Source organism: Malus domestica, chromosome 12 (assembly GCF_042453785.1).
Source record: "Malus domestica chromosome 12, GDT2T_hap1".
Lineage (NCBI taxonomy): Eukaryota > Viridiplantae > Streptophyta > Magnoliopsida > Rosales > Rosaceae > Malus > Malus domestica.
The window spans coordinates 16,803,335-16,875,423 of NC_091672.1; the positions used below are offsets into that span (position 1 = coordinate 16,803,335).

The 72,089-nt window shown below is 36.0% G+C and overlaps 2 protein-coding genes and 1 long non-coding RNA gene across 3 annotated transcripts; 2 read left to right on the top strand and 1 right to left on the bottom strand.

Annotated features, from left to right (window-relative positions):
- The first annotated feature begins 25,052 nt into the window (after positions 1–25,052).
- On the top strand, positions 25,053–31,339 carry LOC103433112 (ABC transporter B family member 1). The gene is made up of 10 exons (XM_008371340.4): positions 25,053–25,840; positions 25,951–26,005; positions 26,141–26,316; positions 26,404–26,604; positions 26,728–26,987; positions 27,073–27,389; positions 27,488–27,711; positions 28,436–28,809; positions 28,929–29,643; positions 29,852–31,339. Exons 1-10 carry the CDS (start codon positions 25,388–25,390, stop codon positions 31,139–31,141), a joined length of 4,065 nt encoding a protein of 1,354 aa, XP_008369562.3. The 5' UTR covers positions 25,053–25,387; the 3' UTR covers positions 31,142–31,339.
- An 11,680-nt stretch (positions 31,340–43,019) lies between these two features.
- LOC114820118 (uncharacterized) lies at positions 43,020–44,395 on the top strand. Its single transcript, XR_003767520.2, has 3 exons — positions 43,020–43,821; positions 43,924–43,980; positions 44,287–44,395. It is a non-coding gene; the product is annotated as an uncharacterized lncRNA (long non-coding RNA).
- Positions 44,396–46,410: 2,015 nt separating this feature from the next.
- LOC103413687 (uncharacterized) lies at positions 46,411–47,324 on the bottom strand. The gene is made up of 3 exons (XM_008352132.4): positions 47,081–47,324; positions 46,874–46,982; positions 46,411–46,691 (listed from the first exon to the last, which is right to left on the bottom strand). The coding sequence occupies exons 1-3, from the start codon at positions 47,163–47,165 to the stop codon at positions 46,526–46,528; spliced, it is 360 nt and encodes a 119-aa protein (XP_008350354.1). The 5' UTR covers positions 47,166–47,324; the 3' UTR covers positions 46,411–46,525.
- Between the last annotated feature and the right edge of the window lie 24,765 nt (positions 47,325–72,089).

Sequence of the window (72,089 nt, forward strand, 5' to 3'; positions counted from 1 at the left end):
AAAATTTACCTTCCTACGACTTTTTCACCTAAAACTCAACCAAAGCCTAATTTGGTTTTCTTGCTCATGCAATCACATGTGTGGCGTTCACATTAAATTTCACAACAATATTTCATTATTACTCTTTTATTTTCTTTGTTTTGGTCGTCGATACTTTTTCATGTGTGATAAAAGTATGTGTTAAAGAATGATGTGAGATTGACTATAGAATAACGTAGAAAGATCAATCTAAATAAGGAGCTTGAAAAAATTATATTATTGTTCTTTCTATTATTAGAATTTTTATTAATTATTTTTATCAACAGACAGGCAAAACACCAGTAAACTCAAAGCTGATCGGTTTTGAGCATGACGACGTACCAACCAACTCACAATTACACTATTGGCACACTACAATAGCAGGTAAGCTAGGCTTAGCATGCCCAAACAAAGGGTAGCCTTCTTGAAGGATGCCTGATCCTTAGTGAGATCAAATTTTTCCCACATTGGGTGGCATGTTCCAAGTAAACTCTAGTAGACACCTCACAAATGCAGGAGCACCATATGTCACTATAGATGGTGAACCCTGGCCTAGGCCAACTCCCATGCAACCCCTCTTTCCAATAGACAACGTAATGAACCTCAACTCTTTCTCTTCCAAATCCACTACTTGTTGACCCTCATAATTCGATTGGTGTAAATTGAGTCTACAAAACCAAGCTTAATAAGAAGGCAGAGAATGATAAGCACAAGGCTTGATTGGTTGCACAAAGTTGGAAGAAAAATGTTGCTATTAACAAGGAGGTGTTTGCTCCAGTGGCCAGAGTGGATACTTTTCGTTTGGTTCCCTTAATAACTGCTCAAATTTATGGTAAATATTTCAATTAAATGTAAAATATGCTTTTTTACATGATGAGTTGTAGGAACAAGTGTATTTTGAACCACCCCCAAGCAGTGGCGGATCCAGGATTTGAACTTTGGGGGTTCCAGTTTAAATACAAGTTTTTTAGATAGGAACAAAGCGTGAAGCATGCAAAAAAATAAATAAGTTTATTCACTTGATGAGCTTGGTGTGCACATGTCAATAGATATTGGCATATATATGCCAAAGTAATATGATGAGTGATATAGAGAGGATTTGTCGAGTATTGTTGACGCAGCATGTCGAGATATGCCTATCATGCATTACATCAAACATTTAGCAAGCAGAAAATAGACTCGTACCAAACATTCGGAGGGTCCTCGGAAGACCTTCACATGTATATTTTCCAGACTCAGGTGGTCCTAAAACCACCTTGGTCCTTATTTTCATCCGCCCCTGCCCCTAAGTTATGTGCAGGAAGGGAAGGAGAAGAAGGTACATTAGTTGAAGAAAACACTCCAAAATTAAACAGTGAATTGCCTGGAACAGGTAATTCTTCGCCTTGAGGTTTTCAAGTTTCGATCACCACTTTCTTGTTGTGCGTGTGTTAATGCTTTTCCTTTTGGTTCAGCAATTTTTATTTCCATGAATCACAATTATTGTCAGTGTTTTACCATAGATTGGGCTAAATATTTGGGCCTCACTATTTAGTCAATTAAGTAGGTATGCAGGAAGAGAAACCCTTGTTCTATAAAAGGGATTCCTCACCCTCATTTTAAAAAAATGTAAAATGTTGATGGGGGACATCCAAACAACATTCAGGTAAAGGATGTAAATAACTCCCTTACTTGGCCAAACACGTGCATGGACTTGGACAAATGTGAGAATATTGCATGGTTGGGTGAGGGAGTTTTTCCAAAGGGGTACGTAATCAATTGTGAAACCTTTTGAACTCCAAACCCATATATAGGGAGATTAATTTAAGATACGGATAGCATCATATAATTATTAACTTTATAACCCCGACAATATTAATGATAAAATCTTCAGTTTTAAGAACTTCGAGTTAGCAGCTTGTATGTTTTAGGTTTAGCTAGCTCTGAAGGGTAAAGTTGTTGTCGCTCCTCTTGTTTCAAGTTTGAGGAAGTGACTCTCTACCGGAATCACTCGGCGGATTGCACAACATATTTCAGTTTTTAGGAGATGCTTTTTGAAACTAATAAAATGGTATACAAATTCGCTCAATTCGGATCGTAGGATTGGAACAGTTTTGAAATCCTGTTAGTTACAACAAAACATAAAGTCAAATAGCAATACAAACTGCACGACGATTTAAAGGAGGTAAAACCCCTCTATGGGGGAAACGTTCTCAGGATCTTTGAACTCACTTCAATCAGTCGGACAAATGAACCTACACACGGGGCACGTATGACCCGACTTGAACCATTGGACAACACAGTTTGCATGAAACATATGAGAGCATGACAGGGGCGTAACTTCTTCCCCACTCATCATCTTCTCCAAGCAAACCACACAAAATTCACTATTAGTACCACAATCTACTCCATCGATTTTTATAAACTTGTCCAAGGCCTCAACGAATACTTTGCTTGCCGGCTTCGGCCTAGACTCTGACGATTGATAATCACCCGATACAGCCTCCATCAATGTACTTATCTCTACCAGTAATGCATTAACATCCAATAATCCAGTATTGTCTCTAGAATTAGCATTGCCATTGTTAATATCATTAATCAACCCTGCAGCGGCTGCACGTGACTTAATTTCATTCCAATACATCTCAGCTGATCGCCGGTTTAAAATATCAACAGTAATTGAAACGTGGCCACGTACCCCATCACCTGGTTGTTGTAGCAAACCTGAACGTGAAAGCATAGAATGGAAACCCTTTATGCTCTCTTCCAAGTATATTCTTTCATTCATCGTATCATATTGTTGAATTGTGATACTAATCTGCTTCTCAACCTTGACTATCACGCCCAGCTTCTTCCGTAGTCCTGCAACAAGCATCCGATTAACCGAGCAACATATGTTGCCGATCATATCGTCAATGCCGTTCAGTGGCTCAGTATGTTTAACACCACGCCGCGTCTTCCATCGTAGCCTCTCTAATGGGAACGAGATCTGTATGTTACCTAACATATTTGATATGATGTCCTGCGACGGTAACGAGTGTATATCAAATTTTTGTGTTGCGACTCTGTCTTGAATGGATCTGTTGGTGCCAGTAACATGGTAGCTATTGTAAACCTCCCAAGAAATTGAAATTTGAGGAAACTTTGGAAGCGACTGATCATCTGGGAAGCCTGTGTTTTCTACCAGCACAACTATATTGTAGTCTTCGTCGTGACTCTGGTTGGGATTGAAAGACTGCATGTTTATTACGTCAGAAAGATTGGATTTTAGTGTTTTTTTAAGGTGAGTGCGTTTGTTTGTTGTGGTCATAAGTTCGTAACCCTTAATTTGTATTTATAATGATAGGCAAGTTTCAGTCGTACTAGGATTAGAATTAGTTTTCTTGTAGGAAATTGACTGTCTGGGATTTCTTATTTGCCTTATTAATAAAAGCCTAAGACAAGTAGGTTTAGAATTAGTAACCTTTTAGGATTGCAATTCTACGGAATACAACAACAAACTCTGGACAAAAATTCTCTGTTCTGCCGAGAGAGAGAGAGAACTAGGGTTTATTATCCCCCAAATTTCTATCACTTGGCTTGTTAACTGGCTTCCAATCATTCAGTCGTTTTCGACATCGTCAACGAGATTGGGGGGTCCATGGCTCTAATTTTTTTTTCTCTTTCGATTAACTAAGTTACATTTTTCTTTCGAGAAGGATTAGACGAGAGATTAGCTATTTGGCAATTGTCACGTGCGAGCCACCTACCCTCATCATAGGAGAGATGACCATTCCAACCATAAACAACCCCTGTGTCCCTGCTCCAACAATTTATTTGATAGTAATGAAACTAAATGAAAAAAATACAACCGGGGGACTAAGCAAGACCCCGCAGAGACAAGACAATTAACGAAAACAATAATAAGGACAAAATGAAATGTCACAAGCATGAGGAGAGGCTACAAAATCTGGAATTATATACCACCAGTAATAAGTATAACTACTTGCCCCAAAAGAAGTTAAAGCATCTGCACCTTTATTTCCTTCTCTATAAATATGAGTACATATAAATCTCATTTAACGAAGTTGTTAAAGACAATTCTTCCAATCCACCATTGGAAATTAAGTAGCCACATTATGAGCCTTAAAAAGATAGTGAATAACCAACATGAAGTCTATTTCAATCCAAAATGTGTTCCAATTTCTGACCCAAGCTATACGAACAACCTCAATGAAAGCAAGAATTTCAACAGCAACTAAACTTACAAATTTTGTGTTGGATGCAAAAGCACCAAGTGCCACACCCTCTGAAGAGCGAAAAATTTGGGGAATCCAGCATGGGAGGTGGCACAAGACCCATCAATATTAACCTTGAGCCACCCAGGAATTGGTAACCTCCAAATGACTGGAATAAAGAGATGGAGCACAATAGAAAGCAGTGAGATACCCATTATTGAGAAAATAAGTAGCACTGAAGAGGAGGAACGACCACTCAAGAAACACAATAATGCCGAGTCACGAAACCAAGCCGCTAGCCAACACTTAGCATAATCTAGGGAAACAGACTTTCCCTCAAACCAAGTTTGATTACGAAGAAACCAAATGCCCCATTATAAAAATACAAGCCATTATAACCCAATCTTTACGAGTAGAGCTAGAAAAAGTTGCAAGGAAAGTTTCCAAAAAAACATATAACACTGATTGTACCACTAGAGGCAGAAGACAGAAAAGCTTCAACAACCAAGACCAAAGACTCATAGTCCAAGACCATTCCAATAAAATGTAAAAGAGAGACTCAACAGCTGAATTACAAATGATTAATGAGAAACCATAGAAATTCACATATGCCGGTGAAACAAACACCCCCGAGGAGTAAACTATGCAGCTACTATATATATGTTGGGGTCTTGTTGAGTTTTAGTGTGTAAGGTACTGGGCTTCTGACAAAGGGCTCAATGTTAACAGGGTCTAGTGCAACAATGTGGGGGCCGAACCGATAATCTCAAAAATAATTCGTCGACCAAGACTCACAAGAATTGTCAACCATGCATATTCTTGTAAATGTCTTCATGTGTACAGTGTTATGATTGTAACATGTCAAATGTTCGTTAAAAGTTGTGGGAATGAATGCCCACATGTTTTTAGTCAAATGTAGGAAGACTTTAACATAGTAGTCTTGTTGTTGTATGATGTTTTTCAAAATGCACTCATTTCACTTTTGTAATTATTCACGGAGATGACTTTATATAAAGAGCATTCCGTGTATGATCACAACACACAGAAAAGAAAAGAAGTGAAAGCAATAATATCAATATTTCTTCATTCCTCTCTTTACCTACAATCCTTATGTGTTATACTTACTGTTGGAGCAGTTATGTTTTTATTTAATATATGTGTGTGTGTATGTATATATATATTTATGATTTGTTTTATTAGAAACATTAAATATATATAACTGTCATTAGGAGTAATTTTTATTCGTAAATATGTTGGAGACGTTGTCAATTAGGAGTAATTTCCATTCTTAATTATATAGGAGACGTGAGGAAGTTTATTACTTCAACAATTTTGAAATGCCTTCTCTGAATAGAGAAGAAGATCACGTCCACCTCCATATATATAATCTATCCGTTTTGGTTTTTTCATTTTGGTTTATTCCGGATTTCTAATCCCTAATTTATAATCCTTCAACATCTATTTCTTTACTTTGTATATAAATACAAGTCCTGAGTATCGATAAAAAAGAGATATATATACATATATATATATATATGGAATACTATAAGCTGAAATACAATTTTGAAGATTAAGTTTTGAAAGGGTGCAAGTTTGAAGGTTCTTTCATTGTGCAAGGAAGAACCTTATCAGAAGAAGGTTCTGGGTTGTTTGGACGACGTGGTGTTTGTGAACTACTTGCACACTTAGGGCAGAGCCGCAAAACGTCTTAAAGAGAGCGACTTAGTCCGCGACTCATCCCAAGAATCATTCACCACTCAAAGCTTCTACATTTTTCGGATAACTTCGTTTCTTTCTATTTCAATTTACAACAGTTACAAAAACAAACAGTGTGATACTTGCACTGGCTTCGTTCCTGTCCCTAGCAAAGGTTATCTCTCTAACTTTTGCCTATTTATAACACGTTATCAGCACGACTCTCTAATCCTAACCAATTCTCATTTTCATTCGCCCAAAAAAAAAAAATGCCTCCTCCAAGGATCTTATTGTTCTTCTTCCTCCTCTGTCTCACCTGCTTGACGTACCCTCGTCAAGATCTGCTAGCACCATGCCAGCTTCTAGTTCTCAATATAACAATTACTTATATTTTTTATTTCTTGTTTGGTGTAACTCTTGATTAATAACCCAATGTTCATTTATGTTAATTTTATTGCGATTTTAGATGGTGTGGTACAATCACCCATCTTGAACTGCAGATTTAATTTTACTGCAATTTTAGGTGGTGCAGTATAATCGCCCACCCTACATTGCATATTTAAATTTTCCTGCTGCTTGAGTGGTGCGATATAATTGCCTATCCTACGCTATATTATTTCAATGAGAGTGGTGCGGTACAATCATCTTCCTCGTTAATTGCATAAATCTTGAGCTAAAGCTTCGAGTGCTCATAATTTTGGCCTGAAGATGAAAATGAAAAATTTATAAGAACCAGAAGTTCTAACACTACATTCCTCCATAATACATATTATTGCAAGTTCTTACACATCGTATTTTTCTTTTAGAAAAAGAAAATGGCGAACTTGGCAAAGCTTGATTTTGTTGGCCTTGACATTACTCGGAAAAACTACCTTACCTGGATAGTGGATACTAAGATCCATATGGAGGTAGAAAATCTTGGAGAAACTATCAAGGAGGGAAATAATGTATCCTCTCAAGATCGGGCGAATACTATGATCTTTATTCTTCTCCATCTTGATGAAGGATTGAAGAACAAGTACTTAACGATTGAAGATTCATTAGCCCTCTGGAAGACATTGAGAAATAGATACAATCACCAGAAAACGGTGATTCTCCCAAGGACTCATTATGAGTGGACACACCTTAGGTGACAGGATTTCAAGTCGGTTGCTAAGCATAACTTTGCAATGTTTAGAATTAGCTCCCAAATGAAACTTTGTGGGGAGACTATCACTAAGGAAGATATGTTAGAAAATACTTTCAGCACCTTTCATGCAGCCAACGTGCTCTTGGAGTAGCAGTTTCGAGAGCAAGGCTTTACTAAGGATAACCAGCTGATATTAATGCTCCTTGTGGCTGAACAGAACAATAAGCTCCTGATGAAAAATCATGAATCCTGACCTATTGGTCAGCGTCATTCCTAGAAGTGAATGTTGCTTGCCTCGAAGTGAACATCACATCTTCTCATGGTAATAATTACAAATGAGGATGTAACCACAAACGAGGCTGTTGGAATAGAAAAGGCAAGAATCATGGTATCCAGTTTTACAACCAAGGTCCAAGGAATAATTCAGCCCGAGCTTTACCACAAAGGTAAAACTTATCTCTTAGAAATCTTAAAGAAATTTGCCATATGTGTGGTAACAATGGGCACTAGGCGTGTACATGTTGTACCCCAAAACATCTAGTGGATTTTATCAAGCCTCAGCCTCCCTCAAGGAGAAGGGTGTCGAAACTAATTTCATCGACCATGCTAAACCAATGGATATACCTGATCTAGTGTTCGATTTATCAAGGCAATTGAACATAACCCACTTGGATTTTCCAGACTTCATTGTGGAAATAGAGAATGAAGTATATCGGTCCAATTGAATCATTTTTATGTTTGATGTACTATTATTATCTGAACTTGTAGTTTAAAGTTCGCATGTCAATTCAATAAAAGTGGCATTTCAATTTCCTTTTATTATGAATAAATTGTTTTTAACTATGATTCCCTTACCAAGAGAGCATAGATAAAAACTATGGTTATTCTCAAAACAAGAGTAATTGCGGAGATATTTGTCTTGTAGACGGCGCAACCATGCATAGAATACTTCGAGATCGAAAATTTTTCTCAAGCTTGATGCTTACAAAAGTAAAGATAACAACAATATCAAGCCAATCATATATAATTGAAGGATTAGGAAAAGCCTAGATCATGTTACCAAATGGAATAATATTGTCCATATAAAATGCATTATACGCTACTCGATCTACTCAAAATTTGTTAAGTTTTAAAAACATACGATTAAATGGATACCACATTGAAACGAAAATTGCAGAAAATATGGAATATCTATGCATTACCTCTAATGATACCCAGAAGCGTACATTGGAGAAGTTGTGTGGTTTATCAAGTGGATTGTATATTGTCATGAACCAAAAGTTCATTGATCCAAAAATTTACATGTTTTGGCATTACCATCTGGGTCATCCAGGATCTACCATGATGCATATAATCATTACCAACTCTAATGTACATCCATTATTGAGCATATACATTGCTATATCAAATGATAATCCTTGTAAGACTTGTTCTCAAGGGAAGTTAGTAATTAGACCATCACATTTAAAAATTGATGTTGAATCCCCATCATTGTTGCAAAGAACTCAAGGGGATATTTGTGGGTCTATTCAACCACCTTGTGGACCATTTTGATATTTTATGGTTTTGGTTGATGCATCTATCTAATTGTCACATGTTTGCCTCTTGCCTACTCGAAATGTAGTTTTTGCGAGACTTCTTGCTTAGATAATTAAATTACGGGCATAGTTCTCATATTACCCCATTAAGTTAATCTGACTTGATAGCATTGGTGAATTTACGTCTCAAATTTTTTTATGATTACTGCATGACACTAAGCATTGATGTTGAACACCTTGTTCCTCATATCCATACTCAAAATGGTTTAACAAAAGCATTTATCAAGCGTCGTCAATTAATAGCTCACACTCTGCTCATGAAAATAAAATTGCCAGTTTCTGCATAGGTACATGTCATCTTACATGTTGCATCATTGGTTCGATAGTGACTTACATCAATACTCCTAAGTACAACTCGTGTTTGGGCATCAACCAAACATTTCACATTTACAAGCATTTGGTTGTGTTGTTTATATGCCTATTGCACCGCCACAAACCACTAAAATGGGACATCAGCGCAGACTGGGAATTTATGTGGGTTTTGATTCACCATCTATCATTAGATATTTGGAACTGTTGACAGATGATATTTTTACAACTCACTTTGCAAATTGTCATTTTGATAAGAATTGACATAGGTTGTACCCACCTTATCTCATTTTGATCCACAAAGCACTTAGTGTGAAAATGAAGTGAAAATGATCCTTCATCTTTAAAGTATTGCTAATTAAATGCTAGATGCATTTAATGTTGCTATGAAAGTGACAAAATCACATTTACCAGCTGCAAAAGCGCCTGTAAGAATAGATGTCCCTATTAGACAAAATAAAATGGTAGCATATGGTTCATCTGTTGCATGCCAGAAGCGTGGTAGATCTCCAGGTTCAAAGATTCAGCCTCTCAAAAGAGAAAGATGAGGGCATAGCTGAATTTAAATGAAATCACTCCGGAAAAGAAAATGAATGACAAATCCACAATTCATGATTCTGTGCTTCCAGAAAAAGAAAATATCCTTGATAAGACACATCCCTGAAGAGACAGAAATACATGAAAGCAAAGAAATATCCATAAGTTATGCATTTAATAATGAATTGGAGGATCAAAATGAAATAATCATCAACAATATGTTCGCATTCATAGTAGCCATTGAAATCATATTGATATTGAGCTCTGCTCTGTTGATGAATGCAAACAGAGACAAGATTGGCATAAGTGGAAAGATGCAATTCAGGCATAATTAAATTCCTTGAAAAGACGAAGGGTTTTGGACCATTAGTCTAAACTTCGACTGGAGTAAACCCCATGGGTTACAAATGGGTATTCACAAGAAAACGCAATGGGAAAAACGAGATTGCAAGACATAAAGCACGACTCGTTGCACAAGGTTTTTCACAAAGACTTAGAATGATTATGAGGAAACATACTCTCCTGTAATGGACGCAATTACATTCAATTACTTAATAAGTTTGGTGATTTCAGAAAAACTTGAAATGCGACTTATGGATGTCATCATCGCGTATCTATATGGAGAATTAGGTTATGATATATATATATATATATATATATATATATATATATATATATATATATGTATGTATGTATGTATGTATGTATGTATGTATGAAGGTCACAAAGAGACTTAAGTTGCCTAAAACGACTAACAAACCACGAAGTATGCTCTTCATCAAATTAAGGTGATCATTATATGGGCTGAAACAATCTAGACGAATGTGGTATAAACGTCTCAGTGAGTATTTGATCAAAGAAGGATATACCAACATTGTCATTTGCCTTTGTGTGTTCATTAAGAAATCAAATTCTAAATTTGCTATAGTGGCAGTATATATTGATGATATGAACTTAGTTGGAACCCTTGAAGAGCTCAATAGAACTGTTGAATATCTGAAAAAATGAATTTGAAATGAAAGACCTTGGAAAAACAAAATATTGTCTCGGCCTACAAATCGAGCATTGTGTTAATGGCGATTTGGCATGGACAAGGCTTATCCACTCAGCACGCCAATGGTCGTTCGTTCTCTAAACATTAAGAAAGATCCATTTCATCCAAAAGAAGATGATGAAATGGTCCTTGATCCAAAAGTGCCATATCTGAGTGCAATAAGTGCTTTATTGTATTTAGCACAATGTACTAAACCAGATATAGCTTTTTCAATCAACTTGTTAGCAAGGTATAGCTCTGCTCCAACAATTCGTCATTGGAAATGAGTCAAAGATGTTTTACGATACCTTCATGGGACAACATACATCGGTATCTTCTACTCCGAGAAATCCACAAATGACCATAATCTTGTTAGATACGCAAATGCTGGTTTTCTCTCCGATTCGTATAAAGCCCGTTCAAAAATTGGATATGTGTTCACTAATAGAGATACAGCGATCTCATGGCGCTCAACAAAGCAAACATTAGTTGCTACATCTTCCAATCACTCGAAAATACTTGCTCTACATGATGCCAGTCGTGAATGTTCTTAGTTAAGATTAATAATCCACCACATCCGGAATTTATGTGATCTACCTTTAAAGACAAACACCCCAACTTCATTCATGAAGATAATGATGCGTGTGTTGCTCAAATGAATGAATGATTCATTAACGGCACTAAGACTAAATACATATCTCCAAAGTTTTTCAATGCACATGAGCTTCAGAAAGCCAAAGTTATTGAAGTTAGACAAATTCATTCCAATGAAAGTTTGGTAGACCTAGTCACCAAATATCTACTAAAGTGCATGTTTCATAAGCTAGTGCATGGTATCAGATTACGTCGACTTACCAATCAGTTAAATTTGAAGAATGCAGAATTAGGGGGAGCATCCATGATACATGCATGCTGTACTCTTTTTCCTTCGACTATGATTTTTCCCATTGGATTTTTCTTAAGGAAAACTAATGAAAATGGCTTGAAAACTTTGAGTTTTAATGATAAGGACAAAATAAAGGGTAAAGTGAATAGTACCATGATTGACTTTTTAGTGTAAAAATGTGGTTTTTCGTTAAAGTAAACAGTACCGGGTGCTTTTCGTTAAAGTTCCCTTTTTCTTATCAAGGTTTTAACGAGGTAACATAAGCATACTTAACACTATATAAACAATCCAAGCTAAGTTATACTCTTTTTCCTTCACTACTGTTTTTTTCCCACTGGGTTTTTCTGAGCAAGGTTTTAATGAGGCAACTGATGTTGATATGTGGGCATCTAAGGGGAAGTGTTGTATAAGTTGTGGGAGTGAATGCTCACATGTTTTTAGCCAAAAGTGAGGAAGACTTTGGAATAGTAGCTTTGTTGTTGTTGTTGTATAATGTTTTTCAAAAGGCACTCATTTCACTTTTGTAATTATTCATGGATGTAGCTCTATATAAAGAGCATTCCATGTATGATAACAACACGCAGAAAAAGAAAAGAAGTTAAAGCAATAATATCAATATCCCTTCCTATCTGTCTAACTTTTGTCTATTTATAACAGTCCATATATTTTGATAACTGTTGAATTAAAAAGAAAATACTTTAACTCCTTCCTTACATGTAAGAAGTAATGATTTCTAATAATTTGACATGGATATTTTTCTTCCTGCAATTTTAATTAGTTACTTTTATACATATATTAAATTGTGATTCGTATATAGAGAGTCGGAGTCAGACAATGTTCGAAAATCATTTTAAAATATGTTATCATTCCAAAATCATTTTACTTGAAATTAATCATCCCTTCAATGCACCCACAAATCACAAAACTCTACTTGAAAGATCGATTTCTATCCACCTAATATACTGAAATATTTATGGTTTCCCATGTTTTTTTCCTAGCCTCACGACTTTTCGGCCAAGATTTTGGAGGTTGAGAATTCAAGCACCATGCCATAACGTTAGGTAAAATGTTAATTCCAAAGGCTAAGGAAATGGGGTCGGAGAGGTCCGAAAAATGTGACTTTTTCTTTCATAGGACCTTGACATTAGATGCTTGATGATCTAATGCTGCACAGCTTCCTTTAATAATTTTGTGGCACATGGATCAAGCCCAGCACCAACCCCCACCCCCACCCTCTGTCACCATTTAAAAAAAAAACTCCATGATTAATAAAGGGGGTTTAGACCTGTTTAGACGTCCGCCTACTTCGTTTAGGCATCCATTTAGGTTGTGATTCTCACTTAGATAAAAAATTTAATTACTTTCATTTTGCATTTTTTTAATAAATGTAAGAGACTTGTTGAATACTTGGATGAACATTTATTATATGCTCGTATTCCCATGTTTTTAATATGTTATAATACTTTATAATTTATATATCATTTTATTTTTAATTTATATAGCCTAATAATTATGTAATATTTTTAAATATAAGAAGACACTTATTTATACGATTTATTATAAATTTACTTAAATTCGTCTAGGCTCCCGCTTAGCAGTCTAAATGCTAAACCCCAACCCGCCGTCCAACTAACGGTTAGCGTCTTTTAGAACCTTGAATATGCTCACATTTTATACTTTATTATAGTTGGGCCACAATTTGGTATGCTGTAATTAATCTAAACCTTAGCAAAGAAGAGTGAACGTGAGGTATTTGAATGCAATCCGAACTCGTAACGTGCAAATACCTAACTTGAATTTGGTTTATTTATGTGATTTGATATCCTATAGGTACAAAGTACCAGCAGTAGTTCGTTGAATTTATCAAATCACAACACCTTGAAGACATGTCTTTCACATCTTTGATGCATCTGCTTTTGACATTGTCAAACATCATTTTCCTACTAAAAAGCTTGTGTGTTCACTAGTCGAATCTTTCTTTTCATCTGCTGTATGATCTGTGATTCATCAATTTTTGGTTTGGTATTGCTTCACATGTCCAGCATATGAAAAAAAGCCAGCATATGAAAAAAAGCCAGATCCTGCTTTTCAATTGCTTGATTTTGGGTTGGGATTTTGCTGTAATTCCACATCCAAAATATTCCAACTTATATATTTCTTTTTTTTTTCTTTTTTTTTTTGAGGATCTTTAGATTGTTGTATTAGAAAAAAAAGCCCATGCCATGACCGTACATTAATGATTTCTTTGACAATAAGATAAAGCATTCATGTAATTTGTTATATACAAGCAATAATTTTTCTTTTTTTTTTTCTGAAGAAAGGAAGAGATGGAAATAATTGAGGAGGGAAGAGGGGAAAAAAAGTGATGAAAATGACAAAAAGGGCAAGGGAGCAAAGCATGGAAGATGCAAAGTGGTGTGATATACATGTATATGATCGATCGCTAACATGCACACATGGAAGCCAAAAACCAACACCCACTATGTAACAAATCATTTTCATCATTACAACACAACACACTCTTTTTGTCATTTGCCCTTTTTGCCCAAAATCCCCACTATTAATCAACTCTCATCATACCCATTAGTCTCTCATCCATGTTTTGCATCATTAATTGGATCAACCAAAGGAAACCCATGGATTTATTGTCCTAACTGACCATTTTCAAATTGTATCGTTAACCTACCTCACCTAACTTGGCTTTATCCTTATCGTTTTCTATTGTGATTTAGACGTGCCAAAATATATACTTTGATCTTAACAGGTGAGAGTTTATGTTCTGTAAATGAACGTATATTTTATATGATGCACAAAGTTTTCCACTAATGGGCATCTTCTTTTTTGTCAAAGGTAGAGAAACATTCACAAAACAAAGTCCTAATGGATGGATTACAAAGTACATAACCTTAGAAATGACCGGCCTATAGAAAGAAGACACCATTTATACATGCAAATAAAGCCTTAGTAATGGTTCTTCACTGTAGCAATCGCAAAATAGTACATAAAGGAAATAACATAAAGAGTTTCAACCCGTAAAAAAGATCCTCCACAAGGGCTCAAATATTAGAGGCATAAAAATTGCTAGTAGAGAAAATCCTAAAAGCCTAGGTGAGAGAGGACCTGTCGCAGCTGCTCAAAAACCAAAAGTGGCTAACTGCCTACACAGCCAATTCTGCACCACAAAATAACAATTGTTCACCCCAACATCATACCATATATAGACCTTAAAAGGCCCCGATTAATAAACAATTTTAAACCACATACCAACAACATCAAAATACCCAAAACAAAACTGAATTTTTTTACCAATTAACCAGCAAACCGAAAAAAGCAGCCAAACCTCATATAGCTATATCCACTGTCTGGGGACCAGTATGAACATAGTTCCGACTCCGGTGCAGTAGAACAAGAATTTAGAACCAAAAAAGAAAGCGGGGTAAAACTCCGCACCGAAACCAAGGTCTTGGTTTCGCACACATGATTGAGCTTGCTTTTTCTTTTTGTTTTTGTTGTAGAATTCAAGGTTTAGGTGAACAATTGACCTTCTTCTCCATTTTCCCCCTCCATTTTCTACTTTATAGGAAAAAGTAATTATTAACACATTTTTTTAGTAATTAATAATTTAGAACACTTTGTCAAAGACTTAAAATCTACTGTCTATTCGTAACATCACCTCAACCTTCTCTTTAAATTTTGCATTGTCAAAGTAATACATGGTCTGCAGCTACTATTATTTGTGAAATTTATAACATATTTTCCCAAAAGAAATACTTAAACACACATTCTGTTATTGAAAACCCTTATTTAAGACGTAAAGTTTGACTAAGATACCCCATGCATGTGCCTTCGACATTTTTAATGTTCCAAGAGACGGGCCATGAAAGCATGGAGAAGATGGTGTGGAAGCCACTTGACATGCTGAATTAATCAAATACATATGTTTAGCAATATATGAATATATAATTATGTTTCATTTGATGGAGGTTTGCTACCGTTAAGGATACTTATTTTTTGGAAAAAACAAAGACTTCTATGGGAAGCAAGGATACTTTCTGATTAGATCCCCACTGGAAAATAATCGAAACAAACATGTAATTGGAATAATTTGCATCTTTAATCAAAAGCTTTATCTAGAAGGAAGTAGGAAATTTCCACAAAGTGTCAAATAAATACAAGGATGTACCAACTACTATATATTATAAGGGGATGAGCCAAAAATGGTCACAAATCAAATTTCAAATGGTTACAAATAAATTGCAATGAGTTGGTGATAATAATGTAGGTCCTTTTATCATATAAATTCCCTGCCTTTTGCATTATTAAAGTGGAGTGGTAGCAATTCTAATATCTTAATATGAATAAAAACTGTATTGTCTTTTTATTTAAATATCTTAAGCAATAGCCATTGGCTTGCAATTATGCAACCTGGATATTCTCTTGCATGCATCTCAAAGGTTTAAAGTCCCCCCCCAAGAGGGAAGTTCAAATATTTAAGTCATAGAATGCCAACGTCCAATGTTGAAAATATAGAACATTTTATAGTAGTACCTAGACTTTTAAGTATGTTTTCTTAAGCTGATTTGTAAAAATAAGAGGTCATTCGATACGTAGGGCATTTGAATTGTTTGTTGAGTTTAAGGGGGTTCTTCTCGTCATAAAACTACCTCTATTTATAGGGGTGAATTTCGTGATGCCCAAGTCTGCGAAGTGGAAAAATTATGATAATATCTAATTTTTTGCATATTTTCTGAATATGCTTAGAATTAATCTCAGCTGAAACTTTATCGTTGCCATGTCTTGCCCTCTTCGATTAAAACTCTGAACCTTGACTTATTCGGAACTCGGCTACTTCAGCAGCACTATTGGCCGAGACTGAGGAGACTCAAATCAGCCAAAAATGTTCATTTAGGCCCAAACACTGAGATAATTTGGAATATGATATGGAGGAAAAAAGAAACTAATTACACGTGTGGGACTTGGATTTTCCGGACAAAATATGGTAGTGATGTTGCTATATGCAGATAAGGACTTCTCTTTCCCGATCATTTTTCAACAATAAATCCTAAGCTTTAACTAATTCTGGTTGGATATGGCGATATCTTATGTTCAAGAAGCAAATCAATCATACTGATATGCAAAACTAGCAAATTATCACGACATGTACCCATGAACCATTCCAATTGACATAATTTTTTCATCTTTTGCACCTAACATTTCTCAGTTTCTCCTTGGAGCCCATGCATGCCTGGTTTCACTTTTTTTTGGCTTTATGATTAAATAAAAGAAGAAGTGCATAAAAGAAAAAGACAGTGAAAATTACTATCTAAAATACTCAAAATAAATGTAAATTAAAGACAAAAAAACCGTTGCTTTAACCATAAAACTAACAATTATTAATATATTGAAAGTCAAAACTTAGGAGTTAGGAATCCATATTGAGACTGAGTAGGTGGACCCGATTATGGATCATTTTCTACTCCAAAGCTCTTCATTCCCTCAACATATTGATATATTAAAGATATGATAGGGAGATCAAAATTTTCAAATCAAATTTACAATAACGTGATTGTAGATTATTAGATTATTAGTTAAGTGTCGATTAACGTACTTATTTAATATTGTTGACACATCATTTCGTTTGCAAATTTGGTTTAAAATTTTGATCTTTCTAGCAGTACCTATTTATTAAAGGGTAATACTAGAGAGACCAATTTCCAAATCAAATTTTGTAAACCAAATATTGTGGATTTTAATAATTGAATTAATATTGAAGTATTGATGAACCTACTTATTTTCTATTGACAACACATAATTTGATTTGCAAGTTTAGTTTAGAAATTTGATTTCCCTAACATTATCCTTTATTAAACCCTAATTAGAGAGAGAATAAAAAAAAAACTGTTATTAGCACTTCAAAAATCACATTCTACACTCTTCACAATTGTATTTTTCTTTTTAATTACAAAAAATTTAAAATGCCAAACAAAATTTCTGGAATGCTAATAAAAATTTAAAAAAAAAATTAATAATAATAATAATTGTTCCCCCAAGAGTGCCCTACCATCTTTCTTATCACCCGAGCCATCAGTTAGCTTGCACTGCTCAAGAAGTGAAAACTTTTTCAAAGTTCTTGTTCTTCTTTTTCTATAAGTCGATTATCCTTTAATTATTTTTAAACACTGAAAGTGAGTGGTCAATTGACTACTCACTACTCAAAGTCAATACTAATTGGCTTGTTCTGGTAAAATCAGCAGCTTGAGGGAAAATAAATAAATAAAGCAAATGTATTATTGCGTCCATGGACAAAAGACCATACGATAGACGTAGTCCGGTTGGAGAAAAAGAGAAAAAAATGGTCCACATGGTAAAAAGTACACAAAAAGAGAGATGTCCAAATTTCTTGGTTTTATGACATTTTCATTAATTTGGCTGAAAAGTTAGATAACATGTGGAATAATTGAGAAATATATGTTGTTGTTGTGAAATTGAGAATACGTGTGCATTAGAATATAAAGTAAACAAGACGTAATATTTACGCGATTCGGTAAGTGTGCCTACGTCCTCAAGGTAGCAGTAGTATTTTCTTTCATTTTTTAAAATAATAATGTACAAAAATAATTCTCACTATTTTCTCTCTTCTCTCTAGCCTAGTTCATTGATATTTTCTCCTGCATAGCTCTTCTTTCTTTTCTCTCTTCCTTTCCTTTTTTCTTTCCTTTCCTTCATATGTTTTATGTTTTTTCTTATATTGTTTGTCATACATTGCATATGCTCTTTATATAGAACACTTACCATGCAAAAGTTCATAATGCCAAATATTGAATGTTGAAATTCTATAAATACCAAACTTCTTTGACTTCCATTATTCTATTTCACATGGTTGTTTATGTAGGCATTCACACCTTCATTTACAACAGTTGTTAAATTTTGACAAGACTTATTTTTAACTATGCTTCCTGAAATCTATACAAAATTTATCCTCTTCAATTTATTTTAATGTTACTTTACTCATGTATTGATCATTTATGTCTCACTTAATTGAGAGAGGATCCTCGCCGGATTCTCTTTGTGATGATCCTGAAGATCCTCCAATCACATTTGTTTATCGTATATCGTGCAGTCAGTTTTCGTTTGGTACTGTTTATATTCAATTTTAAATAAAAAAATTTACAATGATTTCTGATCGTATGATGTACGATAAACAGCTGTAATTTGATCATCTCTGAATTCTCACAAAGGGGATCCGGTCATTCCACTTAATTTACGTCATTCCGCCAACTGGGTTAAACGTTAGTATCATTAATGTGGCATAGACATTTTAATTAAACAAAACAAATGTCTTTTTTAAACTCAATTGACAGAATGAGATAAAGTGAGACATGAATAATGAATTAGATATAATAGAGTGGACAATGAAGACAATCTTATTAGCACGAAAAATATAAAGCAAAATCCAATTAATATGAAAAATAAATTGTTTGCATCCACCCTATCCCTATGTGACCTTAAACTAACAGAAAATAACTAGAAAAAGATATTGTAGTAGTTTGTGGTTGTGGTTGTGTATCTACAGCCACATCCAAGGAAATCATCCTTACTTATAAACTAAGATCCCCTCATGATCTTAATAATTAAGGAATAATCTTAAAATAAACCACACTTAACCTTATAAAAGACCATGAAAACGGCATAATGAGGGCCACATGCACCACTTTTGAACATTTGAGTGGCCACTTGAGTATTTTCTTTGGGTTTTAAATTTTATTCTCCTTTCCCATTTTATAAAAAAAAATATTGGCACTTTAAAATTTTAATTAAGCACTCTAAATTTTTTATATTTTGAAAAAAAAAAATCTTTTATAAGCAGTGCACAATTAAATATTTGAAGTGTAAATAGTAGTTTTATTTTTTATTAAGGAAATTAATCTTAATTTAACACTGCCATATAGAAGTCTGGTCACCAACCTATTCCTTTATACCTAAACTGTAACAACCTGCAAATTTCATTATATTTCTAACAAGTTTATTGGGTGCTTATAAATGTATTTAGGATGGTAATGCCAATGTCACCTTATTCTAGTCAAAATGCGAATTATAGTGTAATCTAACTATCCCCCTGTTGTAAGTTGCACACTTCCGCAGCCATGGTGCTTGGTGTTGCCAACAATTCGACCTGAATTTTTCTCCCAATCTTGTCTTCCACCGCTCCTGTACTCTATTGCTCTCATTTGCTACGCAAAAATATTTCAGATTATTAGATTAAGAAAATTGCAGAAATGTTAAGCTATGCTCAAGCTTTTGTGGGTCAAGCTTTTGTGGGTCAAACTTTTGTAGGTCAAGCTTTTGTGGGTCAAGCTTTTGTGGGTCAATATTTTGTAGGTCAAGCTTTTGTGGGTTAAGTGTAACATGATTTCGGTCCTTAAAAGTTTTGGTCAAGTTTTATTTTTAGTTTCTGTAGTCTCAACTGTAAAGGTGGCAAATCAACCTATTGAACTGTTAATAAGTACCCATTAAAACTCATTTAGTTTGATTTCACCTAACACCATCATCACCACTACCAATCTCATTTTTATATTATGGTGATATCAAATTAAATGCATTTTAATGGGTACCCATTAACAACCCAATTAGCTGATTTACCCCTTTCACTCCACTATTGCCAAGGTTCTAAAAGACGTTAGGCACTAGTCAGGCAGTGGACTTGGGCCTAGCGCTTAGGCTGCTAGGCAGGGCCTAGATGGACCAGGCGGATTTAAGTAAATTTATTAATACCGTATGAATAAATGTCTATTTTTACTTAAACAATATATAATTTCATTGAGGTATATAAACTATAAAACATAATGACATACAAATTATAGAGTATTAAAACATAATGAAACCATGGGGAACAAATACATAATGTGTGTTCACCTAAGTATTTAACAAGTCTCTTACAGTTTATTAAAAAAATAAAATGCAAAATGAAAGTTATATGTTTTCTATCTAAGTAAGATTAGCAAACTAGGCGGGTGCCTAGGCGCTCGTTCTTAATTTTTAAAGCTGAAAAATTAATCAAAGCAGTGACTAACTGCCCTAGCGCCTAGACGGTGATTTTTTAGAACAGTGGCTGTTGCGCATTAAATCATATGATTTATTAATTGTTTCAATTCAATAACGATTATTAGTTTCTACCTTTTGTAGCCTCAACTCATGAGTTGATTAAGTTGAAAAATCTACAAAATTAAACTATTTTTTCTTAAATTGTTATAGCTAGTAACCTACAAAGATTAAATTGCGCCAATTGAAACTACAACGACTATTGGATCTTCGCTCAAACTACAGGGGGTTTAGCTTAATATAAGGGTTCATACATAAGCCTTAGTTTAATTATAGCATTTGGTGATTGAAGATGAATAATGGGATCGTAACATTGTCAATTGCCGATACTAATCTACGTCTTTTAATAAGAGTGGAGATAATTTTTACACTTTAAGATATAAACCTCAAAAAGTTCAATATCTACCCTTATATAATTAGCTAAGTAAAATAATCGTAAAAAATAAGCTATTGTCCGTGAATTGCTACAATGAGTAAACTACGAGAACAATTGACATAGGAACTAAGTGGATCTACATCAAACTATAGGGACAAAATCATGATTTTGGCCTAATATAAGGGTATATGCATAAGGCCTAGCTAGTGTTGGGGTTTGGTGATTGGAGAGGAATTAAGTGACTGCAATCCCCATCTTTAGTGTTACCAATTCACTTCTTATAATATGGATGGAGACGAGTTTATACTTTAAAATATAATAATAAAAAATAAGTTCTTATATTTTTATGGAAACATAAATATGTCTTTATAGAAAATTATTTAAATTAGAGATCGTTTAGTTATTCAAATGTATCAAATAAATCAATAGTGTAGTACCAAGTAACATATTAATGATGAACCATTTAGATGAGTAAATGAGTTTTTATTCGAATGTTTTTTTTTTTTGTAAGGATAATTTTCAAATAAAAATTAAGACATTGAACAATTTCGATTATAAAATTAAGACATTGAACAATTTCGTTTTATGTATGTATGTTGATCTCTTTAAAATGAACTGTAGGATAAATACTGTAAACCAATTTGTATCGTGACATGAAATCTAACTTAAATGATAAATATTGTTACCCGTTTGTACCAAGGCTTTTTAAGATAAAACTTGAGATATAAATGATATGATCACATCCAATATTAACCTAAAGAGGAAGTTAAAGACAATATTGATGCCTCAAAAAGATCTAACGAGCTTGAATTATACACAAATTAATTCATCGTACATAAGTACTACTACACAAAGAAGAGAACTATTGCATCATTTATTACACTCATGAAACAAATATGACACAAAACCAAACAAGTGGAGACATAAATAAATAGGTGAAGCAGCGACATATGTAAGTAAAAACTGACCAGAAGAATGGGTGAAGGAAGGGCATGCTTGTGAAAAAAAATGCAACAGAAGTGGCATTTTTTAAGGCGGGAGTTACAAGAGTCGACAAACTCCCGCAGGCGAAGGCGAAGGCGAAAGCCAAACAGACAGAGCCTCTGCCAAACGAGACGTTGCAGAGAGAGAACCAGATACATGGTACGGTAAGCGTGAAAAGAGAGAAAGCTATCAAAACTCACTTTTACTTTATTCCTTAAAATTAACTAAAGCCGAACAAAAAGAACAAAAAATCCAGACCTGAATGGCGAGTTCGATGTTAATGTAATATTTCTCACATCTAGGTATAAATATATGATTGTGCCAAGAAAACAACTAATGGAAAACTTGGATTTAGTCAAGTTCGTTAAATTATTATGCTCTCTTTTGAGTGTATATATATCGTTATATAAAAAGATAACAATTGCAAACTTAAATTCAGTCATGGCTAAATCATTGTGCTCTCTTTCTTGTATTCAAGTTAGAGAATTCTTGTCCGCTTGATTAAACAAAATGTAAAAAAATTATTCTTCAATATTACGTAACATTGAATGATACGAAATAAATAACTGAGGTTAAAGAAAAAGTAAATAAGTTATCTCAAATTTGTACACAATCCCAGTACAAAAAAATACTAAAGAAATTGAAACTCCAAGGTATTTACAGGGTGTCAGATGTTAATCAGTTTATTGTATTTTAGCTAAAAAAGGGGGCTGACTCACAGCCCAGTCCGTTTATTAAACTCCAAAGCGTGATTTGAATATATTCACAGAGCCTGAAAGTCTGAAACACAACAGTTGGTTTTATGCTTAAGTTGTTTAATCGCTTCTTAAGCTCAGAGTCAGATTGTACTCTGACTAATTAAGTTAATTAATTAGGGAATATTAATCTTGCACTTAAACAAATCCAGATATTCGCTGTCATTTCTGCAAAAGATTAACTCAATCAAAATTTAAGAGCAATCCTCAGATTTGTCCACCACTTACGATTTCCTGGAATCCCACTTTAATTTTTTTTTAACAATTTCAATTATCTAATTAAAAATAACTGCAAAAGTGGAAAATGGAACTTGGGTTTGTCTTGGTCAATAAAAATAGAACGTGTTAATTAACTAATTTTTTTTGGACAAATTAATTTTATTTGTTTAAGTGTCCCTTTTTATATTGAAAGCAGCTAATTTTCTAGCAAGTGACATTTTACTACAATGGTAGAAAGAAGTTATGCTTTTAAATTTTAATATGAATTAGAAGTCCGTCAGTTCTCTAATCTAATATCTAATCACTAATGCTATCGTCTTATAAAAAAGAAAAAGCAGCTAACTTTGTTAGAAAATAGCAGAGTCTACATTGACAAAGTGAGCTCACCGTCCACAGTTTTTTCAGTCAACATTCAAAGAAAACGCAGCAATAATACAATTAAGGAATATTTACAGACCATAATTTAAATATTTTATAACGAAGGGGTTTGATTGGGTGCCTCTTAAATAATAAAAGTTATTTTTTGCTGGGTGGCGGTGGGGGTGGTGGTGAAGCGTACAGTGAGCAGCAACAACGCCGGATTTAGAGGAGATAAACAGAGAGGGGGAGCAGGTTTGAACTTTTACAAGAAAGTGAAATTTTTTCCCTTGTGCGTGCTTTTACAATTTAACTTGTACAAGAAGCCAAAGTAACTAGGCTTTGAGACCTTCAACTGTCAATCTGATTTTTTATTTATTTTATAAACTATTATTCTAACAAAAATATTATTCGTATAATCTATTTGTACTATTATTTATAATATCTGTAATGGAGTTAGAACAGACATGGTGGACCTTACCTTAATACAGTAATAGATGATAAATGTATCATTCCTCTTAGTCTAAACTACACTAATGGGGTGGAAATTTTGAACTTGAGTCCAAGAGCAGATACACTACTTTTTCTATCTGGCCTAACTTTCGTCTCAACTAACGTCTCAACTATTGCATCTATCCTTTTTTAATTTTTAATTTTTTTTTTATGGTTATAACAACTATTACATCTATCTAAGTACAAACAAAAGGAAGAAAAAAGTCATTGTGCTCTCAGGTACACAAAAGTTCGAATCTCATTTTATGTATATTAGAATAACTTTTTCTTATTACAAGGAAATTCGAATTAATTTAATTTAAATAACAACTGAGATTAACTTGAACTCAAATGCAAAAGTTAGTGTACTGTTGGTCACTACAATCCTAGTTTAAAACAGGAAAAAATGATTTAAGTAATGGGATTTTGTAATTTTCTATTGGGCGTTGTGGGTTGAATATGTTTTGGTAAAAAAAAAAAACACATCTGTTTTCACAGTTTTGCTTGTCCGGAAGAAAATCCCTCTCTTTTCTCACTCTGTGAGTCTGGTTTTTCTTACATATTATATATATATATATATCAATAATATTAATAATAATATATCAAAAAATAAATACATTAATTAACACCTATATAATAATTTAATTGTAACAATTACGTCATATGATTTATAAAATATATTTAATAGATAATAAAGGTTGTATCCATATGTGTTGGTGAGCCTTACATCTATTAGACCTACTCTAACCCTTGGAGTAAAAATCAAATTTTAGGTTCTAAACTTACCCTAACTTGTTCCAACGCTTAGGGCAAATATAAGTTAAAACTCAAGACTCATTTTTATGACAAATTTAGCTTAGGATTCCTTCTGGATTAATGAGGCTGGCCCACCATATATGTATATTCTTTTTAGTTTTATATTTATAAATTCATTGAACCCAATGGTTAAGATTTAATTTGATCAAATCCAACAGTAAAAAAAATATCAACGTTCCAAATTTAAATCCAACGGCTAAAGTAATTAGAAAAATATTTTACGTTTTTCATATTCTTTCGTAGTGTTCTATGAGTTTTTTTGTGTCGATTTAGTGATTTTTCAATATTGATTGGAATCTAAATATTTTTGAATTATAATGTTTATAGAATGAAATTAGAATAGTCTGCATAATTTTTTTTTTAAAAATAAAAAATTACTTTAAGAAAAAAATTAGCCTAAATTCATTATTTAATAATTTGAAGCTAAAATTTAAGATCATAAGGATTGGAGTAGAAAATCAGTTTCTGAATTAAAATTTAAATTTTTTAACCCAAAAATTGAAGATAATCTTAAAAAAATAATATAAATCAGTGTTAAGTGTAGCATTACCCTATAAAAAGTGAAGCAATCCCTCCCACCGTAAAACGCACCAAAACATGGGAGGCACCAACGGAAACAGATAACGAAAAACACACAAAACAACAAAATTATGAGAGGGAGTGAAAGAAATCAGAGGAAGAGTAAGAAGAAGCAAGGACAATGAGCTCCAAAAGCCACCAGGTAGATTGAGCTAATAAAAGAGAGAGATAGCAGAGGGGAGAGAGAGAGAGAGAGAGAGAGACAGAGAGAGAGTAGAGAGAGGAGAGAGGAGAGAGGAGAGGAGAGAGGAGAGACAGAAGAGAGAGAGAGTGTTTGGCTTGTTCATAAAGCTAGGAATTTTTTTGCAAATGTCACAAGATTCTGAGGGGATAAAGACGATTGAGCAGTGGAGATGGTCCGAAATGCAAGGTCTTGAGCTGCTGCCTGATGCGGCCGATCCTTTTAAAACCAATCCACCAGCAAACCCATCAAACCCAACAGCAACAACATCAACTGCCCAAAGGGCAACAACATCAACTCCCCAAAGGGCAGACAGAATGGAGAGCTCCGAGCCCAAAAAGGACTCCACCGGAGGCGGCGGCGACGGCGGAGAAAAGTCGGAGTCTTTACCTGCAGTTCAGTTCAAGGAACTCTTCAGATTCGCTGATGGGCTGGATTACGTTCTGATGGCAATTGGGTCAGTCGGAGCTGTCGTGCATGGCAGCTCTCTCCCCATTTTTCTCCGGTTCTTCGCCGATCTTGTTAATTCTTTCGGCGCGAATGCGAACGACATGGATAAGATGATGCAGGAGGTTTTGAAGGTACTATAAGAAACGAAATCTTAGCATGTTGTTATGAATGCGGTGATCGAATCAAAAGTTCAAAACTCCATTTTTACTGACCTTTTTTTGGGTTTGTGATTTTTTCGCAGTACGCATTGTACTTTCTGGTGGTTGGAGCTGCAATATGGGCGGCTTCATGGGCCGGTGAGCTTTTAACCGTTGGCTTTATTTTTATTTTTATTTTATTTTATTTTTTTATAATAATTTTGGGTTTTCGTTTCTGGGGTTTTTGCTAATGCAAGTGAGGACTTGGGACTTTCTTCTAAATTTGGGTTGCAGAGATTTCTTGTTGGATGTGGACCGGAGAGCGGCAATCAACAAAGATGAGGATAAAGTACCTTGAGGCTGCTCTGAGCCAGGACGTTCAGTACTTTGACACTGAGGTTCGAACATCCGACGTCGTTTTTGCAATCAACACCGATGCAGTGATGGTCCAGGACGCCATTAGTGAGAAGGTGAAGCAAGCAGAAAGTTCGAAACTTTTGCTCGAAAATTCGAGTTGGTAAATTTGGTTCTCATTTGGGATTGGTTTTTTCGTGCAGTTAGGTAATTTCATTCACTATATGGCAACATTTGTGTCTGGATTCGTGGTGGGTTTTACTGCTGTGTGGCAATTAGCACTTGTCACACTTGCTGTTGTTCCGCTGATAGCGGTGATCGGAGCCATTCATACCACCGCATTAGGCAAAATCTCAGGCAAGAGCCAAGAAGCTCTGTCACAAGCAGGACACACGGTAGAACAGGTGAGAAAATGCAGCTTCCTTTTGGCTCATCTCCGTCTCCGAGCTTCGATTTTTACTTGATTTGTGGAAAAATTTAAGCTGTTTTTGCATCTGGGGTTTAGCTGATTTCTAGCCAAATTGCAGACTGTAGCTCAAATTCGAGTTGTTTTGTCATACGTTGGGGAATCGAGAGCGCTACAAGCATACTCCTCGGCATTGAAGGTGTCTCAGAAGCTTGGTTACAAAAGTGGATTTGCTAAAGGAATGGGACTCGGAGCGACTTACTTTGTAGTTTTCTGCTGTTATGCACTTCTTCTATGGTATGGGGGTTATCTTGTAAGGCACCACTTCACCAATGGCGGTCTTGCCATCTCCACCATGTTTGCCGTCATGCTAGGTGGAATGTAAGTACTGTGTTACGTTCGTGTGAGTTTGAAACTGTTTTACTAGTTAAATTGCTGTATGTTCATGCTTCTCTTTGATCAACAGAGGGTTAGGACAGTCTGTCCCAAGCATGAGCGCATTCGTGAAAGCTAAAGTTGCAGCCGCAAAGATTTTCAAAATTATTGATCACAAACCGGGCATGGACCGGAATAGCGAAGCAGGAATGGAATTAGAGTCCGTTACGGGACTAGTTGAGCTGAAAAATGTTGATTTTTCCTACCCTTCGAGGCAGGATGTTCGTATCCTCAACAATTTCTCGCTGAATGTTCCAGCTGGAAAGACCATTGCTTTGGTTGGTAGCAGTGGCTCTGGTAAGAGCACTGTGGTCTCTCTCATTGAGAGGTTTTACGATCCTTCCTCAGGTAAATCATCCAGTCATTTCATTTCCAATGTCTTCAATCCAAATTCCGAATAGATCTTAATGTTGCTCCCGAGTTCATATATTTGAATTTGTGTGCAGGACAAGTGCTGCTAGATGGACATGACATAAGGACATTGAAACTAAAGTGGCTGAGGCAACAAATAGGGCTTGTGAGCCAAGAACCAGCTCTGTTTGCTACCACCATTAAAGAAAATATACTTTTGGGCAGGCCGGATGCGGACCAAGTTGAGATCGAAGAAGCCTCCAGAGTTGCCAATGCCCATTCATTCATTATCAAACTTCCTGATGGTTTTGATACTCAGGTGAGCTAACTACGACAGTAACATACAATTATCATATTCACAAATTAGCACCGTTCAACATGAATCTGAACCCCCTCTGAGATACATTTCGGACACCCGAAACAATTAGGATTGTTTAGAACTTAAAATCTCTTAAATTTGGATCTGGAGTGAAAGGAGCCAGAGTCAGGTCAATTTCTAATGGCTTATAGTTTCTTATATTATATATTATTAAAGATGCATTAGGTTATTTGGTCAACAAACAAGAACGGACTTTATCTTTAGGTTTTTTTTCTTTAATTTTTAAATAAAAGTCAATGTGGGGAAGCGTTTGGTCATGTCTGCATTTGGTAGAAAGTAACATGGTGCAATCAACAATGCATGTGCAGGAATCATAAGGCTTGGCATGTCCATGGTGAAACATTGGACTGAATAAAGTAGAAGGGAATATTTATTTAGATTAAATAATAGCAAGTTCAAGACAAAAGAAGATACAAGGAAGAAAACCGAAGTTTGATTCCCCCTCCCCATAGATTAGAGCAGTTTAGAATGTCGTCTTATAACAAAAAAAAAAAAAGTACTTATTTTGTCTGTGATTAACGACTACACAGACTACAACCTGCTGTAAAACTTTCATCTCTTTCTATAGAGTATGTCTGAGATTAAATAAGAATGATCAAATTAATGGAAAAGTGAACTTCAGTGTAAAATTATACTCAAATTAACGATAAGTTGAAAATGGCAGGTAGGGGAGAGAGGACTGCAGTTGTCTGGAGGACAGAAGCAGAGAATAGCCATAGCTAGGGCAATGCTGAAAAACCCAGCAATCCTGCTCTTAGACGAGGCAACGAGTGCATTGGACTCTGAGTCGGAAAAGCTGGTGCAAGAAGCCCTTGACCGGTTTATGATTGGAAGGACAACTCTCGTCATTGCCCATCGCCTTTCAACCATTCGCAAAGCTGACCTTGTAGCTGTTCTCCAACAAGGAAGTGTTTCTGAAATTGGAACCCATGATGAACTTTTCTCGAAGGGAGAAAACGGTGTCTATGCCAAGCTCATTCGGATGCAAGAGATGGCACATGAAACTGCTCTCAACAATGCGAGAAAGAGTAGCGCAAGGTAGGGTCCACACATTGTTGATTCATGATTGTTTCTTGAACATTTATTTATCTCTACTGTAAATTCATAGTTTTTAACTTGACAAATCTATATGCTTATCACAGTTCTTCATTTTGCAGGCCTTCTAGTGCCAGAAACTCTGTGAGCTCACCTATAATTGCCAGAAATTCCTCATACGGTCGATCACCATACTCACGCCGGCTATCGGACTTTTCTACTTCTGATTTTAGTCTCTCCCTTGATGCCTCATATCCCAATTACCGGCTTGAAAAACTACCCTTCAAGGAGCAAGCTAGTTCCTTCTGGCGCCTTGCTAAAATGAACTCTCCTGAATGGGTTTATGCTTTACTTGGTTCAGTTGGCTCTGTTGTTTGTGGTTCTCTAAGTGCTTTCTTCGCATATGTTCTAAGTGCTGTCCTCAGTGTTTACTATAATCCGGACCATGCCTTCATGATCAAACAAATTAATAAGTACTGCTACTTGTTAATTGGACTTTCATCAGCTGCACTAATCTTCAACACGTTACAACATTTCTTTTGGGATATTGTGGGAGAAAACCTCACAAAACGGGTGAGGGAGAAAATGCTGACAGCAGTTTTGAAAAATGAAATGGCATGGTTTGATCAGGAGGAAAATGAGAGTGCCAGGGTTTCAGCAAGGCTGGCTCTTGATGCCAACAATGTCAGATCAGCTATCGGAGACAGGATTTCTGTGATTGTACAGAACACAGCACTCATGCTTGTTGCTTGCACTGCGGGATTTGTTTTGCAATGGCGCCTTGCCCTTGTCCTCATAGCCGTCTTCCCTTTGGTTGTTGCAGCCACAGTTTTGCAGGTATTTTTTTTCTTCTAAAAATAGTTCATCAAGCATGCATTAGAAATCATTGGAAACTAATTGAATCTTGCCACATTCAGACTGGACATTTAAGTGGGGAAAAGAGTATACTCTAGTGAAAATTGACGCATGTTTTACTCTTTTTCCCTGATAGATTATTTGTTGACACGGTCATGTAATTTATGGTCTGTTGGTGAATTTGTAACAGAAACTGTTCATGACGGGTTTCTCTGGAGACCTTGAAGCTGCACATGCCAAGGCCACCCAACTAGCTGGGGAGGCCATAGCCAATGTAAGGACTGTTGCTGCATTCAATTCAGAGGGAAAAATTGTTGGTCTTTTCACCAGAAACCTCCAGATTCCACTACGCCGGTGCTTTTGGAAGGGCCAGATTGCTGGAATTGGATTTGGGATAGCTCAGTTTGCACTTTATGCTTCCTATGCTCTAGGTCTTTGGTATGCTTCCTGGCTCGTAAAGCATGGAATCTCCGACTTCTCAAAGACAATCCGAGTTTTCATGGTCCTCATGGTGTCTGCAAATGGTGCAGCAGAAACATTGACCCTGGCACCTGACTTTATCAAAGGTGGTCGAGCCATGCGATCAGTGTTTGAACTCCTTGACCGCAAAACTGAAATTGAACCTGATGATCCAGATGCTACTGTAGTCCCTGATCGTCTGCGTGGGGAAATTGAATTGAAGCATGTAGACTTTACTTACCCTAGTCGCCCTGATGTCCCTATTTTCCGTGACCTCTCCCTCCGTGCCCGAGCAGGCAAGACTCTTGCCCTTGTTGGTCCTAGTGGATGCGGTAAGAGTTCAGTCATTGCACTGATACAGCGATTCTACGACCCAACATCAGGACGAGTTATGATTGATGGGAAGGATATTCGAAAATACAATCTGAAGTCCCTACGAAGGCACATTGCCGTGGTTCCACAGGAGCCATGCCTCTTTGCTACAACCATATACGAAAATATTGCTTATGGACATGAGTCAGCAACTGAGGCTGAGATCATTGAAGCTGCAAATCTGGCTAACGCTCACAAGTTCATATCTGCATTGCCGGAGGGATACAAAACATTTGTTGGGGAGCGGGGAGTTCAGTTATCTGGAGGACAGAAACAAAGAGTTGCAATTGCCAGGGCTTTATTGAGGAAGGCAGAGGTTATGCTTCTTGATGAGGCAACAAGTGCACTTGATGCTGAGTCGGAGAGCTCTATTCAAGAGGCACTTGAGCGTGCTTGCTCGGGAAAAACCACAATTGTGGTTGCACACAGGCTATCAACTATCAGAAATGCGCATGTCATTGCAGTGATTGATGATGGAAAGGTGGCAGAGCAAGGATCCCACTCCCATCTATTGAAAAATTACCCGGATGGGTGTTATGCGCGCATGATACAGCTACAAAGATTCACGCACACCCAAGCCATCGGAATTGCATCAGGTTCAAGTTCATCAGTAAAACCGCGAGAAGAGGAAGAAAGAGAAGGAAAGTAAGGTGAAATCACATACCAGTAAAGAGGAGTATATCCCCACATACCGCCCCTTCTGATTTTTTGTTTTTGTTTTCTGTTTTTCTGTTTTTGGTATAGTATATGTAGTATCTTTCTTCTTCCCCTCTATTTTTACCATATATATGTTTCTCTACCCTCATGAATCTTTGAAGAGAATGATAGACGCAAATACTTCCCTCGAGATTGAAATTGATAATTAAACCCTTGTGCATTTTCACCGAGAGATTCTTAGCTATCTCCAGTTGTACATTCTCTCGAGTCCAGGTCACGTAATAAGAGATAGAGTTAGATAGACGCAAGGAGAGATACAACCGGTTACAAGACAGATTCTCTCGAACTCTAACCTTCACAACTCGATGTACCAACCCACGTGTGCATGCTTTAATTGTCAAGATCAATCGTGCCTGGAATCCAGTTGGTGTTTCACAATAATGATGAGCACCCCTGCAGTTTGAGTATGAATTGGATAAAGTGTGTTAGAAATCCATCACTGTCCAACACTGATCGCATGGCAAATGGGTATAATGGCGTCGGATGTAGACCTTGGACTGGGATAAAAGGCATGTTAGACTTTTGATTAATTGCATGTCACTGTCCAAACTTTGAACATGATTGGTCCATCGGTCTGTGACGATTTGAAATGGTCCAATCCAACCCAGTCCAGATCTGAATAGGATAAATGCATGCATATGTGATGGAGCTTGTGGGGGACAGTATTATTGAGTTATTTGATGCCCATGTGCATGAGTTTAAAGACAAAAATGGAGGGAGATGGAATACAGATGAAAATAGACAGAGACCCAATAGGTGGAGGGAAATGAATACTTCAAATTAGTGGCTGCTAGTGGACAAAGGCTGAGAGAGAGAGAGAGAGAGAGAGAGAGAGAGAGAGAGAGAGAGAGAGAGAGAGACAGAGAGGATGAATGTATGGCATTAGAAAATGACATGGTAATTTGAGAGATTTTGGTGTTTGATTTGTGGGTGGTATGCGTGTGTGAGAGTGGCCCTCCACCTAATCTCTTTGCCCCAAGGGAATACAAGGTAAATATATGAGTGGTAAGTGATGGAAGGATTGATATGAATTGGGCAAGTCAAGGTTGTAATGTTATAAACAAATTTGCATTGCTACGTGAAACCTAAAATGAGTGACATAGTGTTATTAGTTAAGTATTTTACCGTTAGTTCAGTATATCATTGTGACGCCTCTAGAGTATATATTCTTTAGAGGAGGAGATCTAGATAAAAATTTACTGGCACCACCATTCTAGAGAGTGGTTGGAGTAGCATTATTTTTTAGGCACTTACTCCTCTGTAACTAGTTATAAATAACTGCGAAGTAATTATTTGAAGTCAAATTTAACCAACTATTTGCTAGCATTCTTGGAGATGCTTGAAGCCTGCCTGCCTTTATTCATTTACCATGAATCATTTTGTTTGCATATCCTCCCCTTTTGAGATAGTGGAAACAACACACACTGCTTTTCAGTGCTAGTCTGCTACAGAATTGATATCCCTAGTCTGAAACAGAAATGGAAAAGGTGAAAAACAAATGGAGGAGACAAGAATGCCAGATCCTCAGGCTGGATTACAGCAATGTTTCCTTCTCAATCAGAGAGTAAAAACTGAAAAGGGTGCAACTCTAACTATGGTCACCGAGAATTTTTTTGGTATGCTCTCGAGTATTTTGTTCATCGGGTTTTTAGGCCCTTAGGTCTAAAGGAAAAAAAAATCCGGTGCATATGATACAATGGAGCATATGGAGAATTTTCGTGATCGAGCAATTGAATTTAATCATCGTGTAATGATTTTAATTTTTTTTTCTCTATTTGTTAGTTATTTGGGGTGCTTATTGGAGTTGAGACACTTTCTTCAATAGACATCAAATTAAAAACCTGCTCAGAAACGGAAGAAAAGGTGGTATGCTTTGACTGTAGGGCTAGTAGAATAATGAGCCCATGCTTGCTGTGTAGGATAAAGTCACTCAGATACTTCCACAAAGTTTAGTTGAAGTCATCATTTGCTGTTGGTGCTGGTCGGACAACGGAGAGAGACTTGTCTTCCGCCTCGGGAGGCCTGGACATAGATGTAGGGATGTGCAAATAACCATTGATTATGGGTAACTGCGGTTATCCGTCCATTTAAATTAAACGGTTACGGTTATAGGTAACTATTTAGATAAATAAACGGTTATGAGTATAACCGTTTACCCGCGAAATTTAAATGGGCGGTTATGGGTATTAACCAAGGTTATAAACGGGTAACCGTTTATCCATTTATTTTATATATGTAAAACTAACACAAATCATGTTCTCGATCCAATAATACTTAGCACCCAATAAATTAGTAAGGAATTCATCGGTCATTCTCTCAATAATACTACTACAGGAATGATGATTCTCATCATCAAGGAATTGGCCAAATTAATTTAAATTCCTTGCGGGTAACCGTGAAATTGATAGAAATGCTTTCTAAACAATTTTTGTAACCCAATAATACTTAGCAAATATTATATTTACCTTCATTGGTAACAATTAAAAATATCGTCCGTAAACTATTATTTCAATTATTGGAATAGTATAAAGACTTAAAAAATTAAAATATGGAAATGTATGATGAATGTACCCTATAACAGTGTTTAATTGTCAAAAAAAAAAATTATGACATTTTTTTTAAATTTTCAAGTTGTTAAAAAACATCTAGACTGGTGAAAAAAGGGTAATGGTAAAAAAAATAAAATAAACGGGTTAAAAAGGATAAATATTAAACGGGTATTAAACGGTTACGGTTAAATAAGTATGCGGTTATGGATATGGTTAACCGTTTATAAACGGTTATGGGTATGCGTATAATCGTTTAGGCAATTACCCAACGGGTAAACGGTTATGCATGTTTGAGCATAAACGGTTATGGGTAAATTAACCGTGGTTACCCGCCCGCATAACCATTGCCCATCCCTACATACATGCATCTTTTTAGGACCCGTTTGGTGGGCTGGTTAGTCTAGGTTGTAAAAATTTAAAATGGATTTGAGCCAATGTTGTTTTTTTTTTTTTTGTCACATACTAGTTTTCGAGCTTTGGATGTAAGTTCGTAATAGGTTCTGTGCCCTAATTCTTCAACTACACCATTGATTTCTTCGATTAAGATTCAGAATATTGGATCTATGGTTCAATTAAGCTCATCACCACAAATTACCTTACCTGGAGTGCTCTCTTTGCTCTGATCTTCTGTCAGTATAATCTCACTAGAATTATTGATGACCTATGGTGGCTCCACCCAAATACCTTCTTGATTCATCACGAAATCACACATCTGCAATAAATCCTCAATATGTGGCTTGGTTTGATAATGATCAGAATATTCTGATCTAGACTAATTCTACACTCATGATTAGAATATTATGATCTAGATTAATTCTACGCTTTCTGATTCTCTATTCCTTACATTGTTGGCATTAACTCTGCTCGTGAGTTCTGGTCAAAATTGGAATCCAGACTTGCGACAGCTTCGTAATTGCCACCAAGGGAGATTCTATTGTTGCAATTTATCTTTAACAAATTGAAGAAATCGATGATGCTTTTGCAAGTGCTGGTGTCTAGTTGAAGTGTCTGAATTCTTCTCTGTCACTCTTAAGAGTTTGTTGCTTGAGTAGGAATCATTTGTTGATGCTAACCAATTTTGGCTTGGTATTACTACAAATGATGAACTTCATAGCATACTTCTCAGTAAGGAAATTCAATTGACCAATTGGAAGAAATCCTCATTTCCCACACCTTTTTAAGCCTACAATTCATCAAGTGGAATTCTCATACACCAATTGGTGACTCAAATTCTCAAGCTTATGTTGCTTAGAATGAACCTAATTTCAATTCCTATCAAGGCCGTGGTATGGATCGAAAATTTTCAAGCCCTAGAAATTTTCAGAATTGAGGAAATCAGAGGTACAATCAAGGCAATTAGAGGTACATTCGAGGCAATTAAGGTAACTAGAGGTACACTCATGGTTCTCGCTCTCATTTCAACAACTTTATGTAAAAGAATTTCATGCCAAGAACTCTCAGTCTACCTTTCATGCTAGCACCTCCTCTACAACTCTCACATGGCTTTTCGATTATGGAGCAAACTCACACATGACCAATTCTTATGCAAATTTGCAATATCTTAAAGGTTTTTATCACAAATGGTTCTTGAAATTGACCCTCACCATCAAGATGGTCATTGAAATCGAAAATCAATCAATGTAGTCCCTGAAAATAGGTTTCGCAAATCAATGTGGCCCTTCCATCACAATTCTGTTAAAACTTCCATTAAGTGATGATATGGCACATAAAAGGGTCGCATAAGTTGTTTTTTTCTCACAAATGGTCTTTGAAATTGACTGGCGACATCAAAATGGTATCTGAAATTGACATGCGACATTAAAATGGTCCATGGAATTGAAAATAAACAATGTAGTCCCGTAAGTAAGTGTTTCAGATCAATATAGTCCTTCTGTCACAACTCTATAAAAAAATTTGTTATGTGCTGATGTGGCACATAAATGGATCGCACAAGTTTAATTAAATTAAAAAAAAATTACAAATAGGTTTAATAATTCAATAGTTAATAAAAAGTTGTGAAACAAAAACCCAATCCTGCAATCACCTCCGATCCCATTCCACATTCCTCTAGCTCATTTGTTGTCTATTCTCTATAAAAAAAAAAAAATCTCAATACACCCATTTTTACACACTTCGACACTCTTCACCTAATTGAACCTAGATCGAGATCACCTTTGGTGATGGCTTGGCTGATTGGCAACAACTTCTGGGACATCACCATTAACATTTAAGTGATCAACATCCTCACAACCTTAATCTTGTAGAGCTTGTTCGGCGCTTCTCTGGTGGTCTGGTGAGTCAAAGAATGGCGAGGTCTGCCTTGAAATAATGAGGTTATAACCGAGGTGCATCTATTGTTGGTGGAAAACTATTTCCAAACCCCATCTTAGGCATTGGTTAAGCCTTGTGCCCTTAAGAATTTATGGAAGGGATCTCTCTTCGTAGTAGGTCCTACTATAACAACAAAATTTCCATTGCGCAAAAAGGTATTTAGACAACTTTTTCAATTACGTAAATCCGACCGTGAATCTGCAAGAAAGTAAAGAACACAAGATGTATCGTGGTTCACCCCAATGTTTGGGCTACGTCCACATTGATATTGTATTTCTCTGAGAGGATTATGAGGGAAAGAGTCTCTATAATGTGAGAGTGAGGCTTTGAGAGGGTGAGAGCTTCTGAGGGTGAGAGAGCTCTTTCCATGGCCTAAGAATTGGCCTCCCTTAATGAGGAGAGTGATGGGTCCTTTTATAGAATAAGGGCTCCTCACTTATTATATATTTGCCTCTTCATTTATTACATAATTACATTTAAGTCCCCCGAGTATTTATACGAGATCTAAATACGGAGGCCCTAAGTATGGTACAAACAATATTCCCCCAAGTCTTCAGTCAAGAGAGTCTTTTGGCTAGAGACTTGAAATTCAGTCCATGTGTGGGTCGAAGTAACTAGTTGTTGTCTTGAACTGATGCTGGATATGAGGCGTTGCTCAATCTGAAGTGATGCTCAACTAGAAGTAGCACATGTTGCGAGGCTGCTTGGTTGTGGCTTATGTTGCTTTGGTTGGCTCAGCTTGTGGCGTTGAAGGTGAGGGAGTCCCTTTTATAGAATAAGAGCTCGTTCCTCAATACATAAGTGATGGGTTAAGAGTGATGCTCGCGGCGAAGTGGTTGCTCAGCTGGCGGCGATGCTCTCTAATGAAGGTGAAGAAGTCCCTTTTATAAAATAAGGGCGCGCTCATCAGTACATGAATAATAGGTTAGGAGTGATGCTCACGACGAGGCGGTTGCTCAGCTGGCAGCGATGCTCTCTAATGAAGGTGAGGGAATCCCTTTTATAAAATAAGGGTCAGTACGTGAATAATGGGTGCTCTCTAATGAAAATGAGGGAGTCTTTTTATAGAATAAGGGCTCGCTCCTCAATACATAAATAATGGGCTAAGTCCCCTAAGTATTTTTCATGAGGCCCAATATATGGTACATAATGTAGTCCCCAAAGTCTTCAGTCAATAGGGTCTGTTGGCTGGAGATTTCAAATTGAATTCATGTATGGGCCGAAGTGGCGGTTGTTCAGAGGCGGTATTTGTATACCCTGCATTGAAGCTTTGTTGGTGAAGCTTTGAAGCTAAAGCTCTGTAAATGAAGCTTTTGAAGTTGGAGCTCTGTAAATGAAGCTTTCGAAGCTGATTGACATGAGTGATGCTCATGAATGTTTATGTTGATTGACATGAGTGATGCTCATGAATGTTGACATGAATGATGGTCATGAATGTTTATGTATGATTGACATGAGTGATGCTCATGTATCATTTTGGAGTACTAGACGTACTTTTGATCACCTGGTTGGTGATAATAGCAGCAAGCTGCCGAATAATCTTGGAGTACTGGGCGTACTTTTGATTACCTGGTTGGTGATAATAGCAGCAGGCTGCCGAATAATTTTGGAGTACTGGGAGTACTTTTGATCACCTGGTTGGTGATAATAGCGGTAGGGTGCTGAATAAATTTTTTGTAGTACTGGGCGTACTTTTAATCACCTGGTTGGTGATAATAGCGGCATGCTGCCGAATAATTTTTGGTAGTACTGGACGTACTTTTGATCACCTGGTTGATGATATTAGAGGGCTTGGCTCTTTTGAGCATATGGGCCTTTGCCCTCCACATAACATTCCAGCCCATTATTTTAGGCTTTTTTATTTTTATTTTTATTTTTATTTTATTTTTTATTACCCTCTGATGGGGGTTTATATAGATGTCTCCGAAAGATAAGAAAAATAAATCACATCATTCAAAAATAAATCCGACCATCTGCTCAATGGGTCACACCTATAATGCCATCATCACCGCTATTATGTCTGCTTTTTTTTTATCTTCTTTTGCTTTTGTTTTTCAGCTTTGCTTTTGCTTTCTTTCTGTTTCTTGACCCTGATGAATATGGTAGACAAGGAATGATAATAGATTTAATAATAAGAAAAGAATCTTATCTCCGCTTTTGCTTTGCTTTTCTTGATCTCTCCGCTCCTTCTCTGTCCACCCATGTTGCTTTCCTGTGATGCTCATCTTCTCTGTCCACCCATGTTGCTTTGCAAGGGCGAGAAAAACTTACACCATAAAAAGAGATAGCTTCCTCACTGAGTAGATTATAACCAAACTTCTTAGCTAAGTCACCAATACATAAATAAGTATTCTCCATATGGGTTTGATCCCCAATATTAGACCACTTTCTTGACCTGAGGGCAGGAACAAAGTTGAACATGCATTGCTTTCTGTCTGCAACCACTGTATCCTCACCTATGCTTTCAAGTTGAAACGAATTGAGCATGTTTTTCTGGGTACTTGAGCTCACCACAACATGTTTTTCGACCCTTTGATTGCCATAAAGTCCTATTCTTTCTCCTTATTGGTCAAAGCAATCATGAACTTTGGTGGCCACACCATCTCTGGCCCCGCCGCCGCCTCTCCACTCCATAACGAAGACCCGCCCTTCTTGTTATTGTGCGTCGTGTTTGAAGACGCCGCAGACTTGTTATTGTGATGAATAATCTCATCATTAGGGTGGTGGTGGTGGTGGTTTTTCTTATCGTGCGCACCCCTGTCGGGCGAGGCAATTCCCTTCAGCCCTCCTCCTCTGCCGTTGCTCTGACCTCTCATGGCAGCAGCGTTCGTAGTCTTTAAGTTTATTTGGGTTGGAGGGCTGGACTCTGTGCATGGATAATTGCTACTGCAATTGCGAAAGACTGCGGAGTTGACAGAGATGGTTGGAAATGAAAAAAATACAAACCATCGTGGACATTCAACATCCTCCATGCAGGAGGACCATGCTCTGAACCCATCAGCTAACATGGTGTGGCTTCAAAGAGATCATAGATACCAATAGCATAGCATCACACGGAAATAGTAAATACCAAGTTTCATTTCCCATCATGTAATTCATAAAAGCATTTCATTCTTCTTTTTCTAGATTTCACCGCATTTACAGACACTGTTGTAGTCTTGCTCGAGATTGGTGAGACGTGGAACTCTCCTCTTCATCTAGGTCGAGGGACTGCAGAACACGTCCTCCGCTGTTAACAACCATCACTTTGCAGGAGAATGTTGTCGTGGGGCGAGATAGGTGAGAAGTTTGCAAACATACCAGTTTGCTTTTAACTGGCCAGCCATGGCTAAGAGAAATAGAGAATAAGAAGTGGGATGCTCTTGAATACCGTGTTAGAAGCAGCAGGTCGAAGTGAGTGCTCAAAAGCAGCTAAAGAAGCAGACATTTTGAGCGATTAATATCGAAATCATGGAGAGCAGCAACCAGCATTTCAATCATCCCAGCCGTCCATTGAGCGAACTCGGGCGAGACGGCGTAGATCGATGAGCGAGCTGAGCTGAGATATCAACACGATCTGAAACCAAAAGCCATTTCTCTCTCTCTAGTGCTGGCAATGACGAGGACAAATCAGAATATTGGTGTGGTGTTTGGTTCTTAGGTTTCAACAGATTCACGGCGGAGGTGAAAAAATGAAAGAGGACCGACATAACTTTTCGTATCGTTTCCCACAGATGGCCCCAAATGTTGATGCACAAAACCGGAGGGGTCTTGGAACAACGTAAATCCGACCGTGAATATGCAAGAAAGTAAAGAACACAAGATGTATCGTGGTTCACCCCAATGTTTGGGCTACGTCCACACTGATATTGTATTTCTCTGAGATGATTGTGAAGGAGAGAGTCTCTGTAATGTGAGAGTGAGGCTTTGAGAGGGTGAGAGCTTCTTAGGGTGATAGAGCTCTTCCCATGGCCTAAGAATTGGCCTCCCTTAATGAGGAGAGTGAGGGGTCCTTTTATAGAATAAGGGCTCCTCACTTATTACATATTTGCCTTTCATTTATTACATAATTACATCTGAGTCTCCTGAGTATTTATACGAGATCTAAATATGGAGGCCCTAAGTATGGTACAAACACTATTCATACTTCTTCTCATTGTTTTGATCTAAAAAATGTTTTACATATTCCTGATCTCAGACAAGATTTAATTTCTGCCAATAAGTTTATACTTGATACTTGGTGCTCCATTCATTTGTATCTTTTTCACTTCATTGTGAAATATCTTTCTTTGGAGAAGATGCTCTTTAAAGGCCCTGTGAAAGCAGGATTTTATCTATTTCATGTTTCTTTTGTTACTGGCAATCAACATGTTTTTGTAGCAATTGCTAAAGCTTCTCAGGATGTATGGCATCAACGTTTGGGCCATCTTTCTTTTAAAATCTTAAATAAGCTAGCATCTAAGTTTGTATTTCAATTTCAAATAGATAATTAAGTCTGTTTGTTCTAGTTATGCCTTAGGCAAATGTTCTAAGCAGTCATTTTCTTTTGTTCCTTGTAATGCAAGAAAACCTCTGGAACTCCTTCATAACGATGTATGGGGACCATCACCACTTTCTCTCTATACATGGTTTCAGATATTATGTCATCGTTGTTGATGATTATACATAGTATTGTTGGTTCTTTCCTCTTAAGAACAAATATGAAGTGTTTACTACTTTTTTTTCACTTTAAATCTCTAGTTGAAAATTTGTTGAGTTCCAAAATTGTTGCAATAAGATTTGACTCTGGTGGAGAATTCTTAGATCTTAATTTCTCTAATTACTTCAAAGAACATAATGGTTATGTTGAATGCAATCATAGACATATGTTTGAAATTTTCATAGCTCTTCTATCTGCTTCTAAAGTCTCACACCTTTATTGGGTTGAAACCTGCTCTACAACTATCACATCAACAGAATGCCCACTAGCACCAAAACATCACCTTGAGATTTTTTATTTTTTATTTTTTTCACAAGTCTTCAGATTATACATCTCTCAAGGTTTTCTATTGTAGGTGATTTCCACGGTTGGAGTCCTATATTACTTATATTACTTCTAAGCTTGATCCCAAAAGTTAACAGTGTGTCTTCTTGGGTTATAGTTTAAATCACAAAGGATACAAGTGCATTGATAATCAAATTGAGAGGATCTACATCTCTAGACATATCATTTTTGATGAATTCACATTTCCTTTTCATCAAAAGGACTTCACTATTAGTTCCATTCCTCCATTACCCACTCAACCTCACTCCTCATCCATTTCATCAACATTAACATTTAAAACAGTCAATGCCATTAATTTAACTCCTCCAACATCTACATTACCTATCTCACATTTTCCAACCCCATCACTCTCTCCATCTTCTTCCCCTGTCACCACCGATGTTGTTCCTGTACCTACTCAATTCCATGCAACAAATACTCATCCTATGCAAACCAGATCAAACATTATATCCATTCTCAGTTATCTCAAGACCATACACCTTCTACTTATCATCAAGCTTCAAAGCATTCCCATTAGAGACAAGCTATGCAAGAGGAATTGAATGCACTTCTTCATATTAGAACTTGGTATCTGGTACCTTTAAGTCCCTCTTAGAACCTACTAGGCTGCAAATGGGTTTTTAGGATCAAAAGGAAACATGATGGCTCTATAGGCAGGTATAGAGCCAGACTTATTGCCAAAGGTTTCATCAACAATAAGGATTGGACTAAGCTGAAACTTTTAGCCCAGTTGCAAAACCTGTTACAATTAGACTTCTTCTCACTCTGGCAGCCAAGTTTGGGTGGTTTCTACATCAACTTAATGTGAGTAATGCATTTCTCCATGGAAATTTATTAGAATTTGTGTTTATAGTGCAACCTCCTAGTTTTGAGGACCCTTTTAAACCAAACTATGTCTTTCAATTACGGGAGCTGGGTATGGGAAACTATACACACCTCTGCATTCTCTTGGCTTCTTAGGATCATAGAATGATCACTCTCTATTTGTCAAGAAGGATCTTACATTGATTTTTATCTTAGTGTATGTGATGACATTCTTGTCACTAGTCTAATACCTCAAGCCCGCAAGGATACAATCTCTCAACTCAGTGATCTTTTTCCTGTTAAGGATCTGGGACCACTTTATTTCCTTAGAATTGAAATTAAGAGATCTTCTTCTGGCACTTTCATTTATCAGACTAAGTACATCTTGGACTTACTTAAGAAGGATAACATGGATGGTGCTAAGCCTTGTGTCATTTTTCTCAGTACATCAAAACTGGATCATGATTCTTCTCTTCTTCAAAATCCAAAGGAATATAAATCTTTAGTTGGTGGCTCGCAATACTTAACCTCGACCAGACCAAATTTAACATTTGCAGTGAATTTTGTGTGTTAGTTCATGCATACTTCCAAACAATCTCACTTTAAGCTGTCAAAAGAATTTTAAGATACCTTAAAGGTACTCTTCCTCATGGACTCTAGTTTCTGAAATGTTCTAAGCCTCTTATTATCAATGTCTTCTCAAATGCAGATTGGGTTGGCTTCAATATAGATAGAAGGTCCACTTTTGAGTTCTGTGTTTTTCTGGAAAATTATGTAATTAGTTGGAGTCCAAGAAATAACCAATTGTGGCCAGATCTTCCACTGAAACTGAATACAGATCACTTGCAAACACTGCAGCTGAACTCATTTGGATCTGTAACTTACTCATTGATGTTCACTTAGTTCTTACTTATCCTCTTAAGCTATGACGTGACAACATTTCTACCGTCTCCTTAGCCAAAAATCATATCCTCCATACCATAACGAAACATGTGGAAATTGATTACTACTACACTAGGGAGAAAGTACTAGCTAAGATAGTGGCTGTTCTTTTTGTATGCACACAGAATCAAATTGCAGATATCTGCAGCAAAGCATTGTCCAAGTCAAGACTCATTCTTCTCAAAGACGAACTTTCTCTTTAATTACCTCAGCTTATTTTGAGGGGGATAATAAGGGTGCGTTTGGTACGTGGGACGAGAAGGGACGGAACGGAACGAGGCGTTCCGTCCTGCGTTTGGTACGCCAAAAATGGGTGGAACGCGCTGTTCCACGGGACAAAAATTGGGTGTTTTTGCATCCGCCTCCCCCCTGGAACGGGTTGTTCCATGTATGTGGAACACAAAAATTCCACTGTCTACCCTCCCTCTCTCTCCCGCAGCCTCCCTCTCCCGTAGCTTCGTTACCCTCAATCTCCCCTGTAGCCTCCTCCTACACCACAAACCCAGCAACCCAAATGCTTCGTTACCCAAACGTAGCTTCGTTACCCAGCAACCCAGATGAATTCGAGCTCGATTTCGGGCTTTCCGAGCTGAGTCGGAGACGAATCCGTCGAAATACTGGCGAAATAGACCGAAACGTAGTCGATAAATTGGTTTTGAAAATAAATTGGGAATAAATTTAGTCCCCTCGCTCTCGGTATCACCCATTGAAGCAGGTTTTCGCACTCTGCAGCTAAACAATGGGTTTGGGCGGGACGACCTTGCAAACCGTGAAGCTCGCCCTAATTCCTCCACCTTCATTTTCTTCTTCTTTCCGCTCCGTTTTCCCAAACCTTTCTCTGCTGCCATAGCCGCATACAAAGACTTCCACTTCCTCCGCCCTTCTTCGTCAGAGGCCTTTCAACCCTGGCCGCACAGGTAACTGCCACCGCATCCCCAAAAGAAACAAGCCTAGATGAAAAGGGTTCGATCATTTCACAACCCTATTTGTAGTTTGAATAAATTGGAGCTTAATTTTTTATTTTTCTGGTTAATATATTGTGTTTTTCTTTGCGGGGAGATGCAGGTGTGAAGCAGCAATGGAAAGCAGCGACAGACTTCAAATGGATAAGGGACAACAAGGGTAAGTTAGTCATTTAATCCAGTTTCGTTCTGTTCCATCTTGTCAGTACCAAACATGACATGAATCTTTGTTTCGTCCCGTCCCGTTTGCGTACCAAATGCTACCTAAGGGCAGCTTTGTTATGCTTGGTTACATTAGTTTTGAGTCAGTTAGATGAGCTATAATTACAAGTGAGTAAATAACTTGTACACACACACACACATATGTAATTTTATTGTCATTAAGAACTGAAATCATAACTTTTTTATTACGGATCTTCTTTTTTTTTTTTTCATTTATCTCAAAAAATTGCTAATTTCTCTCCAGATATCCTCTTTCAATGGTTCTGATTGGCAAATTTTTGGACTGGGCAATTTTTGTTGAAGGGGGTTAGCACGGTTGTAGTGGAATTTGGATTTGATTTTCTGTTTGCAAAATTTGTTTTTATTTTTTACTCTTTACTTTTAAGATGGTGTGCTTTAATGGCGTATGTTATTATTTTTTATTTTTGGTTCTTTAATACTAGACCGTAGTAGCTACTTAGTATTATGGTCTGATGGTATTCATTTTCATTTGTAAGTGAGAGGTCTTAAATTCAAATCTCGTGGATGACGAATTCGATACCAAATTAGGTCGAACTCCCCCTCCTCTTAGTGTAAAAATATCAATGTACTTAAAAAAAATAAAAAAATAAAAAAACTAAACCGTAGTAGTAAAGAACTTTACTAAATAGTATTATTATTTTTTTTTATCAATACAGCTTGTAATTGTTACTTGAGTACCATGATTCCGATTTTGTCAATTACCCACCCGATGCCCATGCTTCACGTTCAGGGGTATATATTATGACCTTTTCGTATCGAATCTTACTTAATAAGTTGATAGAATGCAATAAAACACTTTTTATGAACAAAATTGGAGACTTACAATAGTGTTGTTAGATGTTAGGCCCTCCTTGAATGGGATGGCCAATCCATCGAAACACCCAAAACAACTAAACTAGATTATCCATATAACAAAAGCACTTATGAGCAAAAAGTGCTTTTGAACTTTTACTCTTTGAAGAACATTGCACTCTGTTCTGCTAACATAAACTTTAGTTGAAATGGACTTACTATGGCAAAACGCTAGTGTCTGAAAATAGGATCTAAAATAACACAACTAAGAAGACGGTACAAGGGGTGAATGCCCTAAATGGGCAGGGGTTGAAAATAGGCCTCGTTTAGTGTCAATGAATGGATTGGATCGGATTGGATTAAATAACTCACTAGATTTAATATACTTTGAAACAAGAAATGGATGCCAACTTCCAATTGTTATGTAGTTGAAAGTAGAAGATTTGATTACTTACGAAGAAAACTTATCCCTTCCAATCTAACAAAATTAGTTGGATTGAGACAGATTTGTTTCCTTCACGACTAATCCGTCTTCAAATTTCAACAAACAAATTTTGAAGTTGGTATCCATTTCTTCTTAACATTCATTGAATCTAGTGCGTCATCCACTCCACAATTTTCAACACCAAACGAGTCAATAGAGTAGAAGGCAACAGAGACCTGGTTATTGTCCAATTAGAAGGGCAACAGAGACCTGATCCAGGATAGTACATTGGTAGAATGCCAACGCACTACCCGAAAATGGAAAAGGGTCTACATTGTATGTAGCTGTTGTTATGTGGGACGCATGTGGCAGTACGATTGGATGTATTTGGTGTTGCAACTCCAGGAGATAAAAGAGTATATTGATCTAATCTTCAATGTCTAAGCACCACCCCGGTTGACTTAACTTGTTCAGAAGCCCCATCAAACCCTTATCAATACAGGAAAGTGGGAACTAGCTCTTACTCTAGCAAGTATGCACGCAAGTCGCCCCTCTCTTTCTGTTAGCAGAAGAATTTCTAGTAAAAAGTCTAGCCTAATGCTCAGTAGGATGTTCATCGACATAGGAATCAGCACAGTGCTCAAAACTGCAGTCCCAACAATCAGAAAACCTAAAATCCTGATTCTTTTAAAATCTCTCTTTAAAGCTTCTAGTTTCCTTTGATTGTCTCTGTAATCTAGTAGTGCTTCTCCTACTAAAACGGAGTTACAAGATTCGGTCTGCACCAACCTACTTCTATCATTTCCAAAAAAAATGTGAATACAGCATTGTAATCCAGAAAGAATATTACAATATGGGATTGTACAACCTACACAAGTACTTCAGCAGTTATTTTCAGGTAAAACATTACTATTCCCCAGCCATGCATTCGATGAACGATGCATAAAACTGAAAAGATCGCCTAGTACAAACTTTAGAGACTAGACCATCACAAAACGTACTAAAATACTCCACCCAAGAGTTATCAGTATTTATGAAAGCTGTTCCCATCTATTGGAACCCAAGAAATCAACAAATAGCATGGCATATAGAAACCCAAAATGAAAATCGATCCACAAATTGCGAATGTACTTCACCAAGAAACACCTAAATCATTATAGATAAAAAGAGATCCTTCTTACAACAGGGGCATGTTTCATGTATCTTCTGCTACGAGGAACATAAAATAAGACAAAAAACAGAAAGCTCAAAATGACATAAGCTTGGGACCATTATCAGGCATACCCATCCCAGCAGCTAAATCAGCGTCCAGCTGAGTGTGAGGTGCATCCCCCATCATTATCTTAACACGCTTCTTGTGACGCTTCGTCTTGAAATGATCGTCCCTCACCGATGCGTTGTTAAAGTATCGGCTGCAATTTCAAAAATGAAGTTGCTCACTTAAGCAAAATTAACAAACCCAACTAACACAAGCTAGTAACACCAATGAATCTCAAAGCTGGGTAATTTTCCATTTTTTTTTCTCAGCAACCAAGCAGACCCAGATAAATTTTTTCCATCAAAAATAAAAAACTAAAAGGAAATAAAAGCTTACTCGCAGTGTAGGCAGTAGTATTGACCCATCCCAGGAAGGTCCTGGTCCTGAGGCAATGGCTTCGCCCCGTCTTCTGCCTTCTTCAGACCATCGTACACCATATCGTCGCGTGATCAAATTCTCAGTCAAGGAACCAAATCAAAATTCCAAAAAATTGTAAAAAAAAAAAACGAGAAATTAATAATTGCGGTGAACAAAAAAGGATATCTTTGATTTCGAATTTGGCGCGGCGGTGAGTCTTGTGAGAGTATCTTCGTTTCTTGACGCTTCTGTGTGGGCACTTGCCTCCCATTTTTCTTGGATTTGAAGTTTCGGTTTCTCCAACTGCGGGTTAGGGTTTTCGTAAACCCTAGAAACGAAAAAGAGGGATGGATGGAGAGGGAAGGAATTTGGGGATTTATGTTGCTTCGGGGGTGCGGTGTCGTTTCGAAACTTTCTGGACGATATTGTTGTCGGTTGCCTTGTGTAGGCCTGTTAAAAGAGGGATGAAAGCCCATTGGTTAGGCCCAAATCATACAAATTCAGAAGCTAATGCTTTAATAACAAAAGTAAAAATACACCCTATAAAAAATGTAAAATATAAAATGACTATTTACTATTTAGGATCCATGAGATTTTAAATATATTCACATATGTATACATCAATCCACACCAAAATTCACTGTGATAAAATTCTCTTATATTCCCAAGGCTGAACTTAACACGTATAAGAATCTTATTAATCAAACCATTTGAGAACAAAATTACATTTGATTTCAATATGCTTGATTCTTTTTAGAACTGGTCGAGAAAATAATTATGCTATAAACTTATAAAGTAGGGTAATTGAGAAACAACAAAAAACTGTATTTTGCAACACGTAAGTTTGTAACTGAATGAATAATAGGCAATCTTATCTTCCTTGAAATGATGGTAATTTTCTCAGAAATTCTATTTTATACATTTGTACAAAGCAACTAAGAGATTACATTGAACTGAATTTAAAATATTATATATTTAGTTGAAGATTCAGGAAGAAAGAAATAAGTTAGTGGGACAACCATGCAATTTTTTTAATTTTTTAATTTTTAATTTTTTTTTATTTAACAAACATAGAGTTTGGTGTGGGATGAAAAGTGTAAGGTGTGAGAGTAGTATGGAAAATAAGTGGGGTGTTTTAAGATAAATTGTACTTTAAAAAGTAGATGTGAAGTGTATTAGGTAAGTACAATGTAGTTAACAATATGTGGGGTGTTAATAAAACAATCATTTTTGCAGTTGCATTTAAATCTCAAATAATAGCAATTGTCCAAACTTTTGGACGAAATCATCAAAATTTAAGGGTGTTATTATTGACACTCAAAAAATTGTCAATATGCTTTCCTCTGGAAAATTAAATGCACAAAATGACTTTTTATTTTTATTTTTACAAGAAGCGATAGTATTGTCATTAAGAAACGAGAATACAATTACAAATACATGGTAATACAATTAAAAGGGTTGAAAATTAAAGGTGGTTTTGGAGTTGTTCTATTTTTTGTTAAAGGTGGTTGTAAACACGAAAATTCTTACAACTAATGGCAGAATAATATGTGTACAATAATACCTGTATAAATGAATATTTAGGATTACAATCTATGTGGTTTATTTTTTTTATTTTAAGAAGTATTCCTCTAATCAATCTCCAAAGTAGAATTCGATTCAAGGGCGATGAACTCTTGATCTTGAATTGAGCTTGAAATTTTTTTAAGGGTTATCGAGGCTTGATCTTGAACGAAATAGGGACCACGAAGAGTTTCATGTGGTGGGTGGTATTTGGCTTTGGTCATGGATGAACCAGCACGTGTATTTTTTGTGCTTGTTGGTTCTCCATGGGTTAGATGAAGAACATAAGATTGTTTGGGTGTTTGCTTTGGCCGAAGAGATTTCTAGTTTTCTCCAAGGCTTGGACTTGCTTCCCTTCTCTCAAGTCCATTTCTTGAAAATGAGCCTAGAGTTTATACATAGCACAATTTGAACCTGATGATTTGTGGTATTCATTTTTTATTTGATTTAATTTGAGCTAATAATTAATTTAGATCTTAATCAAATCAGAATCATTGATTTAGGAAAGGGTTATTATACAAAATAGTCCATGAGATTTGCATGATCAATAGAAATGGTCCTTGAGATTGAAAATCAATAGAAATGGTTTCTGAGATTGTCCACTATCCATGATTTTGGTCATTCCGTTAAAAACTCTTTAGGCAATTTTCAAAGTTTGGTAACTCAATCGTTTCTTAACTAAATTCGATCCATAATATATCAAAATGAAGATAGGAAAGTGTACAATAAGATTATACCTATTTGGAAGCCCAATGATTGCCGGAGATGGCCGGAAAATAACCTGAAAGGTGCTGCTCCGCGGAAAAACTGGAAAACTCGCTGGAAACTGGGTAAACTTTAAGGGCCTGTTTGGTATTTAATTTGGATCCAATGTTTTTAACTCAAATACAAGTTTTGAGTCACAAATTTAAGTCTTTCTTTGGTATTTTATTTGAATATAATTCTCAAAACCACAACTCAAAAATATTTGAAAACAAAGCTTATTTGTTGAAAACACAAAAAGTGTGTTTTTAGACTTTTTTTTTTTTTTTTTTCTGGGATTCACCACTCCCCTGTGTCTCTCTCTATCACTCACTCCCCCTCTGTCTCTGTCTCTATCTCTCTACCACTCAATCCCGCCTCTCTTTCTCTCCTCTCTCTCTCTCTCTTCTCTCTCTCTTACCCCTCTCTGTCGATACTCTCTTCTCTATTGCCTCTTCAACCTCTTCCCACCTGCATCCACCATAGCCACCACCTCAATCCTTCTTCCTTCGGCCGAGATAAATCGACGACAATGAATAACTGTTGGTTTTGGAGGTTGTTAGATCTCAGATTTGAGATCGTCGACTTGACAGCCTCGGTCTGTCAGCTCAAGTTTGGAGGAAGGAGCCAGTAAAAAGCAAAAGAGGTCGCCGGGGAGGGGAGGGATGCGGTGGTCGGGAAAGTTTTGAATTAGTTTTAAGAAGTTGCATACCAAACAAAGTTTTGAATTTAAAAATTTTAAATAAAATAATATGTTTTAAAAAAAAATCAAAATTTTGATTTATGTTCTCAAGTTAGATACCAAACAGGCCCTAAACGTTCATAACTTCTTCAATACTCAACCAAATCGAGTGATTCAAAAACAAAAATCATACTTCTTGACGAGATGAAGAGAATGGTACCTTTTTCTGAAGGCTAACTCACCGTGGTTTGGTCGGACAATGGCTCGAAAGTGGCTAACCATTTTCGAGTTAGCGACTCTCGAGCAGTTTCCGGCCAAACCATAGCAAGTTAGCAGTCAAGAAAGATGTAATTTTCTTTGTATCATCAAGAAGTATGTTTTTCATTTTTAAATCACTCGATTTCATTGAGTATTGAAAAAGTTATGAATGTTTAAATTTTACCCAGTTTCCGGTGAGTTTTCCAGTTTTCCCGCGGAACAGTCACCTTTTAGGCTATTTTCCGGCCATCTTCGGCAATCATTGGGCTTTCAAATAGGTATAATCTTATTCTACACTTTCTTATCTTCATTTTGATATATTATGGGTCGAATTTGGTTAAGAATCGATTGAGTTACGAAGCTTTGAAAATTGCCCATAGAGTTTTTAACGGAATGACCAAAATCATGGATGGTGGACAATCTCAAGGACCATTTCTATTGATTCTCAATCTCAATGAGCATTTCTATTGATCATACAAATCTCAGGGATTATTTTATATAATAAGCCTTTAAGAAATTATATACATGCCATTCATGAGGGCCCTGACAAGCTCTTGGCTTCAAACGTTAGAATCTTAGGTGACGAAATAATTTCTTTTTCCTAATACAGTGATATGTTTACACTAAAGGGTGAGGCTAATAGATTGGTATCGAACTACTAATTTCAGAGATTCAAATCTAAGATATCTCACTTACAAGTGTAGATAAATGCTACTAAATCGTAGTACTAGCAAATGATGGAACAAAATTTAATGAGAAGGCTTGGCTTCTTAAGGTTAAGGAGGATTTCCTCCTCAAAATACTTTGTAGCCTACTTACAGAACTTCCTGCTTATAATCGGAATCATTCATATTATATATCACTATGTAAAAATCATCTCTTCTAAAAATCAATTAAAACTAAGATCGTCTAGTAAAACAATTGTAGCAAATAGATAGACAAAATACTTTCATTGAATTCCTCCATCTGTTTTTATACAGTTCAATAACTAAAAGGTTTTAGTTTTAATTTATTTTTTTTGTAGGGATGATCTTTACATAACGATTTATAATATGATGGGTTTTGCTCATAAATGTAAAGTTATGTGAATATGCCATGATGTATTTTGGAGGGTTCTACCTCAATTATGAAGGAGTTTCTCATCAATCCTTGGCCACCCATGTTAAATTGACATGGCTAGATCCCAAATCCAACCCAAATAGACTCCACCCATTTTTGGGCAGCCAAGGCTCACCAGCCATGACTCGCGCCATGTCGATTCTGAGACCAAGCCCAAATCCATGGCGCTGATGTCAGCAAGTCCACTTTATTTTTTTGCGCCAGGTGTGTGTGGAACACACACCCACCTAGGAGAGTGGCATGACAAAACTTGACGCTTGGGGCCCGCCATAACAGTCGGCTGGGCTTCTAACGACTACTTGCCACATGGCCACATCTCAGACGTCCATTTCAAATTCTCACTTTAATCCAACGGTTCTTAATATTTTTTTGTAATAAGAATTTTGTTTAAAAATCCAGAAAATATAAAAAAGATTCTGAAAAATAAGAAAAAAATCAAATAAAAAATAGTGTAAATTGTCAATTTAGTATGTGAATTATCATCTTAGTGAAAATTAGGCTCCTAAACTATTTTTTTCAGAAAAATCAGTCCTTGAATTATAAAAATTTGTCAATTGCATCCCTAATATTATATTCAAAGCTCATATATTCAATTTTCCATCAATTTAAGTCACGTTACTTGCATGTGATACACATTAGAAGGAAGATTTGTAGTTTTTCATTAAGAAATAGTGTATGAAGTTAATTTTGGAGGGTAAATTGGTAGTTTCATGTAAAAAATAGTGTAAGTTAACTTTGGAGGGCAAATTAGACGTTATATTCGCAACCTATATAAAATGTTAAGGGCTTATAGGCAAGAAAATAACGGTATTACACTCTAAAGTGTGTCAAGTGACTTAAGTTGGTGAAAAAATGGATAAAATAACTTTGAATATAATAGTAGGGATGAAATTAGCAATTTTTAATGAATTTAGGGACTTATTTTACTAAAAAAAAAAATTAGGAACCGAATTTTCACTAAGGTGATAGTTCAGAGACTAAATTGGCACTTTATCCAAAAAAAATATAGTACAATGTTCACTTGTAAATTTAATTTACATATAAATACTAAATCTTTTTTTCTCTTCCCACACCAAATTCTATACAATCATTTACTTTCTACATTCTTATTTTATTGTCTACATTCCTATTTTGTTTGCACTTACAAAAATGGCATTTTCCATCGAAGGTTGAGTCGAAGCCCGAATTGCATGGTCAACTGCTGAAGATATTTTCATGTGTGAGTATTGGAAAGTTGAACCAGATATAAAGTAATCTTTCAAGAGATCATCCCCTCTGGTATGCCTATGTCTGTCGATATTTGGTACACAATCGACATGTGAATCACCACATCGTTGTTGGCTTTCTTCATCAAGCATACCCGCCGTTAAAACAACTTGGGAGTTATGTGCCTCTCGCTCGATTTCATTATTAGCGTTGTCTCCATGTTCGTTCTTCATTTTGTTGCCCGACTCTCTCCAACAAGTGATTAAAGTAAGACATTGAAGGTAAAACTACTCTTATGAAATTTGAGAATTGAGAGGGGTAGAGAGGTTATAGATGATTGGTGTGAAAGATATGAAGAATGTATCCTGATATTTATGAGTAATTAGGAGATGAGGCTAAAGATAAGATATACACACGTGGCGCAAAGAGAGCTACCAGATCTATTCAAAAAGCTCAACAAGATTTCTAATAGATATGGCTAAAGATAAGATAAGGACACGTGGCGCAATGAGAGAAACCAAAATCTACTTGAAAATCTAAATAAGATTTTTATTGACATGGCATGTGACATAATCATAGTCATCTATTCTAAATTAATCTCATCCATTCAGTACAACTAAATAATTGAATTATACATTATAAATAAATATATCTTTGTGAATAGTAACAACCATGTCAATTACTAGTCTCTCTCCACCTATTGTGAATAGTAATTGACATGGCAATTTATTATTCAAGTGAAGTTACGAAGCCATATAGTGTAGTGATGTGAAAAATATAAATAAATTTAAACCTAAAAGTGCCTAAATGTAAGAGTGCGCATGTGAGCGGGATTGAACCCATTTCACATGTGGTGTTAGAGCATATGTAAAATACACTAGAGGTAAAATAAGAATTATACCATTGGAAGTAATCTCCTATATCCACATTTGCCAAGAATCCTTGTTGACATGAAAGCTTTGCCACTAAAACTTGGAAGGCCGCAAAACAAAGGTGAGTGGGCATCTCATGGATCCAAGATGAGCGGAACGGTGCGATGTGAACACACACGTGAAGGCCGGCCCTGACCCTAGACGAGTACAAACACCAGTGTAAACATGTATGATGAGTAGTAACATAAGTATGATCATGCCACAATAATATGATAATTCTAGTCAATATAATAGTATTCATGGCCGTAAATATAATTAAGGCATCTCATAATAGTACACATAAATGTGCATCTTGTAGGATTTAAAATGATTTCCTAATTCTTATCATTACGACGTTTCTGAAAACGTTAATTTAATCTTGGCATAACGTAGAAAATTCATATTAAATATATATAGAGATTAAATAAATATAAATATTATTTAAAAAAAAAGACACACTCACAGTTACTTGCAAGGACGTAACCGTTTGAACTAGGAAAACCGGAGTTTCCAATAATAATCGCACCTAAGCGTAATATTGAGGCCCATTAGTAAAACTCAGTTAAAAAGTTTGAATTTTGAAAAACGGACTGCAGATTCGAAATCAACGCGTCGTAATACCCTAAGATGGGTCCCGGACAAATTTTGTAAAAGTCAACAATCAACCCAAAAAAGTCAACTGAGACACCGGGCCGATCAACTACGTTAAGACTTTGAAAATTCACTAAATGGATGCCAAAAACATATTTAGGGCATCAAAACGAAGCTAAAGAAGAGTAAACTCGTCATATTTTCTCGGAAATTTTCAAATGGCCATATCTCTATAATTTCTTAACCAAATTCGACCCATAATTTATCAAAACGAAGTTAAAGAAGAGTAAAACAAGATTATACCAATTTGGGAGCCAAATGGTGGCCGATGGTGGCCGAAAAATGCTTGCAAAAATCATAGTTCTCATTGAAAAACTGGGGAAGTTTCCACTTGCCGTCTCTATGGTACTTCGTCATCCAAAACACACAAACTCAATCAGGATTGAACCACAAGGACAAAAGGATAAGGTTTATAGTATTTTCAAGGCTTACCATAGTCAAAAACTCGAGAACTCGCTGGAGGAAAATATGAAAGAGAATGAAGGAAAATGGCCTCAGCCTGGTTTGGGATTGTGGCTAGAAGGGTCTTAAAGTGGTGGTTGCTGGTGAAGATGCTCACCGGAGTGGTGACAGCGTGGTGGTGTTGTTATTGTTGTGTTGTTGCAAATGAGAGGTGAGGGGAAACTGAAGGGGGAAAGATCGAGGGAGTTCCTAAAGTGTGGGGAGAGAGTGACACAAGGCAAGAGGAAAAGGAAGGAGAAATGGGTGTGGGCCCCACTAAACAGAAATTTAAATAGAAAAAATAATAAAATAATAAGAAGGAAAATATCTAGGATAGTGAATTGACTAATTTGCTCTTCAACTTCATAGTTCCGTAAAACCTCCATCATAACTCCGATTTCGATCCCGCTTGTGCTCATGCATTTGTTGCAACGAATACTACACAAATACAGTAAAATAATGGATCATACATGTCACTACAAAATGGTCAACGGAAGTCAACATTCTCGCCTCTAGGGCATTTTGGTTAATTTACTCCTTTAGTAATAAAATATCATAAAATCAGGGATGGGTCCTAACAAATAGAATGCGCCGATGAAACTACAATTTATTATAGACTATAACATAACCTTTAGGCCTAGTATGGTATTGCTTTTTTTAATTTTTTTATTATCAAAATCTACTTCACTTTAAAGTTAAGCTGTAAAAAGTGTGTGGTAAAAATAAAATATCTTGCTTGTTTTAAAAGTAATGCCCTCAATAGGTTGTACGCGTTCCTTTTTTTTTATTGAACAAATGATATTTTCTATACTAAGCGGTGGCGAAGTAGGCTAAGCTCCACATTGGGCTAACAATAATGTGGTTCAAATTCGTTTTTGGCGAGAATCGAACCTAATACCTTCCATTTACAAGTGAAGGCGAATACTACTAAACCGTAGTACTAAGTGACTGTCTGTGTTCTTTCTTAATATATGAATATCATACTTGCACTAAAAAAAGAAATGCCCTCTAGACAATAGCTTTTAAAAGCAGCCTGGAGGTTGCTTTTTAAAACTGCTTTAATAAAAAGCGAAGTTGAGCCTTTAATGAATATTTTAATTCTTGTAATACACTCATTAGTTTTAAAAAATGATATTATTTATTCTTTTGGACATATTTTCTCGTTCGAGAACGAAGTGACCACGGATGAGGATCCTCTCCAAATCCTTTTTGTGAGGATCCTCACATCGTAGCCATCCATCGTACTTTGTGCGGCCAGTTTTTGTTAAGTACTATTTGTGTTTAATTTTAAATAAAAAATTCAAAATGATTTCTAGTCGCACAATGTACGATGAATGGCTAGGATGTGAGAATTTTAAAAAGGATTTGGATGGGTTACAAATTCAGTGACTACCACCACGTACCACTACAAACCCTAATCTCTTAGGCCATCTCCAACCAAAGGAGTTATGTTTAGCCCCCGTCCAGATTATAGCCTTGCAAGAAATTATTTTTAATGAACAATGTTATACCATATTTATATACCATCTCCAACTGAGGGGGGCTGTTTTTCACCCACTCAATAATTTATTATTTTAAGTTTGTTCTTTAATTTTATTGGTTAATTGAATTAAACTATCATATTAAAATAAGGGTTTTCGGACATATTATGAATGTCACTTGTCGTTAAATGAATAAGGCTATTTGCAACTATTTGAAAATACAATTTAAAAAGGTAAGGGAGGGGTGTTTATTGGAAGAGGAAAGGGAGGGGTGTTAATAAAAAGAAAGGGAGGGGTGTTTATTTGAAATTTTTTAATTTAGATTATTGGAAGAAGGGGGGGTGTTTATGAAAAGGATGTGAGAAATGACGTAGAAATGACTTAGGTATTTATAGGGAAAAAAAATTAGAATTTATTATTTTATTTTATTTTAAATTTCAGCCTAAAAAAAAAAGGGCCCCTCAAACGGGCTATGTGGTTGGCTAAGAATGCCAGCCCGATGACCAATACCACCACAACCATACCCACCACCACTACAACCAATACTACCACAACCATCTTTGCCCCCACCGCCATTGCCACTACCATTCTTACCTCTGTAGCCCAACCAACACTCCCCTTTATTGGCACCACCACCATTGCAACCATTGCCCTTGCTGTCGTTGTCGTCGTCATTGCCATTCGACACACTATCATGTCTATTTTGGTCCTTATATACAATTATATAACTTTTACATTAAAATTTACCAAACGCTCTTACACTACTTTTCATACTCATAGCACTTTTAAAAATACAATTTACCAAACGCTCAACTGCTTTATTTTGCAGCTACTTATTCTTAAAGCATAACAACCTTTTTTTATTTTATTTTTAAAGTACAACAACCCCAAAATTGACGCTTAAGCTTCAGCTAATTAACTACATTCATTAAACTATCATGCATATGGAATTAAATTAAGACCTTGTATATTACATCTCAAAAATGGAAGCTACTGGTTGAATTCGTCCTTACAAAATAAAGGTAAAAAAAAAGTGTTGGAAGTTTTGAGACTCTTGTTCCACATTGGTGAAAACAAGATTCCCAAGTACCTTTATATATGTTTTGTCTTCTACAATATTAGTTAGGTGTTGGACAATTTGGAATGAGGATTGAGGCTTGAGCCACCAATTGTTGGATTGGGCTTGATGATTATACCATAATATTAATATTAATTAATCAAGACAAGGACCTTGGGGTCTAAGAATTAAAATTAATCTGATCAATTACTTTTAATTTCGAATTAAGTTTTTAATTAAATTAATTAAAAACGTTTTGATTAAAGATACAACCTTTTGTAGAGAGTTGTAAAGCTTCAGATACATCCAAAAGGTATTTGAAGATGTATGAAAGAGCCTATATAACTGGAGTCCTCAGTTCATCATCAATCATCTTTTCTTCTTCCTTTTCTTCTGTACAAACTTTTCAGAGAGAGTAAACACACAAATCAATTCGCTAGAATTCTATAATCTAGTGCGGGTTGTAGGATTAGGTAGTTGTATCCTGGTTGAGCAGATATTATAGAACCACAAGCACAAGAGTGAGACGAAATTACTGTTCGAAGGTCATAGCTTTTATACTAGCCTCTACCTTCTGTAATCAAGTTAGTACTATTGATATTCTTATATTAATTTCTGTATTTATTGTATACTTTTCATTCTGTACAGCAAGTACTTTTTGTGAAATAAAACTGTGAATTTCAAGTTCTGTTTATTTCTGTTATTTTGTTTATTTCTGAATTGTTCTCCAACAAAAAGGTCATCAGGGCTTAGTATAATTGAAGTAGTCCATTAAAAGTAGTACTGTAGCAGTATGTATAAAATCATGGATAACAAGCATACCAGCATCGGATAGTTGTGAATCTTTTTCTGTTTCATTTTCGAGTTCATGAGATTTTCATTTCATACGATTTCTCAATCAATTCGTTTAAAGTTATGGGATCATTTTTCTCGTTTGAGAATCTCTTCCATTCTTTCACTCCAATCTGAAGAGCACATAGAACCAATTCAGTGACATTCCCTGTTTTTCTGTTTTCATTTGCTTCTTTTTTGGTGGGTAAGTTAACAACGAAGGAGAATTACAACAAGACTCGAACAATAACAGTAACAAATGCACAAATTCTCATGCAATCCATCTAGATTTCATTCAAATTGTTTATGTGTGTGTGTATATATTTAGAGGTGTGCTATCCACACATCCCTTTTTACTTCTCACACATCCTTTATTAATTTCCGTCAGTTGATCTTCTTTAATTCATCCGATTTGACGGCCAAAAACCAAAAAAGTGTGTGAGAAGTAAAATGAGGTGTGTGGATATCACACCCCTATATTTATAGGCCATTTAAGGGAAGCGAGCTCTATTTTTTTTCAAAAAAATGAGGATTAGTTGTGAGACTTGCTCTACATAGATCATCATTTGCAAAAATCCAATTCAATTTGAAACCAATTGCCTAATTATCACATTGAAATTTTATTGTTTTTTATAGAACAAATTGTTCGTCAATTTCTTTGAACTTAATTAGGTGTCTCAAATATTTCCGATTTAACAAAAACTTTGCAAGAATGATTTACGAGATGCAATTTGAAAAATAGACAGTTCAGATTATTGAAGTTTGATGTTGTGTGAATCCCACAACTAATTCCCATTAAAAAAATAAAAATCCTTTCCTTTAAAGACCTCATATATATAAAATAATAATTGAAACCACAAATTGTCTATTTATTTTGTTGCAAACTGCCAATAAAGATTTGGTGACAAGATTTTGATATTTGTCATTTGTGGGGGACCTTCTATTTATAGAAAACATACCCTCTCCCTCCCTCTCTCTCTCTCTCTCTCTCTCTCTCTCTCTCTCTCTCTCTCTCTCTCTCTCTCTCTCTCTCTCTCTCTCTATATATATATATATATGAAATCTTCAAGGAAAGGGATCCTTTTTTTTGTTTTTTTGTTTTTGTTTTTTTATAAAAATGGAGATTAGTTGTGGAGTCAACACTACATCGAACTTTAATGATCCGAACTGTCTATTTTTTCAAGTTGCACCTCATTGATCATCCGTGCAAAATATTAGCCAAATTGATAATATTTAAGACATCTAATTGGGCTCAAAGAAATTAATGAATACTTTGTTATATAAAAAATAATGAAATTTTATCTTGATAATTAGATAGGCAAATAGTTTTGGATTAAATTGAATTTTTGTAAGGATAATTTATGAATCGAGACTTACAAAATAGACGGTTCGGATCGTTGAAGTTCGATGTAAAGTGAGCCCCACACCTAATTCCCATTTTTTTGAAAAAAATGGAGATCCCTTTACATAAAGGGCATATACATATATATATATATATATATATATATATATATATATATTAAAAGTAGCATTTTTGTTGTTTTTATGTTTTTACTTGTGGCTTCTTATGCAACATCCTGGAATGCATTATTTATGAAGATAACCCACGGGCCATAACCATATTATGAAGTAAGGCTGAAGGTGCATAATTTAAACAACGAGTTAAGAATATGGTCTCTTTTTTCTTGTCATATTTTAGCCATACCTTATAGTAAACAACTAATAAGACACTGAGAAACATTCAGAAGGGGAAAAAGAAACTTTGAGAACACACACAAACGAAGAACTTGCTTCAGTCCACTAATAAGTTTGTCGCATTTCATTAGATACACAAAAGGGAGTTCTTCTCTAAACATCACGTCCGTTCTTGGTTAAAAAAAAAAAATCATAGGTAAAGCGTCAATAGGATTAATAGATAACATGCTAATAATAAAACATATATATCGATGTGTTATTGATACAAAATTTGTCATTTAACAAACGATTATTGTCCGGCACAAAAAATTCCTACACAAAAAGGGTACGTATCTCAATGAAAAGGTTATCTTAGTTTAAAGGCAGGATATCTAGATTGATCAGATTAAGATATATATTATAACTTTGAATACACAGCTATTGAAATATCAATTTCTTACCTTATAGATACATGTCTCCATTGTTTCCAACACTTGATGAGAGCCGAGAGAACCAAGAAGGCATTTGTCTGCAGTTACACCTGCACCTTTACATGGATCCCTGTGGGAGCGAGTGAGTTCATCATCATCAGACATCAGTGCAGTGCATGTGATGATGATAGTGAGGAAAACCCCACTGCAGAGACCAAATTAGAGGTGCAGGTGCAAATGCAGATAAATGAAACCACCTTGCCCATCACATTTCATTTGAATACTATAATCTGCGGCCCCTGCAAAGACAGGCACAAGTTTTCTCCATTAATGCCGTCTGTGTGAGATTGACATATATATATAGAGAGAGAGCGAGAGAGAGAGAGAGAGAGAGAGACAATATACAAGTTGATCTCATCTTTTATTATATGAAACGACAAAAATTGGAAAATTAATTGCAGTATGAAAATGGAAAATGAATATTTCTTTTTAGGGTAAATCTCAGTTTACTATCTTCAAGTTTCGTGGTTTTCAACATTTAGTACATGAAGTTCTTTTCGTCCTAGAGTCATACCTAAAGTGTTAATTTTGGAACAGTCTCATACATCCGTTAGTTTGGCGGTTAAGTCTCCCGTTAACTGATGACGTGGCGTCCATGTGACAATGATTAGACTCCACGTGGAAATTAAAAATAAAAAAAACCAAAATTTCAAAATTCAAAATTTAAAAACTAAACAAATTAATAAATTTAAAAAAATAGAAAAAGGTGGGGATAATTGCTTCCTTTCCCCGTCCCTTTTTCTCTCTTCTGCAATTATTTCTTCTGCGAATCTAGGTGCAACGGAGGTGCCTTCGGCTTTGCCCAGCTCCGATGCGGATCAGATTAAAGAACAAGAGATGAAAACCCAATGAGTGGGATTTGGTCGTGAAGTGAAGAGATGAGCAGGATTTCTCTGGCCTTCACCTTCGTCCCCAAAAAATTAAATACAATTTTCTTTTCCCTTGTTCTTCGAATTCCCTCACTTGCATTTTCATAAACATAAAGATCACACCCAACAACTTGATTTTCCCCACCACCAAAAATCCACCAACGTCAAGTTCGCCAAAAGTCAAAACCCTAAACCCCTAACCCTCAATTCCAGGTGAGATCTTGAAAGGATAGAAAAGGTTGAACTACTGCTCCATTTCTTGCAATCTTCTTCCTAAACTTCAAGATCTCGTTTTTGAGCTTCAGATCTCGGAGTTGATGAGGGACTTGTGGAGGTGGACGGTCTTGGACATGACATTGGCAACCTCGAAGTAGAGAATATTGACAGTCTGCTTTTGGGTTTTGGCGGTGGGTTGGGATTTGGAAAATGATGATTTCTTCGAAGGTTGAAGAAGAAGAAGAGCGTGCTTGAGATTGGAGCTTACATGCTTACCCATTTTCAAAATCCAAGGCTCTGCAACATTGTTGCGAAGATCCAGAGCTCTAGGCCTGGCAATTCTTGACACGATCCGATAACCCAACACGACACGAAATTAACAGGTGTTCGGTCGACACGATAACAAATCGGGTCTTATTGGGTAACCCGATAAGCACCTGTTAAGATAACGGGTTGGTTCGGGTATACACGTGAGTAACACGATACACGATAAGCAAAATATTAATTTTATAATTTTATAACCTTAAAAAAAATTCTATAATAATTATATATATATATATATATATATATATTAATTTAACAATTTTATACCCCTAATAACTATAATAATTATATATATAATAATAATTATTATATATATATATATTAAATTAAATATTAAAAATTGGTGACCATTGGATTGGCTTAAATATACATACCATTCAATTTCTTAAGTGTTATACGTACAAAATAAATAAATTTAAATCTACTTAATATATATATATACACACACACACACACCATTCAACTTGATGGATACGAATTCTACGAAACTAATTTCAACGATCCAACCGTCAACCTTGTTTGTATATGCTTTGAGATCGCTTCAGCAAAAAAAAATGCAAAAAACAAACATTCAGAGATCAAGCAACGAAACAAAACTTTTCGACGGTTATCAACGAAAAATCACAATTTAACGTTTATTTTAACTCCGATTTTGATGATTTTTTACAGCTACACTTCTTGACCCTATATGAATACAATGAATGAACTTGATCTTCAATTTAAAATATTTACACTAGTGGATACCACAAAATCTTATGTTATACTTAATCAAAGTATGAATAAACTCTTGAGTGTTAGTGAATCTATTGTTTTGATGAGATACGCATTCTACGAAACTAGTTTCAACGATCCAACTGTCAAATATGATTGTATATACTTCGAGATCGCATACGCCAAAAATTACAAAAAACAAACATTCAGAGATTAAGTAACGGGATAAAACATTTCGACGGTTATCAACTAAAAATCACGATTTAACGGTTATTTTAACTCCGATTTTGATAATTTTTTACAGCTACACTCCTTGACCCTATATGAATATAATGAATGAATTCGATCTTTAATTTAAAATATTGACACTAGTGGATGTGGATACCACAAAATCTTATGTTATATTTAATGAAAGTATAAATAAACTCTAAGTGTTAGTGAATCTATCGTTTTGTTGGGATACGCATTCTACGAAACTAATTTCAACGATCCAACCGTCAAACTTGTTTGTGTATGCTTCAAGATCGCATACACTAAAAATTGCAAAAAATAAACATTCAGAGATCAAGTAACAGGACAAAACTTTTCGACGATTATCAACGAAAAATCATGATTTAACGGTTATTTTAACTCTGATTTTGATGATTTTTTACAGCTACACTCCTTGATCCCGATACGAATACAATGAATGAACTCAATCTTCAATTTAAAATATTTACACTAGTGGATACCACAAAATCTTATGTTATACTTAATGAAAGTATGAATAAACCCTTAAGTGTTAGTGAATTTATTGTTTTGATGAGATACACATTTTACGAAACTAGTTTCAACGATCCAACCATCAAACATGTTTGTATATACTTCGAGATCGCATACACCAAAAATTGCAGAAAACAAACATTCAGAGATCAAGTAATGGGACAAAACTTTTCGACGGTTATCAACTAAAAATCACAATTTAATGGTTATTTTAACTCTGATTTTGATGATTTTTTACAGCTACACTCCTTGATCCTATATGAATACAATGAATGAACTTGATCTTCAATTTAAAATATTCACACTAGTGAATGAAAGTATGAATAAACTTCGTGAATTTATTGTTTTGATGGGATACACATTCTACGAAACTAGTTTCAATGATCCAACCGTCAAACATGATTGTATATACGTCGATATCGCATACACCAAAAATTGCAAAAAACAAACATTCAGAGATCAAGTAACAGGATAAAACTTTTCGACGGTTATCAACTAAAAATCACGATTTAACGGTTATTTTAACTCCGATTTTGATGATTTTTTACAGCTACACTGCTTGACCCTATATGAATACAATGAATGAATTCGATCTTCAACTTAAAATATTTACACTAGTGGATACCACAAAATCTTATGTTATACTTAATGAAAATATAAATAAACTCTAAGTGTTAGTGAATCTATCGTTTAGATGGGATACACATTCTACAAAACCAACTTCAATGATCCAACTGTCAAACATGTTTGTATATGCTTCAAGATCGCACACGCCAAAAATCGCAAAAAACAAACATTCAGAGATCAAGTAACGGGACAAAAAATTTCGACGGTTATCAACTAAAAATCATGATTTAATGGTTATTTTAACTTCGATTTTGATGATTTTTTACAATTACACTCCTTGACCTTATATGAATACAATGAATGAATTTGATCTTCAATTTAAAATATTTACACTAGTGAATACCACAAAATCTTATGTCATGATGATTGATGAAAATTGAGGATTTTGTAAAAGGAATAACATGCAAGTTTTGAGTTCCATTGGCAAGGTTTAAACTTTTGAGAAAGGCTTCACAACCTTGAAAACAAAAACTCTTTTATTTTGCATATCCTTGCACATTTAATATTTTGTAATAGACTAGTAGTGTATGGATGTTTGTTTATTATGCTCTTATTTTCGAGTGTAGATGTAGTACTTAAACGACAAATGTGTTTTAATGTTTTGAAGTAATATTTATGTGGTAATATGTGGTATGTGCAAATTTAAGAAATTTTTTTTTTTCTTAACGGGGTCATAATGGGTCATAACGGGTTGGGTCACTTTTGCCACAACACCATTTGTCTTAACGGGTCATAATGGGTCATAAATGGTGACCCAACCCGTTATGACCTATTATGACTCGTTATGACCCAACCCGTTATGACCCGTTATGACCCATTATGACCCGTTGGGTAAAGTGACTCGACCTGTTAAGGACCCGTTAAGATAAATGGTGTGACACGACACGACACGACCTGTTAAGATAACAGGTGTTACACGAAAACGACACGAACACCACAGACACGACCCGTTTGCCAGGCCTACAGAGCTCTAAGCAACTGGGTTGAGCCAAAGATCCGGAGCTCTAAGCAACTGGCTTTGCAACTCTTTCTCTCTGCTTTTTTTCCCAAGAGGGTGACCCCCAACACACCCAAGGGAAAAGAACATCAAAACTATGGTAAACTTTCTAAATTATTGGGGGAAGACAAAAGAATGGGAAAGCTACCCATCTTCTCTCCTTATGTACTACCCATAAAAAAAATGTCCCATACCATTGCACAATCCAAAGAGAAATGAGAGATTAAAGCACAACTAACCCATCACTCTAGTCCATGAAGGTTTCTAGAGTCCCGAGACTAATTTATCCTCCCACCAAAACCCGCTATTTCTCTTCTTCCTTGGGATTATTTCCCTGCTGCTGCTGCTCTTCTGAGATGCCTAGGCCGAGCCCGAGACCGTATAAGTGTGTCCGGCGTGAAATGTCGTTACTTTTGAGCTCACCGATTATGGCAGTGATTAGACGGTCATATTTTGCCGACAAAAGCTGGATTAGAGGAAGGAAAGCAATTGCTGACGGAGGAAAGCAATTGCTATGGAGGAAACATATTTACTGGGTTAGAGGAAGTGCTTGTGAAAATGCAGGCGAGGGAATCCAAAGAACAAGAAGAAAGGGTGGATGTAAGGGGGAGTGCAAGAGGATCAGGAAGAGAAGAAAAGTGTTTTTTTTTTAATTAATTAATTAATTTTTAAAAATTTCCACGTGGACCTCTTAATGACACGTGGTGTCAAGTTATTATCCATATGGATGCCACATCTTTAGTTAACGGAAGACTTAACAGCCAGACTAACGGATGTATAAGACTGTCCCAAAATTAACACTTTAGGTATGACTCTGGGACAAAAAAAACTTCATGTACTAAATGTTGAAAACCACGAAACTTGAGGGTAGTAAACTGAGATTTACCCTTTTTTTATTATTGCTAGTCCATTGTAAGGCTAAGACACTCTCTCTTTCTTAGTGTAAATAATATCGTTTTGTTCAAAAAAAAAAGAGAGGAGAAATTAGGTTTCCATCCCTCTTTTTTTCAACTTCATTGATTGAAACCTTATTCATTTTCAAATTTTAATCAAGGTCCCTTGTTTTTAATAAACATCATTAATTATTTCAATAATAAAATATTTTACATATCAAGATAATTAAATTTTATTTCTAAATTATTCATTTAATGTTAGAAACGTTACATTTGATATATTTATATTTATTGTCACATCTCGACCCGACTCCACTCTGCCTAGCATGATATTGTCCGCTTTGGGCCCCGACCATTCTGTCACGGTTTTGTTTCTGGGAACTCACACGAGAACTTCCCAGTGGGTCACCCATCATAGGATTGCTCTTGCGCGAACTCACTTAACTTCGAAGTTCTGATGGAACCCGAAGCCAATGAGTTTCCAAAAAGCCTTGTGCTAGGTAAAGATGAGAATATACATACAAGGCTTACATGATCCACTCCCCTAGGCGATGTGAGATGTTTCAATCCACCCTTCTTAGGGGGGGCCTCCTCGTCGACATACTTTCGATCAGGGATTGGCTCTGATACCAAATTGTCACATCCCGACCCGACTTTACTCTGCCTAGCACGATATTGTTCGCTTTGTGCCCCGACCACGCCCTCACGGTTTTGTTTCTGGGAACTCACACGAGAACTTCCCAGTGAGTCACCCATCATGGGATTGCTCTCGCACGAACTCGCTTAACTTCGGAGTTCCAATGGAACGCGAAGCCAATGAGTTTCCAAAAACCCTCGTGCTAGGTAGAGATGAGAATATACATATAAGGCTTACATGATCTAGTCCCCTGGGCGATGTGGGATGTTACATTTATGGCTAAATTTTGTATCATATATTTTTATTTTTAGTTTGTACCCATTTTAATTTGCAACCCTTTTTTTTTAAATTGTGCCAATTTTCTATTCAGTTTTAGTTTGTACCCATATATTAATTTCTTTTTGTGTCCATATTTTTCAAACTTTTAGTTGTACTCATATTTTTTTGACCTTTTATTTGGACTTATTAATAATGTACCCATTTGTCTTCAAACAGGTACCACTTTGTTATATGTAAAATGTACCCATTTTTTTTCTTTTTGTAAGTACCACCTCTTTTGTGTAAAATATACTCATTGTTTTTTTTTATATATGAAATGTACCCATTATATAAAACGTATCACCTTTTTTTTTGTATAAAATGTACCAACTTTTTGTATGTAAAATGCATCATGTAAAAATTACCAATTTTTTGTATGTAAAATGTCATTAATATAAGTAATGACAAATCATGGGTTTTATTTAAGTATAATTTCTTTTAATATTTTCAACAAATTATGAATTTTATTTAAAATCTCATTAATATAAATAACTACAAATATCAAATTTTAATTTAAAAATTATAATTACCTACATAGAAATGCATTATTGCATTAATTTCATGGACTTCAATTAAAAATCGGAATCCAACAATGTTTCAATCAAAGAACGTTGATAAATAGGAACCGTATCCAAAGTCACAAAAAATAAAAGAGTGCGGAGAAGAATTTCAACCCGAGACGTAATGAATTGACTAGAAAAGCTCTAACCAGACAACCCACAATTCACAAATGAAAAGAGTATATTGAAAAAGTGAATATGAGAGACGGTAATCTAATTTAATTTTCTTATTATATAATAAGGTAACTGATTTTTACACAAATTTTTTCTTCAAATGCATCACTTATTTTAATTGACAAAAACAAATAAGCATAAGGAAAAAAAGAGCATCATTTTCCTACAGTAATTTGATGATCCATGGTGGCCCTGGGTAGGAATTTGGAAATTTGCTTGATAGGGTTTGGCAAAGTGTATCGACTTCGTATGTATGAGGACAAGAAAGAGTCAAGTGCGCAGAGACTGGAGAGAGACCACTGACCACGTGACGGAATGGACAGAAGCACGTGGGAGTTGAAGTGTGAGCCAATAAAATGAGAGCACGTACAAAGAGTCCTCATGCCCGTCCACCTTAGGCTCGAGATATTTTTCAGTGTGACCGTCATATAAGGTGGTACACTACGTGTCACTATATAAATAGTGAGATATGTGTGTTAAGAAGTTAATAATTTTAAAAGTAAAATTTTCCACCACTTATATAAAAACAAGTGGTGTACCACCCGTGTTTCCGTAACAATTAAAAAAATTTCCTTAGGCTCGTGATGAGAAAGTGGTATCAGTCCACGGCGTTTCATCACGTGGGGTTTTCAACGATTTGGGTGAGGACCACGGACCACACCCTCCACTCTCCACTCTCCACTCTCCACTCATATTTGTCGTTACCACCCACCAACATCTCTCACATACATTTTATGTGAGGAATGCTGAGCTGAAGATTTACTCGTTTTATATGAGTTGTTTTCATCACTTATAGGTAGATGTTACTTTGTAAAGTTTTCAATTATTTTTTCCCTTCTTCTTTTTTAGAGGAGCAAATCGAACAAAATATGCTTAGTTACTCTTAACCACTTTAGTCACATGCTTCTTACTAATTGTGACTGTGAACAGTCTTTTTGAAACCGCAACTAAGCATGCTTTCTATCGACTTCAAACTTTAGTTGAGATAGGAAGATGAGACCCCCACTCATGCGTATCGACCCATCTTAATTTTTTCTCAGTCTAAAAGAAGTTGGCATATATTTACTTAGGGGCTTTTGATAATTATTTTATTTTTAATTATCAATTTTGGTATACTTATCGACCCAAAACTGAAATCTTGTTTAGTAACTACTTTTAGTTTTTAGTTTTAAAAAAATGAAAATAAAACTTTCATGAGTTTTTAAAATTTGGCCTTGAGTTACATTTTAGTTTTCTTCTTTTATTTTTTGAAAATTTCAAAAAAGTGAAAACGAAATAGTTATCAAACAACCATTTAGCTTGACATGTTTCCTAAGTTTGGAATGAGGATGGTCCATCTGGTCTTAAATAGAAAAACTCTAATCTCTATTGAATAAAATTCTTATTTTTATAAAAGAGGAATTTGCACAAGTACCACCTAAACTTTTAGGGTGTGCTAATTTGCCATGCATGCTAAATGTTTGTTCAATTACCACAGACTTTCATTTGGTGCTAAATTGCCACCTCTGTTATGTTATGCTAACTATGTCGTTAAGTTTAAGGGTATTTTGTCTATTTATATCTAAAAACCCTTAATCAAAATATTTAAATTTATTTAAACAATTAAAAAGAGGGAAGAGAAGGAAATGTACTATAGAAGGCCGAGATAGAGGGATTGAGTGAGGAAAGGAGAGAAAAAATGGAGCGGAAGAGGGATAAATAAATCAAGTTGGGAAGGAAGTTCCAGGAAACACAACGGAGGAGAAGAAATGGGGTTATGAGTCGCGGGGTTCAAAATGGGGTTGCGGTATGTAGGCTTCGAGTTATGAGATCGGGTTGGATCTGATATAAGTGTTGTGAAATTTAAATGGTGGTGGAAGTGATTGTGCCGGGGAGAAGGGGTGTAGTTAATATCCAGTAGGTGGAGGCGTGGGGATGAAGGAAAGTCACCAAGTCAGGTATGGTACTCCCCATTGTCTTTCTTCATCTCTTTTCAACATTTCATTTCATTATCTTTAACGAAAAATTTAGCATAAATTATCGAACGTGGTACTTGGCACCAAAATTGAAGTCTAGGTGGTAATTGGACAAAACTTTAACTTTGGGTGGCAAATGCACACACACCTAATAGTTCAAGTGATGTTTATGCAAATTTCCCTTTATAAAATTTTATAAAGAAATACTTTACTGTTATAAACTTCTTATTTAAGTGTGATTGTGTAAATCCTAGATTATATTTAATTCTAGTTATTCTTCCCTATTAGGACTTGTATTCCTTGAAAGAGAAGGATTTCTTCCCTCCCTTATTACTATAAATAAAGGCATTGTGTATGGGGAATAACACATCATCTACACAACCCTACAAACACATATCTCTCTACTCTCTCTCTATGCTGCCGATCCTCTCTCTCCTTGTCAGATAAAATGAACTACAATAGGTTATCAGGATGCTCATTCACCATAATGCATGACCCAACTTTACATTTTTATCTCCATATTTTTGCAACCCTGATAGCATGAACATTCACCATAATGCATGACCCAACTTTACATTTTTTTGAATTTTAGATCTACATAAATTGTGTTTGCATTATATCCATAATTGTTGAATTATGTGAATTGATATTGCCATGAATTGCATCAAATATCTGCTCATGCATTGAATTATATGTTGAATATGCATGCAGTTGAATTAAATTATAATCTAAAAAAAAAAATTAAAATTAGGGTTTATCTCTAAACCCATCATAACACCAACATGCTGTTAGCCATGAGCCAAGAGGCCTGAAGCCCTCCATTGAACCCAGCACGTGACGCCCATGGCATCGTTCTTGTCCTATTAGGCTCGAACCTGTGCACCACCGCCACTACCACCAATTTGGTGTAGCCAAGGCCAACCTAGATGACCTGCAGTCATCATTGATGAAGGATATGGTCGAGATTTCTTCAAAATCTCACCGGATTTTTTTTCTTTGAAATTTTTCATTTTGATTCCGTGATGTTCATCGTTCATTGACGTCGAAGATACATCTTCTACCACACAATGATGGTTTTTCGATGCACCATCGACTCACGAACTCACCCTCGAGGACTCCTGACCAAGACATTGTCGCCAGAAGCAAAGACGCCGGTTTCTTTCTCCGATATGCACACCCAGCTAGGCTGGGGCGTTTCAATTGATCACGAAACCTAATGGGTTTCACTTTTATCTCGGCTCACATCCCTGTTCCTTTTCTCCACTGGGCTCACTTGCAGCGACCCAACGTTGTGTCTCTAGCCGCGTCACACCAGCCTAATTGGGCTTTGGTGTTCCCATGTCTCGCGCTGCAATGAAACCCAGCCTGCGCAATTGTTGTGATTTCTATGCACCTGCACCACACTGGATCCCAACCCCTATACTAGTGTAGCAGTGTACACGATGTACACGATTGACGCCCTTTTTTGGGTTTCTGCCATCTAGGCTTGCACCTGCAACCCAACTCTGTGCATATAGGCTTATTGCCCTGGATCGGCCCACCTCATATCTAGCCCAGATTTGGGCTTGGACCTCACGGCACCAATTTTTCTCAACCCACCCATGAGCTTTTGGCCCATGTTTTTGGGCTTCAAGCTTAATTGTTTATATTTAGACAATTTGGGTTTTATAATTTTTTTTCACCCACACTTTATTTTTGGCCTAAAGTACAAATAATTAATTCAATTTTAATTATAGACCTGAAGATCTATTTGCATATTTTCTCGTTGCATATTTCTGTATATATATTTGTGTTTGTCTGTAGGAACACATGAACCTGAAGTTCATAATTCTTTTGAAACCTGAAGTTTCTAGAAACATTCCTTGTTTGAAAACCTGAAGTTTTTTTTTATTATTTTTTTGTATGAAAATTTAAACAATACATGTCTATGAGAACCTGACTGTTCTACTATTACGGGAATGGATTGATTTTTTCTCCATTACAATAACCACATCTTGTCCATTTATTTTGTGATGGGAACATGTCGAATTTGAATAAACTCGACTTCACCGCTTTAGAGGTCTCTGGAAGAAACTACCTCAAGTGGGTCCAAGATGTGAAGCTCCACCTCACTGCAAAGAATTTGCATCCGGCCATTGAAGATGAGATGGACAACCCGGTTGGCGAAGCTGAGAAAGCCACTGCCATAATCTTCATCCGAAGACATATTCATGACGCACTGCAAACCGAATACCTTATTGAGGAAGATCCATGAGCACTTTAGGTTGCTTTGGCTGATCACCTTGATCACCAAAATGACATCTTCTTGCCTGAAGCAAGACATGACTGGTAGCATCTGTGATTCCAAGACTTTAAGTCTGTGAATGAATATAATTCTAAAGTTAGTCGAATTCGATCACTTCCCAAGTTCTGTAACAAGAACTTGACCGAAGAGGATCTATTGGAGAAGACTTATTTGACATTCTCTGCTACCAATATTGTCCTGCAACAACAATATAGGGCATAGAAGTTTACTAATTTTTTGTATTTGATCTATATTCTACTTCTCGCTGAAAAGCAAAATTAACTGTTGATGAAGAATCATCAAGCTCAACCTACTGGGGCGACTGTTGTGCCTAAAGCACATTATAGCACAAACCAATGCCCAAAATGCCAACATAGACTGAAGAGGATCTCCTGGAGAATAAGAGCAAAACACTTGAAACCATGGATGCAGACATGTGCTATCACTGTGGTTCAAAGGACTATTGGTCCTGTGTGCTTCCCTAAAGGTTGTAGCTAAATATCATTCTCGTCGTAAGAAGTTTGTATCAAACTTTGTGCAAGTGGATAAACTGGAGAGTAGCAAGATGGAGGTTTCTGACTTTCAGGAGGCTATCACCTTATGGAAGATTAGAATCTTAGACATAAACTATTTTTAATTGAAATTTGGAATAATGGGGCCAAATTCCACCTAGTGGTCGAGACCCCCTTGTTTTTGGTTTAATTTTGCACAATTTTCCTTTATGTTTGGATTATTTGTTGGTGATTTGTTTTTGGATATTAA

Coding starts and splice junctions, on each gene's coding strand:
- LOC103413687 (XM_008352132.4), bottom strand. CDS start 47,165: ATGGGAGGCAAGTGCCCACACAGAAGCGTCAAGAAACGAAGATACTCT. Junction 46,983..47,080: donor CGCCAAATTCGAAATCAAAG/ATATCCTTTTTT, acceptor GAATTTGATCAC/GCGACGATATGGTGTACGAT. Junction 46,692..46,873: donor TACTACTGCCTACACTGCGA/GTAAGCTTTTAT, acceptor TTGAAATTGCAG/CCGATACTTTAACAACGCAT.
- LOC103433112 (XM_008371340.4), top strand. CDS start 25,388: ATGTCACAAGATTCTGAGGGGATAAAGACGATTGAGCAGTGGAGATGG. Junction 25,841..25,950: donor TGATGCAGGAGGTTTTGAAG/GTACTATAAGAA, acceptor ATTTTTTCGCAG/TACGCATTGTACTTTCTGGT. Junction 26,317..26,403: donor AGGACGCCATTAGTGAGAAG/GTGAAGCAAGCA, acceptor TTTTTCGTGCAG/TTAGGTAATTTCATTCACTA.